A 60,141-nucleotide genomic window follows, 5' to 3' on the forward strand; every position below is an offset into this window, starting at 1 on the left:
CTGTCACTTCTGAAGCCGTCATCTTTTCACATTTGGAAAGGAACAACAAGGCTTCTACTAAGAATGAAACATACTCCACTCATGGCATTAAAATTGTTTAAATTCACTACTAAAATGATGAAAATTTTACAGTTGCAGTTCTCAAAAACAAATCAAAATAAAGCAAGTTATAGCCCGTAGTATTGACGAAAACCCAAGTTTATCAAGTTTTTCGTCGATCTTTTGAATTAGACATTCCACAAATGAAATTTAACGGTATTTTACATAGGAACTTAAGTCTTAAAGTTTAAGTTCCATATATAATTTGTATTGCCAAAATAGAAAATTGTTTTTTATGATCTTGCAAAACTAATGCCTTCAATATTAACTTTTAATATTTTCAGTATTTCATTATATTTTTACAAATTTTATAATTTACCAATCCTACAAAAAATTTAAAGAAAGTCTAAATCATGTACTTAAACTTTTAGTAACGTAAAAGAAAAAAATATTAAAATGTAATTGTTTATTCTGACAACGAACACATCCTCTAAACGAGTTCTAAATGCCTCAAGTTCATATATTATATTTGTACTAGCTGACCCGACACACGTTGTTTTGTCATATAAATAATTTCTAGAGAATATTTTGATAGAAATAAATAACTTATCGACAGGCATCGTTTGGCATTGAGACTTATTGGTAGTCATTGCAAATGCCAATCTAAGTGAAAATTGAAGGCTTTTGAATTGAATTGGCACATCTGCGGGTATAATAGGAATTCGCGGTAATAATCTATTTTCACCTCGGAATTTGTCATTTAGAATTATGGCTTCGATAACATTTTTCATCAATTTTTCAATTACTAATCGCATGCCAGTGAACAACCGTGGTGGGTTCCAATTACGAAGCGAAATTACCGGAAATCTAACCTTCAGTTGTAAATTATGTGGTGGCATGCCCGGTAAATGCAATGAGTTCAAAAACTCACTTGGATAATTTACAGCTTCGGTAGCATCACAAACTGTTTCAATAGATTTGTATGACATCAGTCTCCTAATAACAAATGTTGTCCAGAGATTTAATTCGTTGACATCCACATTTTTTGCTGCTAAAATTGTTCTTTCTGCCTGCTACTCATGATTTGTATATTGTCTGTTTACATCGGGAAATATCTTATTTTGAATATTTAGTGGCAGTTTAAATACTTAATGAGCTGTTTTGTCTCCATCCAATAAAGTTGCCGCAATCTCAGAAGGTGCAACAGCCAATGCGATACCATTATTTGATGGTATTTAAGGAAGAATTAGCGAAATAAGGAATATTTTGCCAGTTTCACCTGGCGCATCAAAAAAAAAAAGAATCCACCTTGTCCTGTCCTGACAAAAATGTGAGCATGAGGGAGTCAAAAATGGTTCTTTGTTCTTCATTCATTAGTGGGACATTGCGAGCGACAATCGCTGCCCTTTCTACGATATTGTATTGTAGTTCACGATTTAATGCAGTGTCTATTAAATCAGATGCATTTATATTTGGAGAATGCATACCGAAATGACTAATTGGTCAATTGACAATGATAATGCAAAGATCCTCAATAGCAATCAATGCTTTATTGAACATAGTGTCACTGAATACTTTCTTAAGTTCGTTACACCGTGTACGACGTTGATGCAGTTAAACCATAGTATTTAGGAATATACAAAATACACAAAAACTTATTCTCAAATCTACCGAATGTATATGCAAAATATTATTGAAATTGGTTAAGCCGTTTCGGAGGAACACTGTGTCAGGAGAAAATTTTATAAATCAGATAGGAAAAAAGCAATTCTGAAAATATTTATTTTCAAAACTTTAGCGAATGCTAAAATCATGGTTTGTAAGTCATATCGAAAAATAAGTAAAATACAATGAATATTTAAATTCAATTTGTATTTAGCTTAAAAACCTAAAACAAAAAATGTTTCTTAAATAATACCTGCTTTTTATTTGGCTATGGGTTTTTTTTCTTTCTTTCTTTTTTATTATTTGTATCATATTTTTTTGAAATAAAATACTTAAAGTTTAAATAACTTTTTTCTTTTCTTATTCAATAAAAATTATCCATTTTAAATCAATGATTGTATTCAGTTTATAATTCAAAGTTTTATGCATACTTGTACATAGAAATCGATAAGAGCTTATCGTTTTACAACATTGATTGGTGTTAGAAGATTAAACAAAATTGCAAAACACTGATGTTGATAATACACAACAACACAAATTAATACGAATCATCTTAAAGATATATTTTCTTACTACTCATCTTTATTTTTTATTGTTTTTCCATTCAATAACTTCTTCAAACCCCTTACCAAAAACTGTCCCAGAAACTTTACAACCTTAAAAGCTACATAAACGATCAATACCAAAAATAAAATAACATCAATACTGTTTGCCTGCAGAACATTCATCGTCTTTAATGGACTTTGCATATGAGGTGCTCCTTTGTGTCTTATAATATACTCTGTCCAATAAACTACATTTTCTCGTGCCGTCTGAGGTCGATCTCTATAAATTTTGGAGAATTTTTGAACAGCAATTCTGTACTTATCATTTCGCATAACATCCAAAATTGCTTCCCTAAATGATTCTTCAGTCATTGTTTGGTAATTAAGTTTGACACCGTGTCCTTTTTCGACTATGCTCTCGGCATTAGTAAATTGATCTAACATTATTGGTAACGCAACCATCGGAACTCCATGATACTCGGACTCGGTGGTACCTCCTTTTCCGGCATGTGTCACAAAGAGCTTTAAATTCTTATGGGCGAGAATATCATCTTGAGGAATCCATTTCTTGAAAAGGATATTCGATGCATTGCGTTGACCATCAGCTTGATCGTATTTCCAGATAACATTGTATGGCAAAGTTGAGAGGACATTGAAAATTGTATCAAAAACATTCGAACCCAAATGATTACTACGAACATTCGATCCAAGACTGAAAAATATTGCTCCATCGGTGGAATTGTTCAAGAATTCTTCAATGTCCTATAAGTTTAGATGTTTATGTATTTCAAAAAGTTTAAGTAAAAAATGTAACATTACCTCAGGTAGTTGATCAGGCTTTTCTTTTATTTGAATTCCTCCGATTTCAACCAAACCTGGAACTAGTGGCCTTATGGGACCTTCGCTGAAGTGGTGGTTGGTAAAAATCAGGGAAATATTTTCCTTCATTTCTGAATATGATGGATACTTGTCGATGGGAAAATGTTTTCTTAGAAAGAAAATAATTATTAGATAAGACTATGGGAGTATCAAGGCCAAATCATATTTTCATACTTACTCATAAATGTGTCTTCCATTCAAATCAAATTTATATGTCATAACCCATTCTAAAATACAAACTATAAAGTTATTAACTCTTGCCAGGAAGTCCATTGGTTTTGAATCCATAAACGGTGATAGTGGAACAAAAGCCGGCAAAGTGGGATTTCCAATGAGTCGTGACAAATAACCAACAGGTTGTATGACGAATGACAATACCACCGGACACTTAAAATGTGCCGCCACACCTAGTTGATAGTTGTTAAATAAAAATCCAAGAACCATCAAATCAAATTTATTGTCCTCCTTCATGAATTCTATAAAATTCGGATCTAAAGCGAAATCCGCGTATTCATCTGCAACCTTTTCGATAGCTCCAAAAAATCGCATTGTCCTTAGGTATAAGGATCCATTTTCCTCAGGTTTATTAACCATGGACTTGACCATATCGGATGACGGTTTATATTCCTTAACTAAAATATACCGACAGGCAGGATTTGTAACGTTTAGCGGTATTGAAGTAATCACTGTGACATTGTGTCCCCGTTCTACTAGCGCACGAATTATTGACATATGAACAATAACATGTGATGGGCTATGAGTTAAAAATAAACCAAGAATGTTTGAAGCCCCGACACTGCTAGATATTTGAAGAAATACGAGTACTAAAGCACTAAAGCGAATTTTCAAATTCATTTTAAATATGTTTTCCTTTAACGTAACACCTTCTCGTGAAAACGTCTCGAAATCAACTAAATTCAATTCAATTGAACTAACTAACTAACTTAATGTACCTACTCGTATTTTTCATTGTGAAAATGATTTACTTATCTTCTATAGATTTGAATAGGAAAATATAAACACGCTAAATTAAACTTTTTCACAACTTACGCGAATATGTTATCAAATTTGATTACATAGCTCAAAAAAGACCGCTTGTCTTTAAATATCACACTTATTTAACAGTTTATAATCAAAAATTAGTCTATTGATACAAATATTTGTGTATTTTGTTGATAGTTTTAATGTATCTAATCTACATACGTTTATGTTAATAATTTGTTGGTTACAACTGGTTAGCATATTATTTATAGTATATATAATAAATCATTCTCAAACAGTGCGTTGCTAGTGAGGGGGGTAGATGGGAATTGTCACATTCCCCATTATATTAAAGAGTTGGTTATCAAATAAAATGTATTGAAAAAGTTTGGAATTTTATTGGAAATGAGTTGATATCGTTTTGATAAATCTCTGCTTTGTTGGATCAGAAAATACCTTTCTCACCTTACAAGTCGTATGGGATGATTTCAAGTCGAAATGTTAACCAGTCCCTTATCTGAGACTACAAGTGTGGCACTTCAAATGAAGCTTATAACAATCTCTCAGTAAACTTTTATCACAATGGGAATTTCGCGACTTTTATTACAATCAGTTTAGCCCGGCTACGACAGTTGTTGTTTTGTTAGATGCTGCCGTAGCTTTGTAAGATGCAAGCTTTAGTCGATGGCTACTGACACTACACACAATTTACAACACTGATGTGCTGTAAATTATATAATTTTCAAGACAAATTTAAACTCCTATAATTTTACTGTTCGAGTGCTTGCTGAGTCCAGGTTTTATTGATAGATTTGGAGAACGCACGAAAACTTTTGAGCGTAGGAGTCATAGTCACATAATTTATAAAATTATATAGAGTGAACTTTATTCTAAGGTTAGATTGAAAATAAATAATACCAACGAAATGATGCTATTTTATATAAATGTATTATATAAGGTTTTATAACTAGAAAAACTTTTGTTTAACAAAATGGTATAATATGCATAAGCAACCTGCAGGCAATACGATCAGAATACCTAGAAAATGACGTCTTTATGTCAATTTGTTTTCAAGTCATGCTTATAACAAAAATAAGCTTTGTCGGATTTTTTAACAGTATATATAAATAGTATATATAGCTGCGTGCAATAAAATAGTAATGATTTCTCAAGTATATTCATTTTGGAATAAAATGTGTTGTGTTTAATTTATTTTAATTTTTTGTGTGTTTTGAGTTCCTATTTCGTTGGAATACCCATATTTGAGTGGCATCTCATCGTCTGCGTATCGACACATAATGTTTCGTAGTTCTTTACATTTGGGTGCTGATTTTTAGAGCCAAGGTATAGGTCCAACTCCATAGTGAAAAACAGCTCCATATCATAAGACTGCATACACCATATTTTGAGGTATGAGTTGTGTAACGAGAGTTAAACTCTGTCTCAAACTTATTAACCAAAGCCCTTTCATCTAAATAAAAAAAGAGACTGGGATGCGACCCACACTGTTATCTTCCCATCCTGTCTGCCAATTTGTCTTGCTTAAAAGTTTTGTAGGTTTTCGTGTTTTGTTAAAAAATTTGTCTATTGAACTATTCTAAAAAAATTAAAAATTACCAACAATATTATGCCTTAGATGAAATAGTTTGATTTCAAAATCTATTTTTGTTAACGTGATTTTTTAGTAGTTAACGAATTTTAACCAATTTTAGTAGCATTTCTTAAAAGTTTTGATTTATTATATAAACAAATACAAATTGGGTGAATGAAATTAATTTGAAGTCAATACCCTCTATTGTTCACGTGATATCGAGAACCGAACATCATTTTTACCAAATGTTCGTACTGTTTTTTGTAGATTTTATTTTTTTATGAAAAAAACGGGCTATTGGATTTTTAAAAATAATTCACTGAATGTCGAAAAAAATATTTTATGTGTGATAAAATAAGTTTTTTGAAAAGACATTTTAGTCGAAAATCAATTTTTACGAACTTTTAGAAATGCTTTTTTAGGTTTTTATTTTTTGTTAAAAAACTTTCAATTCGATTTTTAAAAAAATTGCATCGAATATATAAAACAATATTTCTCAAAAGATAAAATTTGATTTCAGCCAAAATCTCAAAGTCGAAAATCAATTTTTAACTACTTTTGTTAGTTATTTTTTAGGTTTTTAATTTTTGTATAAAAATTGTCAATTTAAAAAAAAAAAAAAATTAGTTTAAAGCCAATGTCTCAAAGGTTTGAAAAGTTATTTGAAAATCAATTTTTACTACCTTTTATTCGTTTTGTTTAGGTTCTTATTTTTTGTAAAAAAAACTGTTGAAACCAATATTTCTTATAAGATAAAATAAGTTGGAAGCTATAATCACAACTTCACTACAATCACTAAAAAGATATTTAAGTCGAAATTCAATTTTTAACAACTTTGAGTAACTAATATTTTTTTTATTTGTTATAAAAAAAACTGCCAATTCGATCTATCTCCAAATTTTACCAAGTGTTAAAAACATTATTTTTCGTTGCTCAAAATTGTTTTGGAGATAAAATCGTTTTTGGTTAGTGAAATATTTAGGGTTAACCAAAATGTTCACTTTTTTTAAACTGCTATGGTAAAAAAAAAACACTCACGCAATTTTCTTGAGAGCCCTTTCTTCATTATTAGCTGTATAACAAAATTTATTTGAAGTCGATATCTCTACTAGTTCTTGAGCTATGGACGACGAAAAAAACGTCGCGAACGTATGGACGTACGAACGGACGTACACAATAACTTCCTATGGGATAAATAAAATGTTTATGAATGTATTTTGCATATTATGAAACTGTTTGATTTCAAAATCTATTTTTGTTAACGAAATTTTTATTCTAAAACCAATTTTTACCAATTTCAGCATTTCTTGAAAGTTTTATTTCTTATGTAAACAAATACAGAGGATTTTTATAACAAAATTTATCACAAAATGAAATAATTTCGAAGTCAATACCTTCATTAATTCACGAGAAATCGAGAATCGAACATCAATTTTTACCAATTTTGAGTACTATTTTTTGGAGACCTTAATTTATATAAAACAAAAAAAAAACTAACTGTCGGATTTTTATAAAAATATAACTGAACCACGAAACCAATATTTTGTATCAGTCAAAATTTTTGAAAAGATATTTTAGACGAAAATCATTCTTTACCAAACAATTTTTTTTCGATTTTTATTTTTTGTTATAAAAATGTCAATTTTGTCTTTCCCAAAAACTTAATGAATGTTAAAAAATATTTTTAAGATGAAATTAGCTTGGAGCCAATATTTTTTAATTTTTAAAAAGGTATTTAATCAATTTTTACCAACTTTTAACAATATTTTTGTAGGTTTTATGTTTTGTAAAAAAACTGTCAATTCGATTTTTGTCAAAAACGTTATTCATTATTCGTAAAATATTATAGGTGACAATTATATAAAATTTAATTCAACTTACTACCCGTACTGTTTCGTGAAATATTTTGGTTTAACCAAAATGTTCATTTTTGCAACAGCGTGTTGACATTTTGTCACAAAAAACACGGCTGGACTAGGCAGTTGGCGAAAGATTAAAGTTTTTGAATTTTTTTAGAGAACTACTTATTATTAAAATACTAAGCCTTTTGAAATAGTTTGTGTAAAACTGTGTGGCCACTAAAAACTGCTGACTTTTTTATGTAAAGCCGTTTATTTACGACTCTGATACTGCACGAAGCACCCTTTAACTCGTTCTTACATCGACTTTTTGCAAAAAAAAATGGAAAAACGTGAATAGTCAGACAGGCTCTTTTGGTTGGCTACTTAGCGAACAAAAGGTGAAAAAAGTTTTTGTCTGAATCCCCAAAACTTTAAACTTGGTTGATTGTAATTTCGGAAAAATAAAAGCGACAATCATTTCATTGATAAAGTACAATAAAATTAAAACTAAAGATGAAATTAATCACAGAATTGGGTTAAATTTAAGAATTTGTTTTGTTAATTGTATCCTAAAATGACAATTTTATAAAAGTTTCGTTTTCAGTGAAATTTTTTATAATAGTCATACAAAATATTGAAAAGACTTATCATACAATTGGGAAGGGTTCAAAAGGCGGTATTAAAAAATACTGTATGGTCGAAATTCTGTAATTCTGTACTATACCGTTTGGTTAATATTCTGTGTTTCAAAATACTGTAAATTTAAAATACCGTATCTCAAAACTCTGTATTGTCGGAATACTGTATCTCAAAATACTGTATAATGCTGGAAGTTTGGACAGATAAATTAGTTTTGTGCAATTGTTTATGCAATTTTTGATTATGATAGGAACAATTTATGTAAAAATGTGAGAGATATACAAATAACTATGAATTATCACAGGTATATATATGTTATTGTTCAAGGGAAGTATATTAGAAAATTATTATGATATTTTCTTAAAAAAAAAGTATTTGGTTTTCAAAGTTCTGTATTTCAAAATGTTGTATTTCAAAATGCGCTAAAAAATAAAAATTGTGTTGACTATATAAAAAAAAGCGCACTACAGAATTTTGAAATACAGAATTTCGGGATTTTAAATACAGTATTATTATCCATACAGTATTTCGACCCCAGCCCCATCATTGTGACGTTGGTTTATCTTCTGAGATGGACTAGTTGACACTTTCGGCCAATATTTTTAACTTTGGAATTTTTACTCAGTATATGCCTATACTAAACTATTTGTTACATAGTTTTTTATATTTCATCGAATATTTTCACTACAATCGAAAAAGTTTAAAATTCTATGAAGGAATCGTAAATACAAATTCTCAACGCATAAATAACTCATGTAGGCCCTTTTGTGTTTTTCTTGTGCAAGCCGATTCCCAATCTCAAAAGTGACAGCTATTTGTTTGCGAAACTAACTTTTCAAAGTACTTAGTACCTAGGTAGTATGCAGCTGCTTAGCTCCTCACCAGTCAGTAGATATCTAACTTCACCTATAGTCAGTCAATGACTTATCAAGGTAGGTAAGGTATAGACTGACTTTTTTTTATAGATGATGATGCATCTGCATACATAAATTCACTGCAAGGAACATCGTGAAATGCATGCGACAAAACGTGACTGTGCAACGGTTTAGCAACACACAAATCGGCAGAATGTCTATTATAAAAATGTTTGTTTTCATTGAACCCTCCTGATGCATCATCATCGTCGTCAAGCAGCAAAGAGCTTCATCTTGATATCAACATTCAAATTATTTGATAAGTGGATTACAAAATGACAATTACTCTAATCGTTAGAGAATGGCTGATGAACGCCCACAGCTGCCAGCTTATGTATATTGGATGGAAACCTTCAGGCTTCATTAAGCACAAGAGAAAGGCTCATGATGGGATTCTCATTCCTCTCACCTATAACAAATGATCTAAGATGCAATGCAGCTCATTAGCTATAACGTCAGTTTATGCAAAAATACGAGTATGTAAATAATAAGAGGTGATATACCATATACTTAGTTTACTATCCTTTAAGCTCAAGATACTCCTTTAGGCAGAAGAGGATGAGATTGGTATTTATATTCCCATTGAAAGTGCAATCAATCCAACCAAACTAACTCCCATTGACCAATAACTTAGGAGACCTAAACATTCCCAATGATTTTTACCTATTTTATCACATTTGTATAATGGCATTTTCCATGGTACGAGGTATGCTGATGCTGAATGCATCCCGAATGCCAACTATCTAATGTAAACCATCTACGATGGGGAGATGGCTTAAAAAGAAATCACGCTTAACCTTTTAACACCACTAAATTTTTGCACAAAAACCTTCTCAGGCCTGAGATCTGAGACTTTATAGAAATAGAAAATATGTACAAAAGACGATGAATCATATGGAAATGGCGGAACCGAGCTCATGAAGAAGCACATCACAAATTCGAAAAGGTTATAGCGTGCACTTTTAGAGTAGTCATTAGGAGCGTCACGTCGTCGTCGCTTCAGCATCGTCGTCGTCATCATCATCGTCACAGCTCTGGTACTGGGCTAAGATTTCCATTGTGAATTCATGACTCAAAGGGTCAAGTCTGATGGGTCTTAAAAAGGCAATGTTAGAAATTAAAATTTTTCCGTCAGCTTTAGATCATTTTATTGCATCTCACAATTTTTTAACGATGCTTTCTAAGCTTTGTATCCCCAGTCAATTTGTGGACGTTTTGAACACTTAAAGGGCTTGGAGAACCTTTTATACTAACTTGTAAAGTTATGTGCCGACAATACGAATCGATATTCAAAGAAATTATTTAAACTTTTGTTAAAATTCTTAATTGCTATTCCTATTTTGTATCACGTTATTTTGTAGTTTTGAAAATGTAATAATTTAAAATTGGATTTGAGAAATTTGTTTTGCTTTTTGGTTCAATGTCTGTTGGAGGCAAAGCCTAACCTTTGTAAGAATTAAACTGCACGAATATGTTGAAAGAACTTGCTTCTGGTTTCCAAAGAATCTGTTCAAAAGTTGAACCTTCATTTTAAGATTTTAAAACATACCTAAGTTTATAATATAAGTTTATCTGCAAAAATTGAAATACCATATGATTTCACAAAAAAAAAAAAATATCAATTTTATAAAAATGGGATGATTTTCGGAAAATTCACATTTTTTATTTTTCACCAAAAAAAGATGCTGGACTGCGACCCACAGCAGCTAACTTCCCATCCCGTCTATTGATTTGTCTTGCTTAAAAGTTTGTAGGTTTTCGTGTTTTGTTAAAAAAGTTGTCAGTTGAATTATTTATAAAAATTAAAAAATTACCAAAAATATGTTACCAATAAATAAATAGTTTGATTTCGAAATCTTATTTTCTTAACGAGATTTTCGAAAACAAATTTGTACCTATTTTTTTTTAATTTATTTCTTATATAAACAAATACAAATTTTATGAATGAAATTAATTTGAAGTCATTATCTTCTATTGTTCATCAGATATCGAGAACCAAACATCTACCAAAATTTTGTAGATTCTATTTTTTTATGAAAAACGGACTGTTGTATATTTATAAGAAATTTACTGAAAGTCAAAAACAATATTTCATGTGAGGTAAAATAAATTTAAAGCCAATATTTTTAATTTTTGAAAAGAATTAGAGTCGAAATCAATTTTTACCAACTTTTATTAATTTATTTTTAGTTTATTATTTTTTTTTGTAAAAAAAACTGTTTGATATTTCTCAAAATGTGTCTTAATTTTGAAAACACTATTTCTTATTAGATAAAATAAGAAGAAAGCTTGAATTTCAAATTTTTGAAAAGATATTTGAGTCGAAAATTAATTTTTACCAACTTTAAGTAATGTTTTTTTTTTATAAAAAAAAGTATCAATTCGATTTTTCTCAAAATTAAACCAGGTGTCAAAAACATCATTTTTCGTAGTGTACAATTATTTTGGAGAAAAAATCATTTTTTGTTCGTAAAATATTCGAGGTGACCATTATTTTTTCAGTTTTTTTTTATTTATAAAAATATAAATCATATTTATTAAAATGAAACAATGTTCAGGAAAAACATTTCGACTATTTACAATCAAATATTTCTTTTTCAGAAAATTTAAAGTTTGAAAATCTTTCGAAATCATTCAAAACTAGTTTTAAGTTTTCTTTCAGGATACCATATTTTAAAAGACATGTTTTTTGTTATTTGAGAAGTGAAATACCAATTTTTGCCAGTACTTAAAATTATCAAAAAAAAAACTGGTTAAACCTTGAGTAAATCAACGAAAGAAACTACATTGCTTCGTTCATTGATCTATAGTCTCTTCTGTATAATGGGATGTAAAAAAACATATATTTTTTTAAAATATTGGTTGTTATTTCTTATTTTTCTAATTCTTTGACATTCTATGGATAATAATTCAGCTTTTAAAAAATATCAAGAGAAGCGCCTTTTTGTATGTGTCCAAAAATATGTTGTTTGTCTTGCAAAATTAATTGAAATGGTTTGGTTTTGTTCACTTGAGCAGCCCAACAATCAATGTCGAAAAAGATTAACAACTTATTTAAGCTGGCGGTGTTTTCTGCTACAAAGTATAAACCATAGCTTACTTAATTCTATAACCCAATGATTAATGTCCATAAGGCAGGTGGCAGAGATTTTTAAATTTTAAGAAGCTAGGTACTGACAAAAAGAGGATACTAGGTTATGTTGATTTATAGTTTTATTTATGATTATATGCAAGAAAAAAAAAGTATTCCGGTCATAGGAGGTACATAGAACACTTACCTTGAAATAGAAAAGAAAAAAAAAGGGAAAAACAGAAGAGTTATGATTTTTCAAATTTGGAATAAACTTTTGATTCACCCAGTCCCATTCTCAGAGTAACTATTAGTTTCTTATAAAACTCTCATACTAACTTATCTTGATCAATAGTCACCCATTCAGATCATTTTATTTTGCACATATTCAAAACCATTCGAAGTCCGTGTAAGATTTTGGACATACATATGTTAATTTAATATATTCGACAGATTTGTATAATTAATTCTAATCAAAAAAAACTGCCGATTCACAAGGGTTTGAATGTTTATATTATCTTTTATTTGAAACTTGCATCGAATCAATCAATTTGATACCATTTTTTTTTATTATTTCCAAATTATATTCAATATTCAATTTTGATTGGGTTAGGTGTTCATTAACTTATACTAAATAAGAAAAAGAAAAGTTTGTGATTTATTTAAAGATATAGAAATACATATGTACTTTCTCCAACTAGAAGAAACAACTACAAAATGACTCACAGGTTACCGTCAATTGAGAAAACCTAACCTCTCAATGTATAAGTGGAAAAACTTAAAAATAGTTTTTCGGATTATGTAACAATACGTAAGTATATTTTTTATGATTTTTAGGTCTGCCTTGCTCATTGGTTATTCGACCTCGTATAAACTCAATGGGCCATATTCATAGTTCTTTGATAATTTCTGATTTTGTCTTTGCTAAACTAAACTTCAGTTAAACAATTTAAACCCATTTTTAAATGATAGCCTGGAGTCTAAAACACGACGGAACCTACATATGTTTAAGCTGTTCTTAAATCTATAAAACGTCAAGAACAAATAAAATGATTGAGAAAATTACGTTGCGAGACATTTTATTTGGAAATTCAAAAACTAAAATTAAAACGTCAAAAGACTTAAGCATATATCAATATTTCGACATGTTGCTCTACTTTACCCGATTCGACGATCTTAATATAATACGACTTCTCCTTAATAGGCTAGTTAAGAATAGTGTTCGCTTATCTTAGGTTTATTTGTTAGATTTTACCCAAGGTTAATCCAGGTTTTCTTTCCACAAGAGTTGTACAAGAAATTTGTTTACGAATTTAAAAAAAATACCAAACAGTTGATAGTCTTAACCAAAAAAGTTAAAAGTTAAAACAACATACAGGCTCATTAATTTTTTTCTCGAAAACAAAGTTAAATTCAGTCAACGTTTCATTTTGTATAAAAATTGTATTTTGTTTTAAAGTTTGGACTTTGATGTCATTAAGAGGCCAGTTATAGCTATCATTGGTTTTTATCATTGGAATATTTTTTTGCAAGTCTTTTATAGCTTTTATACAAAATTTCTGTCATGGGCTGCGTTCAACCTCAGACAGATAGGGTATCCGGATACCTTTATGTAAGTGTTTTACGTGTAAAATAACAGCTGAGATGTCAAAAAAGGAATCATAAGGTACCCAAGAATTTCAGGGGTATGTATGTAGGTATCTGCCAGTACAGCTAATTCGACACATGGTTGAATTTCAAGAAACTTGAAAGTTGATTTCAGCTTTTTGTATTTGTTGGTAAACAAAAAGATATAAAATGTTAGTTGAAGTTGCATTTGAAGATGTTCTGTATATAATAGACGATGAAGAAGCTATTTGCATTATGATCTATTTTTTTAAACTTCAAAATTCACTTATTTTGTTCTCGTTTTTTAGATGACCAATTTGCTAGGTCTTACCTCCAGTCTATTGTACAGCATTCTGAAGTTGAAGAACCTCATCCTGTTGCAGAGGTAGAACAAAATACAGGTAAATATATATATTAATCTTGTTGAAATAATAAATCTTACTTTTTTGTTTATACATATATGTATAAACGCAGACAAAGGGCGAACAGCTTGTGGAGCTATGAGCAAATAAGGTCGCTGAAAGGAAAGGTAAGTTATTTTTTTAGATGATTCAAAACCCCAAAAAAGAATCACTCTATTCCCTTTTTTTAAGGTTAGAAACATAAATCCATTCTGTTCTTCTTGGAGGAGTGCAGGAAGAGAAGGGACCATCTCCGAGACCCGAAAACCCGGCGAAGAAAAATTTGTCAAGAAATTTCAAAAGTTCTAGAAGAACACGGGTCAATTTTTGATAAGAAGGAATTAGAAATAAAATATAAAAAAGCTTAAATGTTTCCCTGCTTTTTGCGAACAGCTGAAAGTTATTTTTATTTTTTGAAAGCTATCTCAATACATCTATCCAACTCGTTTAACAAGGTATCTAAAAATCCGCCTATCGAAGATACCCTATCCCTATCCAACACTAGATTAAACGCAGCAATTATTGAAAATAATTTCCTGATTGAACTTCACCGAAAAATGGCACGGGTACACAGTCCAATATCTATTCAAAATATGTTCCGAGTTGATTTCAATGATAGCTTTTACGTTTTTTTTAAAAGGTCGTTTATAGCTATCATTAAAAATTTACTGGACCACCTGAAATCCACCGAAAACTTTTTAGTGACATAAATCCATCATTGGAATTTTGAGAAATTGGGCAAGTTCAGACGACAGAAGGGACTTGAAAGTTAGGCAAGTTTCTAGTATCTGATTGGCCAGCTACCAAAAAAAACTTCCAATTAAGGCAACTTTAATGGAAAGTTGACTGAAAAGTAAGCCAAGAACAATCTCCCTAACTATCAAGTTAAGTCTACTTGTATCAAAATGACAGTTAATCATGTTTTTTCACTCAACTGAAAGCTGAACTTTATAACTCTATGATTTATTTTTATTTTCTGCACAATTTTATTTAATACTTTCTGTAAAAGGGTTCCTTGTCAATTTCGAAAAGGAATAAGTAATATTTCTTTACAATACAAATCATGATGTACTTGTATGTACTTGAGTGACAATAATGTTTTTGCTAGTTTTTGTGCTATTAACTTAAAGTAGAGGTTTGTGAAAGTAAAGTTCTGAATTTGAAATTCAAGACAAGAGAATGTAACTAGTTGCGTCGGTCAAAATTTACATTCAAAGAATGAAGTTGTCAGCAAATGTAGTTCCTTATGTTGTCGGAACCTGCCCATTGGAGCACAAATCAATGGATTTGTTTCACTTTTGAACATAAAAAGATCAGCTGTTCAGGAAAATGAATTTCCATCCGGAAAATAGAAAAAATACATGTTTAAAGAAAAATAATTGCGGAATTAAACTGGGGTCCTACTATGTTTCTCGATTCTACAATGAAATTGCTCGAATTCGAAAAATTAGTACTATGAATCTATTTGACTACTTTCGAACAAACGAGAATCGAAAAGTTCTAGTAGTGCCAACTATATTCTTATGAACTTTCGAATAAACGAGGAACTACGTAACTCAAAAGTAAAATTCAAAACAGGGCAAAATCGAAAATAATCACTTTACATCAAATGTGTTTGCGAGCGAAGTTTTTTTTGTCAAAGTGTAAGTAAAATGTTGAATATGAGTTCCATCTACCACCCAATTACACAGTGAATTCGTAATGTATGTCAAAAATATCGTTTCTCTTCCTCATTCATTTCAAAACTCATCATCAGCGGGCACATAACTCTTTCGATTGAATTCAAAACTTCGGCAATTCCAGCATTCTTGTCACCATCGATTTGGTTTTGGTTTGTTGCCAAAAAATTCAATGATGCTGATAAGTGATAACTTAATAATAATCGAAACAGCATTTTGTCTTCTGCGAGTAGTCATGTCGGATGATATGTTGTTAAGTTAGAACATAAATCCGTCTTTAGAAAGACGATAGCTCTTAAGAAAAGTATATATTTTTTATTAAGAATGCGTTCAAATATTCTACCGTATATAAAGGGTGATTTTTTAAAAGCTATAAGAAAGTTTTTCAACAAAAACACATACAATTCAGAAAACTGCATGAAATCTTCATTTGAATCGATAGCACGGTCCATATAATTTAATATTTGCTTAATCCAATTTTGTCATACACTTTCCAACTGGCCGGTATCTCACGAATAAACACTTCAATGTTGTCTTCCAATGCGTCAATTGAAGCGGTCTCGTCTGTATAGACTGGAGCTTTGACATAGCCCCACAAAAAATAGTCTAAAGGTGTTAAACCATTCAAGTCAAGCTCTTGCATTTTGGGCAAAAAAAAATTGGATATCATCTCACGGTAGCCATCACCATTCACAATTACGTTACGATTCGCAGCATTTTTGAAGAAGTACGGTCCAGTGATACCACTACCCCATAAACTGCACCAAACTTTGACTTTTTCTGGATGCATTGGTAGCTCTTAAAATGCTTCTGACTGATATTCACTTCAAAATCGACAGTTCTCTTTATTTGCGTACCAACGTTTTTCGATTGTTAAGCGGTAAATTATCGTAAATGGCAAATTGTCAGGTAATTTTCATGACACCTCAAATGACAGCTGAGTTTAAAAAGTATATTCTAATTTTTACTTGTGCTAAAAAAATCGTCCTTTTTCTCTCTTTAAAATTAACACTTGCACATAATTGATGATTTTTCGAAATTTATTAATATTTCGAAGCTCTTTTGAGTTTGATTCACTTGAAAACGTGAAAAATTACACTGGTTGGCGTGGTTTTGATCCTGGTAATCAAACTAGACTTTTACTATCATGTGAGATTTTTGAGATAATTCTTTTAAAAGTTCGAAGAAAAACATAATTTATGGATATCTAAATTCAAGAATTAGATTTTTTCAATAAAAACCATGATGATTTTCCAAATCTATAATCCCTCTCTTCAATATTTAGTTAAAATATTTAATGAATTTCATAAAATTTTTGAAAAAAAAAATGTATATGTTGTTAGATTTCACATGTCTAACAATGATCTGAAAAAATCCCTAAACCATTTGTGTTAAAATGGGTTTTCAATAGAAAAAGGCACAAGCGGTTTGAAAGCGTTTTGTTCTTGTAGCGAATCCGACGTACGTATACACAATTCTTTTGTGAAAGACATTAAAAAATATAAAAATAATGTTTAAATCGGGTATTTATATTCTTTAAAACTATGAAACTATTGAATTCAAGGTTTCTCAAAACTCCATATAGAGTCAAATGAAGACTCATAACTTATGAGAGTTTCTAGAAACTAAGTATGTTACTTAAATGACTGTATCTAAAAGACAAAGATTTGTCTTTTGACTTGCTAAATCATAATACAATTTATTGTTAAGGAAAAGGTTGTGCTTTAACTTAGTTTTAAAAACGTGTTCTTTGAAGCAATTTTAAAGGTGCATATTTTGAATACCTCATGTGAGATTTTCAAAATTTTTAAAAAAGGCACGAATTTAGAACAAATCAATCCTTTGAAAAATTATTGTTTTCCTTGAGACACAGAAGAAAACTTAATTTTTTCGACATTGTTAACAATAAGAAAAACTTTTATAAAAAAAATAATTAAGTTCTCTTAAGAAAATAATATCTTGAATTCTCCCATCTAACAATGGTATTCACAAGCAACGGCGGCTGTACCTTAAGTGCGCTCGTGCGCTGATCACCCAATTCCAAAGATTCTATATTTTTATATTACCATATTAATATTTATTTTTTACTTTTAAACATACAAAAACATAAAAAAATCAAATTTCCAACTATGCCCCAACAATTAAAATGAAAATAAGTTTTATGTGTGAAGAAAAATTCTCGTGCGCTTCGGCGAGTGCACGAGAATTGCTTGTATAACTTGTATGAGTTACATGCTTATAGGCCTGACGCGTGAAACAAAAGATATTTCATTGAAATATACCGATTAATGAGTCTGCTCTCGTGCGCCGCACGAGCTGATCGAAAATTGCAGAATTATACAGAGCACCCGTTCGATGTTTGAAATTGTATGTTTAAAGCTGACAAGGATGACTAGATGACTATTCATCATCAGCTGTATTATGTTCTGTGCCACGTTATTAGGTAACTTCCCATAGGAAGTAATTGTAATGGGTCCGTTTTGTCAAATTGAAAATTTTGACATTTCTCGACGTTTCAAGGTCCCTAGAGTCGAAATAAAAGATTTTTAGAAAGATGTCTGTGCGTACGTGTGTACGTACGTTCGTACGTCCGTAGATTCGCAACCTTTTTTTTCTCGTCCATAGCTCAAGAACCAGAAGAGATATCGATTTCAAATAAATTTTGTTATACAGATAATAAGGCAGAAAGATGCAGAAAGGGCTCTCAAGAAAATTGTGTGGATGGTTTTTTATGATAGCAGTTTGAAAAAAAGGTGAACAGTTTTTTTAATCCTAAATATCTTACAAAGCTAAACCGCTAGAGACTTGAATTAAATTTTATATAATAAATTGTAACGTGGTATCAACATTTTTTGAAAAAAAAAATCCATTTAACGGTTTTTTTTTCTAAATCAAAAAAACTGAAAAAAAAAATTTGTCACCTCCAAAATTGTATGCCTAAAATATGATTTCATCTCTAAAATTCAGAATTCAGAATTATACAGAGCACCCGTTCGATGTTTGAAATTGTATGTTTAAAGCTGACAAGGATGACTAGATGACTATTCATCATCAGCTGTATTATGTTCTGTGCCGCGTTATTAGGTAACTTCCCATAGGAAGTAATTGTAATGGGTCCGTTTTGTCAAATTGAAAATTTTGACATTTCTCGACGTTTCAAGGTCCCTAGAGTCGAAATAAAAGATTTTTAGAAAGATGTCTGTGCGTACGTGTGTACGTACGTTCGTACGTCCGTAGATTCGCAATCTTTTTTTTCTCGTCCATAGCTCAAGAACCAGAAGAGATATCGATTTCAAATAAATTTTGTTATACAGATAATAAGGCAGAAAGATGCAGAAAGGGCTCTCAAGAAAATTGTGTGGATGGTTTTTTATGATAGCAGTTTGAAAAAAAGGTGAACAGTTTTTTTAATCCTAAATATCTTACAAAGCTAAACCGCTAGAGACTTGAATTAAATTTTATATAATAAATTGTAACGTGGTATCAACATTTTTTGAAAAAAAAAATCCATTTAACGGTTTTTTTTTTCTAAATCAAAAAAACTGAAAAAAAAAATTTGTCACCTCCAAAATTGTATGCCTAAAATATGATTTCATCTCTAAAATTCAGAATTCAGAATTATACAGAGCACCCGTTCGATGTTTGAAATTGTATGTTTAAAGCTGACAAGGATGACTAGATGACTATTCATCATCAGCTGTATTATGTTCTGTGCCGCGTTATTAGGTAACTTCCCATAGGAAGTAATTGTAATGGGTCCGTTTTGTCAAATTGAAAATTTTGACATTTCTCGACGTTTCAAGGTCCCTAGAGTCGAAATAAAAGATTTTTAGAAAGATGTCTGTGCGTACGTGTGTACGTACGTTCGTACGTCCGTAGATTCGCAACCTTTTTTTTCTCGTCCATAGCTCAAGAACCAGAAGAGATATCGATTTCAAATAAATTTTGTTATACAGATAATAAGGCAGAAAGATGCAGAAAGGGCTCTCAAGAAAATTGTGTGGATGGTTTTTTATGATAGCAGTTTGAAAAAAAGGTGAACAGTTTTTTTAATCCTAAATATCTTACAAAGCTAAACCGCTAGAGACTTGAATTAAATTTTATATAATAAATTGTAACGTGGTATCAACATTTTTTGAAAAAAAAAATCCATTTAACGGTTTTTTTTTCTAAATCAAAAAAACTGAAAAAAAAAATTTGTCACCTCCAAAATTTTATGCCTAAAATATGATTTCATCTCTAAAACCATTTTGTGCAACGAAGAATAGTATTTTTGACGTCCGATAAAATTTTGAGAAAAATCTAATTGACAGCTTTTTTACAAAAAATAAAAACCTAAAAAAAATTAATAAAAGTTGGTAAAAATTGATTTTCGACTCAAATATCTTTTCAAAACTTTGAGATATTGGCTTTTATTTACTTTTATCTTTCAAAAAATATTGTTGTCAACATTCGGTAAAATTTTGAAAACAATCGTATTGACAGTGTTTTTCACAAAAAATTTAAAAACCGAAAAAAAATGATTTTCGACTCAAATATCTTTTCAAAACTTGTAGATATTGGTTTTGTGGATGTGAACGTCTTAATGCATTCTTTTGTTTTCCTTGCATTATTTTTATTAGAGAATCAATTTGGACAGAAACTGGAATCAAGGATTTGACGCATTTAAGTGAAAAAATAAAAAAAAAAACGATTCTTCGCAAGTTCATTTACAAAGTGTAATGAGTTTGTCTGTGTTAGGCACGGTTAACATTCGTAATCATCTTGATTCTGTGTATAGAAATAATATCCAAAAGTCGAACGAACAAAATGATAAAAACAGATATATTTTCTCACGTCTTATCGACTGTGTTAAGTTTTGTGGCTTTGCGAGGTCACGATGAAATAATTGAGTCAAATAATTCTGGGGTATTTCGCGGATTAATAGACTTTGTATCAGAATTGGATACAGTCATGAAGGAGCATCTCACATCGTCTACAGTCTTCAAAGGTACAAAAGTGTAAGTCAAAACAAAAGCGTACAGACATTTTTGCCAGCCTTCAAGCTTTTCCAAAGTTTTTTACGATCTCCGAAGCGTACAGAGATTTTGAAAAATATTGTATGAAAGTAGATTACAGCTGCTCCGCAAACGAGATGGATCTTTAATTCTCGAACGGTTAACTCAGTGATACATGGAGCCTTTAAAAGAATGCATGGCAACCATTATAGAAACGGAAAGGGATAAAAATTCTATAAATCAAGCTGATATGCTGCAAAGATATTTAAACGATGATACTTTTTTATATTGACTTAATTTTTATCAATCTGTTCTGCAACATGTTGAAATTTTATTGAAACAATTGCAGAAAAGGAATATTGATTTGGTTCATATAAAAAACTGTATTAATGATTTTGAAATCAGTATATAAAGTGTACGTAACACGTAGATCAACTTGAAGAACCTCCGCAAAAAAGGTTTAAATCGGCCATCTCTGTCATAGCTAAAGAAGTGTCGGATATAATTATTACTCAAGTGAAAGATAGAATTAATTTTTGTAATCATTTGATTGCGGCTAAATTATTTTCCTGCGAGAACTTTAAAACATACCGTTCTAATTTTCCCGATATAGATTTCACGATCACAGTTTGCACTAACGCTGCTTTGGACAAAAACAAATTGAAAAACGAACTCTGCAATATACAATCGCGACGATTTCATCAGTGCAAATAGAGCAGTTGCAATTTTAAAATTGTTTCATAATAATGACCTCTCTGAATCATTTTCAGAATCAATGCAACTACTTCGAATTCTGTGCACTATACCAATGACATCGGTAGAGAGCGAGCGATATTTTTCGACTCTGAAAAGAATACAAACTTTTTTTCGAAACACCATGTCTCAGGATCGACTAAATGCAGTTTCTGTGCTAAGCATTGAAAAAAAAAATGTATACAAACAATACCCGATTTCAATAAAAATGTGATTGAACGTTTCGCTTACGAAAAATGTCGTCGCATTGATTTAATGTATAAAAATACTAAAAAATCAATATATTTTATTTAAATTGTTTTTTTGTTGTCAATTTTAATCTTCAAACTTTGATAACAGAAAAAGTGCACCACCAGTTCGAAAACTCACCAGCCGCCACTGTTCACAAGAAATTGGTGCTAACTACAAGAAAAAATGACTTCATATTATAATTTACAAAAAAACTGAAAGTCTATACAAAACATATAAAAAATGTGTTTAAAGTGGTTTTAACGAAGAACTTAACTTTCAAAAAGTTAGATTTCAGATCTAAGTGACTTTCATCGAATCTCAAATCATTAAACATTTTAATTGATAATAAAATGTAAATGGAATTCACTTGCGTGGGTCGTTTTGGGAGACATTGGATCATTGTTTGTTTTATAGCATCCTTTTAGTAATTAATTGCCATAATAAAATTAAGAAAAAAAGATTTAATTATTTTTTTTTTTTAAATAATGTACATATTTGTTACTCTTGATCTGAATGATTTTATTCTTGATTTTATGACCATATTGATGAAGAAAAATTATTCATTTTAGTGTCTCAAGGTCAGTTAATTTATGCACATTTTTTGTTGTTTTATATTTTTGAACAAATCAGTGCAATGAACACTCTTAATAAGTCTTTGCATTCGTCAACTTAATTCTTTTATATTTAACTTATTAATCGCATTAGGTGTTTATTGTTATTATTTTTTTTAAGCTCCCATAAAAATGCATGCAGCTTAAGAAGATGTAAAATTTAAATTTCATAAAAGAGATTATTTTTGAACTGTTGCGAATTGTAAAGGAACTCTTAGTGATTGTTAAGGGCACAAAATAATCACAATACAAATCTGTGTGGGTGCTTAATTGTAGGTAATTAAGTCGTTTATGGACAATTCAATTTTATTGCACAGAATTTTAAATTTGAGAGACTGTTCGTTGCTTTTGTGACTAGAGTCATACATTTAAAAAAAACTCTTATACTTATATTTGAAATAAATAAATAAATTATATAGAGCGACAGTTTGTCTGCTGACCAACAACTCTCAACCATTCCTGTGTGCAAATAAATTCAGGAATGGAGACTTACAGAAAAAAATTCCAGGTGGCACAGGTATAGATTGAACCGAAGACTTCTGACAAGTCAGTCCTAAAGCCTAGTACATACTTCCTCGTGAAGTGAACGTTCGCCAGTGGAGAAAGTGAACTTTTGACATTGCTCACTGGTACACACTTGTGAGTACACGTTGTTAACAAATGTCAAAGCTTCACCAACAGTTCCCGTACATTTTGCACGTGAATTGCCCGTGAACGAAAACTCTCCACTTTGTTCTCCACTCAGCTTCACGAGCAAGTTCACGGGTGAACCAAAAACTGAAATTTGTATGGGTTCACGAGATGGTTCACAAGTATGTACTAGGCTTAAGCCATAAACATTACACGTACTTTTATAAACGGTGATTTTTTAAGAGCTTGAGAACTTTTTTAAAAAAAAAAAAACCATAAAATTTGCAAGATCTCATCGATTCTTTATTTAAAACCGCGGCTGCGTCTTAGGTGGCCCATTCGGAAAGTATAATTTTGGGTAACTTTTTCGAGCATTTCGGCCGGAATAGCCCGAATTTCTTCGGAAATGTTGTCTTCTAAAGCTGGAATAGTTGCTGGCTTATTTGTGTAGACTTTAGACTTGACGTAGCCCCACAAAAAATAGTCTAAAGGCGTCAAATCGCATGATCTTGGTGGCCAACTTACCGGTCCATTCCTTGAGATGAATTGTTCTCCGAAGTTTTCCCTCAAAATGGCCATAGAATCGCGAGCTGTGTGGCATGTAGCGCCATCTTGTTGAAACCACATGTCAACCAAGTTCAGTTCTTCCATTTTTGGCAACAAAAAGTTTGTTAGCATTGAACGATAGCGATCGCCATTCACCGTAACGTTGCGTCCAACAGCATCTTTGAAAAAATACGGTTCACTGATTCCACCAGCGTACAAACCACACCAAACAATGCAATTTTCGGGATGCATGGGCAGTTCTTGAACGGCTTCTGGTTGCTCTTCACTCCAAATGCTGCAATTTTGCTTATTTACGTAGCCATTCAACCAGAAATGAGCCTCATCGCTGAACAAAATTTGTCGATAAAAAAGCGGATTTTCTGCCAACTTTTCTAGGGCCCATTCACTGAAAATTCGACGTTGTGGCAGATCGTTCGGCTTCAATCCTTGCACGAGCTGTATTTTATACGGTTTTACACCAAGATCTTTGCGTAAAATCTTCCATGTGGTCGAATAACACAAACCCAATTGCTGCGAACGGCGACGAATCGACATTTCACGGTCTTCAGCAACACTCTCAGAAACAGACGCAATATTCTCTTCTGTACGCACTGTACACATTCGTGTGGTTGGTTTAATGTCCAATAAAGTAAACTGAGTGCGAAACTTGGTCACAATCGCATTAATTGTTTGCTCACTTGGTCGATTATGTAGACCATAAATCGGACGTAAAGCGCGAAACACATTTCGAACCGAACACTGATTTTGGTAATAAAATTCAATGATTTGCAAGCGTTGCTCGTTAGTTAGTCTATTCATGATGAAATGTCAAAGCATACTGAGCATCTTTCTCTTTGACACCATGTCTGAAATCCCGCGTGATCTGTCAAATACTAATGCATGAAAATCCTAACCTCAAAAAAATCACCGTTTATTAATATCTATATCAACGTGGAATAAAGACCTATGAAATGAAACATTTAAACAAAGCCTTTTGGCAATTTAGCTGAATGTCCTTAACTGCCTCTAAGTAACTTTAATAATTTTTTGTTTACTATTTATCAAATCAAATTAAAATAAAAAGAAAATTAAATTCAATATTCAATAGAGAAAAAAACTATATTTTTTACCATTAAATTAGTACATTTTTTTGTAGTTTTAAAAATGCTTATAATTAGGTGTGTGTTTTTTTTATATATAAATGTAAACCATTTTACGAATAACATTTTAATTATAGAACGAACTATAATTGATTTTTACATTTAATTAAATGTACTTATGTTAATTTAAATTGGATTTCCTCATTTTCATTTTTGTTTTTTGAAAATCTTGAGAACGATGCGAATGGCGTCATAGATTTGTTTGTTTTTTTAATTGCTTCTTCAACTTGGTGAATCCATTTTTTTTAAGGTTATTACTATTTATATTATTTATATCAAATTATTTTCTAGATAAAAATCAATGCTACAAATAGTCAAAACAAGAAGGAAGTGCTTAATGATTAGCTTTGTTTTTTTTTTTGTTTTTATATATATATACACTAGTCACTAGTGGATTATTAAATTATGAATCTACAGGATCTGCATCGGTTAAATTGTCATAGTCATCATCGTCGTCATCTTCATCTTCTTCGTCGTTATCATTGTCATTGTCGTCGTCAACTTTCGCATGATGTATCTGAGCTGGTATTGACTTTTCCTTTGTTATTGTGGTTAATGTGACTGAACCTGGACCGTTGAGGAAATGACTAGTGACATGTTTCTGAAGTTCGCTAGAGGATTCAAAATCAACTTGACATAAATCGCAGGCATATCGTTTTTTTGTCTCTTCGTGGCGTGATGTACCATCGGCATCTTCTTCATCTGAAGAAGAACCATCGGAGTCGGAGCTTGTTGTGGAATCGTTGCTTTCATCATTTGAATCACGCTGCAATCGTTGCCTCAACTTTGAGCTTTCATTTTGTCCGTCGTTGGCATTTTGGTCATGATTTTCAGCTTCCACAGTTTCTTCAGCTTCATCATCGTCATTCTCAAACTCCTCCTCTTCTTCTTCCTCCTCCTCGGCTTCATCGTCATCTGGTGGCGGATGTTCGGGTACCCTATGATGACTAGATGTCTCCGAGTCTTGCGAATTACTCTCACCCGGATAGTTATCAGCCTCTGAATTCACTTGGCCATTAACTTCTTTGATATGGGCCAACATGTGATGTATGAGCTTTTCACGCCGCGACAAATATACCCCGCAGATTTCGCATCCCCACTGGAACGGACCAAAAGGTTTGGCAATTTTTGCTTCATTCACTTTATGGTCGATCCAGTCTTTCTTTGTTTCAAATTTCAGGTCACACTTGGTGCAATGAAGGTACTTTTCAGGTTCGATTTTAGGTGGTTCAGGCCAATTGGAAATTTCTGATTTATGTAGCTCGGCTATGTGACGTCGCAGATTGTTTGAGCTAATGAAAGTTGACGGACAATAGTCGCATTTAAGTTCACGCTTGCGTTTCACCGTCTTTTTGGGTGCATTTAAATCGACTGCAGTCTGTGAAGGAAACAAAAAAAAAGTTTTAATTCATGATCAAGTTTCATTAAATTAAAAGATAACAAATTAAGTATAGTCATATTAGTTTATGTCGCCAATTATTGTTTTTGTTATGATGTATTCAAGTTTGCACAACCACTTCTGAATAAGTTTATTGCCAATCTACTTATCTAAGGTTTAAAGTAAAAATAATAATAATGGAAAAAAGGTCAAAATCAAAATTTAAAAACAAAAAAAAGGATTTTGAGATGGGTGGAAAAGTTTCACCATCATGTGGTGGGGAAGGGGGATTAACGTCCGAACCTCTAGCAATCCAGTTACAACGCCAGACAACCAAGAAAGTCAAGTTGGGATGTGAATCGATGCTCAGAGATAAAAATAGAATTAATTTAAAGAGTAAAAATCGAGTGGGATATAAACTTAAGAGACTGCAGAAATCACTACTGTCGGTGATGACTTCGCTTGGAAAGAAGACGAATAAAACAACAACAACATTAACAAATCAAGTACATAGCAGTGTGACAAAAAAGCCAATGAGGTCCTTTCTCTCTGAATATAGAGAAGGGAATGTAGAAGCTGGAGAGGAAGTGATTTCAGTGGAAGAGAAGCATTTTCCCCTAGAAGATAATTATCAATCCTTCGACAGATCCGATAGCTTTGATGCAGACGCCATCGTGGCTAAAAACTCTGATACAAAGAAGAAAAATATTTAAATTCCTAAATCCTCACAATGACTCCGAAAGGAATTACTGAAAGGAGTTGCTAAAAGTAAGCGAACAAAAGTTCACGAAAATAAGGTTGGGTTGCCGTACCAACCATATCTGGAAGTCGTAGACCCCATCTGTCAATCCCGCAAAAAGACAAAGGTTCATCCTATTAAGGAGAATAAAGATGTAATCAGAATCTATATCTCAAACAGATGGAGAAGCCATACGAAGATATCAAGAAACCGTAAAACCAAATCAGAACAATCCGTGGAATTGGCAAAGATTCAAAATCTGCGTATTAGTCTTCAGGGCACGAACTATTCTAAACCCAAGCCTGATGACAAGAGATAAAAGAACACCTACACTTTCCAAGCTGCAAAAGTCAGCCCTCTCTAAGTGAAACAGGATAAAGACTCAAATCATTCGAGGGTCTAAAAAGGTGGTCTGAAAAAGCGAGGAAAGATGAATATGTAACTCAAAATCAACCATAAATCTGAACAAGTTTACTGAAGTGATAAAAGAAAGCTGTCCAACTGAGAAACACTTATTGCTAAGTGGAAATAGACTTGAGAAACTTGACTTACGAAATAAAAGAAAGTCGCAAAACAAAAGCTCAAGAAACAAACCTAAAGTTTCTACAAAAACAAAATGATAAGTATATTTTTTTTTCTTTTAAAAACCCTAAATGACTATACTTAATAAAACAACAACAAAACCAAACAAAAAAAAACCTCTATCAAAACTTAAGAAGAAAAGAGAACCAAAAAACCAACTTAACGAAAAAAAACACAATAAGAAAAACCACACTGGACAAGCTTAAGCGTCGCATTTTTGATTTTTACCTTTTTTCCTCTAAGTGCTTAAGCTCACCTGTTTGCTATCACCTCGAAAATGCCATTTTCGATGAACCTTCAGCGCTGTCATTTGGGCAAACGCCTTTGAACATATGTCACAAACATATTGTCCATTGTCATTGACCCGATCCAAATAGAATTGATTGGGATCAGCTGGACCAGTGTCAAACATAGCCGCCAACGGATTATCCGTATACAGCTCCATCTCGTGCATTTGAATGTGTTTGGTAAAGAGTTCTTGATCGGTGAATTTCTGGGCACAAATTGTACACGCAACTTCGGGGAGTTTAATTTTTAAATTCACCGAAGCAGTTGACTTCTCTGCGATAGCACTGATGGTGTCTGGTTTGTCACTCATTTCATCGTCATCACCTGTTTTGTGTTGAAAATATGTAGATGCAGATTCGGCAGCATTGGCTGCCGCACGTTTCTGGGCACAAGACTGTGCGTGGTTCTCCAACATTTGTTTGTCGAAGAAGATTTTCTTACAAATGCCACACTCTGAGGGGTCGGCGACCGGTGGATGCTTCTTGTAGCGATGTACCCAGAGGCTTTTGCGGCCGCTGTAAACATTTCCACAATCCTTACAGGAGTAGTCGTTCGAATCGAACTCGTAGTGGGAATTAATGTGAATGGCCAATTTTTTGTTGGTGTTAAAGTTGGAGGGGCAATAGCGGCATTGATACCAGTATACTGGAGCAATCGAGGCTTCCATACTCTGATCCACTGAGGGCGGCAAGTCATCTTCGGCAGCTGCACTCTCATTGCCGTGCACTGACTTCTTGTGGAGCAACAGCTGCTCCTCCGTTCGGTATACAATTGAACAGATGTCGCACTCGAACTGCTTGACTATCATTTCGTCCTTGAGCAATGTGTTGTGGATTTTGAACATGTGAACCTTAAGACCCTTTTCGTAAGCGAATTCGGCGTCGCACAATTTGCATTTAATGAACTGGACGTTGCGAATTTGATGGTCAATCAACATATGACGGCGATAGCTCTTCTTGGAGGAGAAACGTTTCTGGCAAATGCGGCATCGCATTCTTCGGAATCTTCGATCTGCTGCCAACTCCAGGCTTCTTTTGAAAAGCGGATCGATGGGCTTCTTGTCCGCTGCATCGTCATCTTCGTCATGGAGGTCATCTTCTACACCCGCACCTCCCACAACACTTATACTTACACCTCCAGCTGTACTTACACCAGCGGTACTTCCACCACCAACTGCGCCCCCATCTTCTGTTGAATGGGTTCGCATATGATTGGACAGGCCAATGTTATTATTGAAAACTGCACTGCAAATTGGACATTCTTTTAGACTTGCAGTACCCACCGCCACAACGGCTCCGCTGTCAAGCTTTATTTTCTTAGGGGTCGGTGAGTCGGACTTATTATCTTCGTCTTCGTTGTCGGCCATACCCTCATTTCCGCCTGATCCACCGTTGGTTATGGACATGAGGTCTTTCATGACATAATCATAACGTCCAGTGTATGCATCGACAACACCCTTTTCGGCTCCACGCGGAATGCTTCCCTGTACCGTTGGCGAGTCCACGATATAATCAAAACTGTTGTTACGCACTTTGTCCACCTTCATGCCGTGCACCTCGATCATGTGCTCTCGCAGATTCATTAGCCTTGGATAGCCAACCAAACAACGAGTGCATTTGTACGTTTGGGGTAGTTGATCGGGGTGCTTCGATTCCATATGACGTAAGACGTTGTTGTAGTTGTTGTAATGTTGGCCGCAAATATTGCAGCTCTGAGGTAGTCGTGAAAAGAATTGCGGCTTTGCAGGGATGTCGGATTTCTTCGAAGGCGAGCTCTCGGTTGAGGTAGTAGCGGGAGGAGGTGGCAGAAGTTCCTTCATAAGATTGCTCTTTAGAGCTTCGTTGTTGTTAGCCAGATGTTTCGAGTAAACGTGGTCCAAGAATTTCTGATGGTTATCGAACTTCTCATCGCAAGTGATGCACCGCAGGATCACAATGCAATCCATGTTGTTATAGTGGCGCTTCCTTTCGAACGGATCTTCGATTTCCAACCCACAAAATCCACAATGGCCCGGTGAAACGTCCTTCTTTTGATAGTCTGCATGTTCCTCGTAAACGTGGCTGCGGAATTCCAGCTTTAAACGGTAGTGTTTGGAGCATATTTTGCACTCGTAGATTTTATTTACAAGAAGTTCTTTGGCGCGTAGCTTGTCCGGCGAGCAGCTAGATGCGTCTTTTTTCAACACGCCGGCATCAATCAAGCTATGGTAGACCCTGTACAGGTTAATGCAGTTGCGTTTCTTCAAATGCGATATAAAAAGTGCCTTCGAGTCGTTCTGCTTGAGACACTTAAAGCATAAATTACGCGGCAGCGAATGATATTTCTTACGCATGTGTGCCATGAAGTTCTTGTATGTGGCATGGGTGCGAAGGCAGCAGTTGCAGGTCATGTTTTGATATTGCTGCAGGAAATCCTCCTGTCGCTGCATGAACAATATCTTATCGTCGCTCAGGAGGTGTTGGTATTTTTCTGGCTGGTCATAGTCAAAGAGACCAAGCTGTTCGGATTTAATAGCGGGTTGTATTGTTTGAACCATTGGAACGCTGGCCGCAATAGCTTGTGTCATTGGTGAAATTAAACTGAGTGCTTTTGTGGCTATGCTGCTTTGCGACAAAGCACCCAAGAACAGGTGAGGATGAAGATTGCGTTCGTGACGTCGAGCATTTGCTCGGGTGGAGAATTTCAAATTGCAAGCACGACATGATGCTTCTTTCACTTCATTTGTTGGTGTTGTTGAAGATGCTAGATCAGCTGGTTTAATATCAGCTGATTGTTGTTGGGATTTTTCACCTTCAAAATTGTAGTCAGCCTGAAAATAAAGAAATAAAATTGAATTAAATAAATACATAAATAAAAATCTAATAAATTTATTTATATTCTTAACTTTTGATGAATAGAAACCGATGTTTCTTCACATTAATAAATGTTTGTATTTTTGATATGCCTAAAATTTCTTGTAAAACAATAATAATTGAGGTAATTATATTTACTTAAACTTTTTATACAAAGAAATCTTTTAGTATGGTTGAGGATTAGCGGAAGTGTTCAAAGTTATGATAATCGACAATATTAAGTCAAACAAACCGCACAATGCTTTTTCAAAGGTTTTCTTTGGTCTTTATTTTAATCTCTCTTTATAACTTACAGATTTCATTCAATTTTTGAAGTACACAACTTAAAAAATACAAAGTACATATTTATCGTCGAAATAGAGTTAAATTCTTTTAATGTGGCGCTTAGTTGTACCTTAACTCGAGTTTTTTTGCATTTGCAGGTAACGATTAAGTACCAATGAAGATTTTTCTGAAAACAAATGATATGTTGAAGACCAAAGAAGCATCGTGAACTAGTCCCAGCGCCCAGTATTGAAGAGATCAAGAAAGTCGTCTACAAACTTAAGAACAACAAATCCGACAGCTCGAATGGCCTACCCCTCCAGAACTCTTCTAATATGGAGATGTAGTCCTGGCAACGTGGGAAGAGAAAATATGCCCTCCTTACTCCTAAAGAAATAATAAATTATGAATTCGGGATTTTGTATCTAGTTATGCCGCTTGATGTTACAAGTACGCGGTGAAACTTGCAAATAGGTAACAGCTCATGCGAACTATTCCAGACATGTTCAAAACCCCTTTCTCAAAAGACAAAGTGCACGTTACACAAAATTTTTATTTGCCACTGTACGGCTCCAAGTGCTGCACGATAAGTAAAAAAGAGGAATTAATACAGGGCACTGTCGAGAAAAAAATCCTTCGGCCAAGAAGATGTGAATTTATTCCAAATAGCCAAAGGTTAGGTTAGGTTCGGTCAAAGTGGATGTACATGATGGAATAGGACACACTTAGGCAAGTTTAATGGCCCATTGTGATACCACATGAATCTTAAGGCTTCCTCCTAAGCTCAAAGAAACCAGTTTGAGTCCCTTACGAAACGTGAGAGGAAGATTATGCTAATATGATTTAGATTGTTTAGATCGTTGTAAAAGAATTCTCCTAGGGAATTCTTGCGTTTTTGAGCTAGAGAAGGGCAAGTACAAGAAAGTGAAGAGCTGCTTCTTCAAAAGTCATTTGAGAATACGCCTAGTGCGTGGCGTGCTTTCCTATTAGACAGTGTCCGGTTATGGCAACTTTTATCGAGCTTATATGCGATCTGCTTAAATCTAATCGCTTTAAATCTAGTGTTGGCCAGATCTTTTTTGACCTGACACGTGGCGATGTTGTTCTACCTGGTGTTTGCCTTCTTCATAGAGTCCTACATTAGCAATAGTTTGCAAGTAGCGATTGGTATGCCAGCATTTGCCAAACGTGGTAGCCCGCACCCATCAAAGGTGAATATTAAACTGTTGTGCCATCTCCATTAGGGATGATCTACAGTCATGGAATGTTGTAGTTTGTAGAGACAAAGTCCAGAGATTTGATAGTAGCCTGACTATATGAGAATATACGGCTTTCAGATGTTGATATTACGTTTTCTTTAAGCCAGGACAAGAATTCTTTTATCGCCATAAGTTCCGCCTGGAACACGCTACAATGATTGGGAAGGCGGAATGAGAGACTTAATTTCAGTCGTTCAGAGTACACACCTTCACCAACCCCTTCTTTTGTTTTTGAACCATCTGTGTAAAAATGGATTGACTCATCCTCCAAGAATGTCCTATCCTCCCAGAAAGATCTCGAAGGTATAGAAATCTAAAAGTTTCTGTCGAATTGCAGTTGGGGGATGATGTAGTCTATGTGCTTTGGAATTGATTCTAAATACCTAAGAATAACGGAGTGGCTAATGCTGTTGTTAATCCACTGCAACGAAGCTTTGAGGCAAATAGCAGAACTTGCAGCAATTTGTTTGCTAAATATATCAAGAGGTGTTAGGTAGAGAGAGTAAGGTGTCCAGTGCCGCAGATGGTCTCGTGCGAAGCGATCCGCTTAAACAAGTATGTACATAGACAAGCTGAACGTTGGACTTTATTTAATTTGTCGCGGTTTAAAGCTTTCTCTAAAGCAGTCCACCATACTGTCATACCGTACATTAAATCGGTCTAATTACCGATGTGTATAGCAATGCGTGATTTTGGGTTGTAAGCCCCATTTATTACCAATAGATTTTTAGCAAGAAAAGAGAGTTACAGTAGCTTTTTTGTATCTTTCCTGTATATTGCGTTTCCAAATTAACATTGGCTCGGCAACATCGAGCGCATGAAGACAGGAAGACAGAACCTCCCCTACAGGGATATGTCGGTTACTGACGCAAGGAACAATCAAAAGCTTGTACAACCCCTAATTTTGTTAACACTTAGTACTATTCTAGTAGGGAACAATAAATTTATTTTTTAGCATCTTTTCACGAATTCTTAAATCTTACTGAAATTAAAAAAAAAAAAAGAAGAGATAAGTCACATTATTTTCTCAATGTTTTTTTAATGTTTATGTTCATATGGTTAGCGAAGAGCAGAATAGGTCCAAATGACATTTTGTTAGTATTGAGAAAAAACGTAAAAACGTTTCAATAATTAGAATACGGAGCTTTTAGGCAGTTAAGGAGTTTGTCTACCTGCAATCCGCTATGAATGTCGGAAACAGCACCAGCCTTCGAACTGAGCATAGAAAGAAAAGTTCTTCTTAGGTGAGAGGTGCAGATGATCGTACAACGAGCCGAAGGATAAAAGTCCAACTTCTCAGAAGTTTGTGTCAAAAATAGAACTTCAAAAAGTAGAATTTTCTAAAGATAAGTGTCCATTAAACTTGAACATCTTTTGCACAAAGAAGTCCAAAACTTGACCTAACTTAAATTTTCAAAAGATCATCTTTACCTCTCAACGCTCAAGAAACTATCAATTAGTTGAAGCACTTATTGCAATAGGTAGTTAGGTAGAAAAGGCGATCTCAAGGCAACCTAGCCTGAGATCCAATTAGCGCTGTAGTGCACCGTTTTGATACCAAAAACTCGTTTGACCTTTGATTGAAAGGGATAGATTGATAGAGAAGCTTCATAGCGATTATGTTAGAGCCATTTTGTCGCATTGAAAAAAAAAGATTAGGTCTCTAATCTTTGTCTCAGATAGCTCATCAAGTTCTTGAAAGAATGCTTTTGCAGGACATTTGCAGAGGAAATGGATTATGGTTTCACTTTCTCTTTGGTCACTACAGCTACGGCAAAAGGTGTTGTAAGAGATACCCAACTTCTCTGCATGAACTCCTATAGGCCAATGTCCGGTAAAAACCGCAACAATCCTGGCTATGTCTTGCCTTGGCCTGCACAGAAGATCGTTCGTACGGGTTTTATTATAGGTGGGCCATATCTTCCTAGATATAATGCAGTTGGGTAAATTGCTCCACCTTCGGTTTGATTCAGTTTGGAAGATAGAAAAGATTTTACCCTTCATAGCACCAAAAGGAATGTTAACCATTTCCGCAAGTGAGCTATGAAGGGCCTGGCTAGCTCGTCAGCCCGTTCATTTCCCACGATACCACTATGGCCCGGAACCCAGATCAGGGTGACACCGAGGTTAATATTCAGGCTCGCAAGCTCATCGCGACATTGCTGGATCAATTTAGATGAAGATATGGCCGAGCTAATGGCTTTGACAGCTGCCTGACTGTCTGTAAAGATAGCCGCATTTCGGTTTTGGTTTGGGTTTTGTTTAAGTATCTTACATGCCTTCCTTATTGCCACCAGTTCAGCCTGAAGAACTCTAGCAAAGTCAGGAAGCCTAAATGATTTGGCTACATTTAGGGACTCTTAGAAAAGATCCCAGAAGCAACTCCGCACTCCATCTTTGCGCCGTCAGTAAAGATGGTTGTGTCGAAACCTATCGACACGATGTCATCCTCCCAATCTTCTCTCGATGGTAAAATAACCTTAAAACCCTTACTAAGGTTCAAAGTAGGAGTGCAGTAGCCAGTGTCTACCGAGATAATATGTGAGGGAATCAATTTCGTAGTGTTGCTGTGACCATAAGGTTTTGACAACCAGCTATTTGATTCCTTCAGCCTAATAGCGCTACAGGAAACTATGTATTTAAGAAAAAGGTCGATTGGTAGAAGATCCAAAATAACGTTTAAGGCGTCCGTTGGGCAAGTACGCATGGCTCCTGTGGTGCCCACGCAAGCTGTTCTCTGAACCTTTCTTAGCTTATTAATATTATAGGCTTTGCTAAGAGCACTTATTGCAATAGTACGATAAAACGGTAATAAAAAAGTTTGAGTATATAATTTATGCACTTGAATTGAATTGAATAACTATCATTTGATAAGTCATCATGGCTCAAATCATAACAGTATCTTTTAACGTTTTTAACATGGGGATCTCGGCTTAAAAGCATATAAAATTCAACTTGCGAAAAAATTGCAGCCTTTATTTTGTTCAGTGATGTGTTTCATTTATGACTCAGATCAGCAAGGCGGCTCTTCAAGCAATTATCTACCTTTGGACCATTTTCTTCAGGAATAACAAACCCTATCACCATTGACACTTTCTAAGCTAATTTTACTTATGTTATTCGCGAGTTACAAGTCTCAAGGCACAGGCACAGTCGTGGTCAGCAATTATATGATATAATTTTGAAAAAGTATATGCCATGAATTGTTATTTAAAAAATCTATCAGAGAAACTTCAAAATGTCAGAAAAGTGCTTTGAGTTTAAGTTTTTAATCAAAATCATCTTTGGAAAAATATCCCTTTGGTGAAATTTCAATCTTTTGGCCAACGAACAAAAAGGGTTTACATATTAAATAATGAACAAAATTCTTCTACAGCAAAATGGGCAAACATATATTGTAGCTGTAGCTGTAGTGCCAAAAGACGAGACTTGTAAAAATGATTAGGTGCTATGGAATGTACCATAGGAGTTCGCTAAAATAAGTGGTCCGATTTTATCATACCGTTGTTCAAAAAAGTACAAATTGTCCTAAGATATTCAAGATTTTTGGCAGGTTAAAGCTAAAATCATTTTTAAAAAGAAGTTATGGAGAACTAATGTTGTATGGTTCCTATTCATTTAACTTACAAAAGCGAATACAAAAAAGTTGAATGTTCATGTTATTCGCTATTATTGGTGATTGGTTTTAAAAATGTCCTTATTTCTCATAAATTGATGAATTATATTGTAGTTCCAATGGAATTCTATGGAACTTAATTGTTGGTCTTATTGCAATCATCGTTACCATATACTGCCTGAAACCCATTGTTTGCAGCTTTGTGTATATGCAACAAAAATATGTACTAAAGCTTTCTAACAGTATATATATGTATGCATATACTTTAAGTAAAAATAGTTAAATTTGTGCAAAACCCCACGCAAAGTTGGATAAAAACAACAACTTCTATTTTAAGAGTTCAAGAATGTGGTTTGCTTTTCCATTCTGTTCAATATAAACATAATACAAACATTTATATTTAAAACTACTTTCTTTTCGTTTTAAATGTCTTACCAAATAACTCAAGGGATGGACATTTCCCGCCGATTGTTTCAATCCCAACGAGGCCAAATGTTGTTCTTTTTGTGACAAGTTATCTGAGCCTTCTTCTTCGTTACGTTCTAGAAATAGTGTTGGATCGATATCGGATTCATCATGCTTAGCATCGTATTCTTCTTCATCAATGGGCTCATCTTTGATGTGCACTGGAATTGGCTAGAAAATAAAATAAAACCATTAAAAAGTCATTCCATGAAAGTATTTGTGTTTGTATTTCACTCACATATACTGTGAGGGATCGTCTTTTCTTAAGCGATGAAATACCCTCCAGAATGGAGGTGGCAAGTTTTAGATTTTCTTGGTCATCTCCAGTAGTGCCGCCTCCCCCTGGTACACTCCCATCATCATGAGATAGTCCTGCTAGGGCAGCTGCAGCCGCGGCATTAGATAATGGTGTCGCAGCTATGAGCTGTTTCTTTTCGAACTTCTTCGATATATCCAACCAACTGCGTTGTTTGTTCTGTGACGCCACACAACGATTCTTGAAACTCTGCCACGAGTTCAAGTAACTGATACAAGCGTGGCATATCCGCAACGATAATCTATCAATAGGCGAAACCTGAGTGTGGGAATGAAAAATTTGCAAAAATTGCTATTAAATTTATCTTAAAGCTTTAAATTTTTGAAATGGCATTTAAAATTAAGTTGCGCGTTGCATTAGTGAGGTGAATTGAAAAGGAGTTAGAGAATTAAGGGGTTTGGGTGTTTGGGTTTGGGTCAAAGAATAGAATAGAGAATAGGAAGCCACCTCCTTATTAATTAATAAGGTGGTGGCTGGTGGTGTTAATTCAAGTTGTCGGGATGAGGAATTTAATCCTCAGCCTCCTCTCTCTGGCATTACATAACAAATAATATGTGAAGTGGCTGACAAGTGGTAGTGACGGTGGACGGTGACTATGATAGCGATGGTAAGGGTTGATGGTGGCGGTGGCGATGGCGATGGTGGTGGATATGGTGGAACGCGTGGTGTTTGGCATCAGGTATTCGCAAAATGTGCACATAACCAATACTACACTTGTGTATGTAGATCGAATTGCAATTATTTCCCCCCTGCGGCCGTGCTGCACTTTATATATGACCGTATATTGTATACCTAGTATATAGAATTGTTAAGGAATGTGGGCAAGGTGGACAATCAAAACATCGCGCTATATTATCGTAAGGAACACACATATACTTTTGTTATGTTCCTTTGTTTAATTAAGCACAACTGATTGCAATGGCATCATAATCATGATGATGATGCCCATGTTAACAACCATCATTTGGAGCAGTATGAGGTATGGCATTCTTGAAATGCTAAAACTAAACCCTTAGGTTATTGATCCCTGCAAAATCAAAGGAACAAAAAAAAAAAAAAACAACAGCAAAGCTATTCCCCCCAAGGCGCTCAGAGATAAAGCGGGTCGGTTCTGTTTGGTTCGGTCGATTCCGTTTATCAGGGCCACTCCCTGAAAATTGATTTCTTATTGACCCTTTCCTCTTTAATGCCATCAACATCAACATCGACATCGACATCACCATCACTATCGCGGTCGGTTCCTTTTGGTGATTCACTTATTTTACTTCAAGAAAACAAAATCTCATCCAAGATCAGGTTACTACTATCTCTCTACCCCATCAAAAAGTAAACCCAAGTTTTTTGTGTGTCTGTTTTTTGGAACTGACTGTTGTGTTCACTGTCTATGGTAACCTGATATGTATGTACATTTAACAGAGTTGGAATTTGCTAGAGACTCAACTGCAACTCAAGTATCTGGCCGAATCTTGGATGGGAATATTCCACACACAAAATGGTTGTCACATCGATTTTGCTTCCATGACAAGACAACACAAATGCCATTTCCTGTGCCTCTGCCTGTTATTTGCTGTCAGAGCTCTTCAATTCACTCACAAGTCACAACCACCACGTCAGTTGCGTCCTAACCTAAAAACAAAACAAGAAAAAAAATATCAAGAAACGTCGCATACTCCAAAGAGAATACACTACACAGCAACCCTTGAGTTTTTTCTTTTCCTCCCTTATTCTTATTCTGTCGATTCAGACTAGTGACTAAGGGTTTTGCCACTCCAAGCGGTTCATATCGCGCTTGGACAAAGATTACACACAGGAAATGCCAAGTCAACTTCGTTGTCGTCGTCGTCTTTAGCCTATACCACATGGTTATTCCGAGTAGTTCGATGTGTGTATTCATTACTTCTACCCCAAAGATTCGACTTGACAACGACCACGACGATGACTGGAAATGATGAAAACAAATTTTATAACAACGACATAGGCACACACGAGAGTCGAGAATAAGTCAACTGCTGCTGCTGCTATTGCTACTGTTTCCATAATTTGTATGTGGGCCTAGCGAATCAAAGGAATGTTCCACCATGTTCGGTTAGGTATTATTGTTGTTGCTACCGCGACTCACTGAGACTGAGAGAGAGTTCCATCGAGATAACGACTAACATCAAAATCAACTGGCACTGGCTGACGACGACGACGACGGACGATGAAAAAACCAAAGCCACAATGGGAAGCAGACCAGCTGGAATTGAGAATTCAGTGGAAAAACCACCACACTTCAGTGGATACTGCGCCATTAATGATCCACTGCACTCCACCCAGTTTCTATAGCCAAGAGCTCGAAATTGGCTTTCGAAACCTCACGTAACACTTTGTGTAGAAAGAGTCATCGCCATCGTCATCGTCATCATCTCTCAAGCGCTGAAACTGAAACAGTGTAGTGCGTCGTGGGCACATGACACGATAGATACGAGCGGAGCACAAGCACGAAAGAGATAGAAACACCCAGGACTCATCATCTCATCATCGTCGTCGTAGTCGTCCGTCGTCGTCGTCAAAAGCGGCACCACAACCAGCATTGGCATCAACTCGACTCTCGACTCTACATGGCAATCCCCATCATTGCCCATTAACCTGAGTTCACACACATTTTTTTTACAGCAGAAGCAGCAGCCATCAGCATCCGATTCAGATTCCGATCCGATATCCGATGGCCGTTTTCTTCTTCTTCTTCTTGTTCTACTCAGACTTCACACTTTTTCGGTGGTTTTCAGTTTTAAGTTTTCACCTGGCCGAACCGAACCGAAAAGCATCTGCAGCGTCCTTAAAGACGGCATTTGGGATTGGGACGGCGGCGGAGAATAGACAAAATAAGAAAATGAGAATCATAAGGGAATGCGAGCGGAAGCGGGAATGGGAGGACACACAAGCTAATTTTTTGGGACTTTTTCTTTGCATTCGCACTGACCTTAATATTGACACATGATTGAATTTTGTTGGCTAGGGGCTCCTTATCAGCCGCATAGCTGTTAAAAATTGAAATACATTCACTGTCCGGAGCCAAGCACAAGCGACAGCAATTCTGACGTGCTCGTAGTATCGATTCTTCCGTCATGAGTGCACCTCTTGGATTGCCTTGGTCTCACTTCACTTTTTCCCTGATTCCACTCTTAATCTTTTCAAACTTTATTCTCAAGAAATTTCAATTAGAAAATCGGCATTATTAATTGAGTTTATTTTTGAGGTTGTTATTTGTAATTGTTTTGATTTGTTTCTTTTATTTTTTCTTCTTATTTTCAATAATTCTTCGATGTGCGGATGCGGAGAACACGAAAAGGCAACCAAACCGCACGGGAAATAAACTGACACTGAGCAGAAAAGGAATCGGTGGAAATTGGAAAAATGTGATACAGTGGAAAACTGGAAGGGTATATTAAAAATTTAGAAAAAATGTTGTTGTTGGAAGTGGTTCGGGTATGAGATAACAAGACAAATAGTCGTTTCTCAATAAATTGTTGATTTTTTAAGAGAAATTCAACTCTTAAAATTCAATGGAGAAGTTTTATTTGTTAGAAATGATAAGTATTGCTTCACCCCAATGAATATAGTTAAAATTCTTAAATAAAAAATTCATAAGTTGACATTTAGCTTATGTAAAAACCTGTTTGTAGGAAACTGGAAATATGAAAATGTATGTGGTGCAAAACGATTCATCTTTGAAAGTTGTTGGGCAATTGTAAGGCTATGTTCATACGGTGTCAAAAACAACTATGGCTTCCAGTACATAAGATTGTATGTCAATTTCAAATTAAATTGGTCAATTTGTATTTATAATTAGTTATTGTTCATTCAACTTAAAATAAGCTGTAAAATAGGAGCACACCATCACAATTTCTATCTTTGATTCTGTTTTAGCACAAAGCAATTACATAGAATTTGACAGATGTCTAACAACAAATTTAAATTATCTAAATGATGGTCTAATCACTCACGATGTTAATTATTCAGCATAGGATAAATGATGGGGTTCACAGTAACTTATTTAAAAAAAAGTATAGCCCGATGGTAATATCAGTCGATAAAAAGTAAAAAGGAAGTCACTCTTTGTGGTTGCATTAGCTTTTCACAATACAATCATCAAATAATCAATCATACATTTTTATTAACCCAAATATTGAAATTCTACTTGTTCAAGAATCCACTGAGGTGGAACGTGTCTCATCGCTGACCAAAAATTAATGAAGTGCATTATTTTGATTTAAAATCCAATTTTCATAAAAACATTCAAAAATCTGAATCCAATCAAAATGTAGAAGATATTCACTTCAAGATTATAGTAAAGAGAAATATGTTCATCTTTGTTAAAAAAAAGCTTCAAATTTTCTTAAATCTTGTTACTATGTTACTTTTTACGTTATTTTACACCTATTTTTAATAATTGTATGCAACTTTAAAAAAAAATAGGTGGCACTACAGTCCGTTGAGAACTAGGACCTAGTGACTTACAACTCTAACCATTTCTCTATGCGGGTAATGTTGTCAGGAATGGGGGGCAACTACAGTTTTAAGCTGAATCCGAAAGCACTTTTCATACCAAGAATAACTCTTGGAGAAATTTTCAATTACTCGCAAGAGGAAGGCAGGAATTTAAGCCAAAACTTCTGGCATGAGAGTCCAACGCACTAACCACCACGCCACGGGTACTACGAGGTTCAAGCAACTTATTGCAATATTTTTCTTACATTAGCAAGATATTTTTCCGAATTTTAAAGTGTTCCTTCCATAAAAAAATTATAAATACCAAATTATAGCCAGGTTTTTGCTTTTGTGGCTGTCCGAAAAATGTACAGATTTTTTTAAGGCTATTTGAATTATTACATTACATAGTATAGTTATAATATTTTATAGGAAGTCAAAAAAATTGTGTTTTGATTGAACTATCTTTGATATTTTAGATATTTTTTCCTATTTTAGAAATTAAATTGAAATACGTATATATGCAAAAGACAGCCCTTCAAAGAAAAATTATTAACATAGTACAGAGTAGATTGTAAGAAAACGCAACGTTTATAAATTGAGGGTAGCTAAAATCTACCACGCTTTCGCTTACCTAAACGAAATGAAAGAAACATAATTTAAATGCTGAACACATGCATTTTGAAAACGTTCAGTGAAGTTATTATTTTCAACATTTCATTCCTAAATGTACCCAATCCAGATTTTTAAGTGTCTTGTGTCAAAAAGTTTCACTTCACATTTCACAAAGAAAAACATTTCCAAATTGCGTTTTCATTTATTTATCAATTCTTTTCATCTATAAATCCTTACTCTATCCAATCTGTATACAATAATTAAAATATGGAAACACAAAATACAGAGAAATCCGCAGCGGAAAAACTTATAGAACGCAAAGAACGCTTAAGAAAACTCCACAATCTCCGTCAACAAGCCAGAACTGAAAACCACCAAGAAGTCATTGCAGAAGATGCCCGAAACAAGCTGCCCAAAAATTGGGAATCCCGCAAACGCCAAGCTGACTGGATCGTCAGCGATGCCCATGCACGAGAAGCAGCCGAAGCCGAAGGTAAGGATTACGATCGTATGAAAATGCTCGAAGTTTCAGCCATCGATGCGACTAGAATCGAGAAGAAAAAACAAAAGAAGAATCCCGACGGTGGATTTTCGACTTTCGAAGCCCAAACTGCACGTCAATATAATCGATTGGTTAAGAATATGACACCCCGAGACATGGAAAAGTATGAAAAACAAAAACAGGAACTAGGTGAAGAAGCATTCTACTGTGTGCCCAATACTCTTGTTCACAACATACCTCAGGACGATCCGGAGGCTATAAATAAAATGGTCAAGGACCTGGAAACACAAATTGAACGCAGGAAGAAATACTCCAGAAGGAGGATCTACAATGACGATGCGGATGTTGATTTCATCAACGAACGCAACTCCAAATTCAACAAAAAACTGGACCGTTTCTATGGCGAGTACACTTCGGAGATTAAACAGAATCTGGAAAGAGGAACAGCCATTTAGGTTCCTGTTATTGTACTTTTAGGTTTTAAGGTAGTGTTCAATATTTTTTTCTTCTCTAAATCAAACTCAAAATAAAGTTTTGATGTATAAATATACACATTCGATTTTTTTTATTTACTTTTTATAATTATGGAAGATTAAAGCTTTCTAAAGATAATTGCTCTGCATCTTTGTTGATTTTCACAAGGGAATCCTCAGAAATAATCCGCACCATAGATTCGTCCTCCTCATTGTCATTGCCATCATCGAGTACGCACAGCAGGCCGTCATCCTCGAATGTGGGGAAAAAGAATTCTGGCTTATCCCACTGAGTACGAGTTCCTAAGCTGTAATGTTTATCGCCCGACATGTGCTCCAACAGTTGCTCTGTTGTTTCACACCTACAATTGCACGTAACACAACGCAGAATGTGAATCTGTCTGCGGACATAATTGATAGCTTTGACTTTCTGGTAGAAATTCAAGCTACGAGTCGCTTCCTCGAAATTCAATTGATGCTCTTCGAGCATATGTTTTTTCAGAGCTTGCAGATCTGGGTCGGTTTTGGGACAGAAGAGACATGCAATCGGAAGTTTATCACTGTCCCATTCGAACCAATCTGAATCCGAATCCTCACTGCTAAGAATTGTATTATCAAGCTTGCTGTCTTCTTTGGAGTCTTTTTGTTGTCGCTGCTGTCGTATTGCATTCCTGCGACTTTGTTCGAGGCTTTTGGTGTGTTTGGGTTTTTCGGTGCGGTAATTGATGAGGAAGAATCGATCATATGCGTGATTATTTGGGTTGATTCGTTTGTGACCTTTTTTCCTCATGTGTTCTTTGAGTGTGACACGATCTTTGAATACTTTTTCACAGTACAAACAAATAAGGTTCTCCAAACTGGATTGAACTTTTTCGAGGAGCTCATCGACGTATACAAGATTTTCTGGTTTTCCCAGTTGAAGGAAATGCTTCGTGAAGAGATGTTCAAGGAATTCGGAACGCAACCCGTGAATGACATCGCGACAGTAGAGGCATTCTTTTGAGAATTCTCGATCAGTTCTTTCGAATTGGTGTTTGGCCAGAGCCTTTTCAAGACGAAGTTGATGTAATCTCTTACGCAGCTCAAAGTCTTGGGGAAGAATATCACTTAGAAGGTAGTATTTCTCGTTTTTGGATATTGTCCCGTCTGGCAATTGATCCAATAGCATTGTAGTGCAATACTCTTCCAGAGAGTGGTCTAAAGGAATGTCTTGTGATTTGGTGTTTTTAAATCATACGTTCAATAAATACCTTTGAACTTATCGATCCAAAATGTGAGATACCCATGAAGATCAGCAATGTCGTCAACATCAGCTATGACCAATCTGTGAGTGCGGAACAAATGAGCTAAATAATCGTCTTTTCCTTTGTCCAAGGTGAACTCGAAAGAAGTGTCGCATTTCAAACAATTGAGATGATCTTTGCTAGTTGTTAAAGTTGATTTTGATGCGAGAGAGGACTTAGATTTTATTTCAATTTCTGATAAATTGGGCTCTTCCATAATAAACACAAGATTCTAGCAGAAATCCAAAAATCTTCTTCAACTAACAGCGAGGTTTTTGTCCTAAATGTCAAAAAGAACTCCGAATGTTGACAGATAGACGTAGGTCTGTTCAGATTACTAATATTTTCAATTAGCACTGGTAAAAATATCAATGGCTATAATCCGTTGGAGGCTCTTATTTTCGCTATAAGTTCTCATCGAAACACTTCGTATGAAAAATTTAGAACCAATCCTTCTTTTCCTAATATTCACACTGTGTGTTTGGCTTATTGAATGTATTTAAAGCCCTTTGAGCGTGTTTTAATTGTAAAAAAAGAAAATAATTTGCAAAAGAAATTTTCAAGAAAAGTTATGGCGTTGCAATCGAAGTGGCAGTGGTTTTGTTTTCCATTGTAAAAATACTTGTTTTAAAAGGGTTGGTAATAAGGAATTGACAACTTTCCCGTTTAAAGAGGGCCAAAGGCTTCAATTGTTAAGTCAACTTCATCTTGAATGGGTGTAAGCCATAATTTATGCAATATACACCATAATGTGCTCAATTTTGAAAATAAAATGAAAGCTCTTAATGGACAATATTAAATATATATTCAATACATTTTGTAAATAAGATTTGAAAAAAATATAATAAAAGGGAAAACAAGTCTGACATAAATTTACCACTTTAATCTGCACTAATAGCTTTTGACTCAGAAGTCGTTCTGTGATTCTCAAAAAGTCTGAATTTGATTATAAGTTTGAAACCAAAAAACAAATTGTTTCCAAAAAGCCAAATTGATATTTAAAGAATTTTAAAAAGCATAAAGTCTATTAAAGTTTAATCTGGGGTGCAATCGGTTAAGGTGATTGTTAATAAATGGCAGTCAAAATAATCGAATTTGATCTATGTAGATGATAATCAAATTGATACCTAAAAAGCTTTCACAACAAAAATGTGAGAGTCATTTTCCTACAAATATGTCGTTTCTGAATAGAGCTACCAGACGATTACAAAAAATGAATGGAAAATTTTGTCAGTTACCTTTTTAGGTACAAAAACATTTAAAAAAACACAAGCAAAGTAAGGATGTTATTTAAACACAGCCAATTTACTTTTATTTAGATATTTTATAGGAATCATTTTAAAATTTGACCATAGCAACAATGAATTGTGACAATTATAATCTGAAATCGTTCAATCATATTGAATTGAGTTGAATTATATCGCACAGACGACGTTATAAAAATGAGGGTCAAATTTGACTATACAAAATATGATACTCAGTTATCACCTTAGCCAATTCCACCCCTGTTTTTGACGAGATATTCTAGTTATTGGTATTTTAAGTAAAATTTGTTGTTAACCAAATTTAATTCAGGGCGAGTACCCGTCGCGTAATGGTTCGTACGTATTATTGTCATGCCACATGCCAGAAGTCTTGGGTCCGATTCCTGACTGTGCCATCTAAAGTTTTTTTTTCACGGGCGCTGAATCTTGCGAGGGATTGACAAATCCTCCATAAAAAGTGTGTTTTTTTTTTAAATAGCCGTTCCGCTCCGATTCAGCATAAAAGTTTAGGTCCCTTCCATCTCACACAGGAATGATTGAGAGTTGAAAGTCATTAGCAGTGATAAGACTTGGAAAAACCAAAGTGGTGATAAATATCCTAACAAAACGGTGGTAGAAAGGTGGTAAAAAACAATACAAAATCAGTCCATTCAAATTAGTTTTATAATCACATATCTTGCTCACAACCGATAAAATAATTATCTTATATAAGAAAAATCTTTGAATAAGTATTTCGAAGCATATTTAGCCAACACTTCTGGTTGATAAAAATGTTCCTGTTGCCCAAAAATTCTCTTGCTGCTAAAATGTTGAGTACACTTACTTACTACTTACTTAAGGTGACGCTACAGTCCTGTGTGAACTAGGGCCTCACCCAACAAACTGCTCCATCTAGCTCCGTCCCTAGTGTTGTATGTCCTTTCTTGACGACAGCATGTACTTTGTTTTGTCCTCATTACCCGTTAAACCCATTTTTGCCGCCTCTGCCTTAATACTCGCAAAAGTCCCATTGACATTACGCTGAGTTCTTCCGATTATGTCAATATCATCAGCATATGCCAGTAATTGGACAGACTTTTGAAAGATAGTGCCTCTAGTGTTGACGTGTGAGCTCTGCACTATTCTTTCAAGCACGATGTTAAAAAAATTGCATGACAGCGCATCACATTGTCTAAAACCTTTTTTGACATCGAAAGGTTCTGTTAAGTTGTTTCCAACCTTTATGGAGCAGCGTGAATTCTCCATGGTCATCCTGCACCAACGGACGAGTTTGGCAGGGATGCCAAAACTAGACATGGCTCTATACAGCTCGTTCCTGTAGATGCTGTCATATGCGGCCTTGAAATCGATGAAAAGATGGTGTGTGTCGATTTGGTGTTCTTGAGTTTTTTCCAGGATCTGCCGTAATGTGAATATTTGATCAACTGTGGACTTTCCTGGTCTAAAACCACACTGATAAAGACCTATCAGGTTGTTGACGATGGGCTTTAGACGTTCACATATTATGGCAGAGAAGATTTTATAGGCGATGTTAAGTAGACTTATTCCTCTATAGTTGGTGCAGTTTAGAGTGTCTCCTTTTTTCAGGATCGGACAAACAATACTGAGGTTCCATTCATCGGGCATGCTTTCTTCCGACCATATCTTACAGATAAGTTGGTGCATGCTCTTAAACAACTTATCTCCAGCTGCTTTAAAGAGCTCGGCATTCAAGCCATCCGCTCCAGCGGCTTTATTAGACTTCAACTTAGATATGGCAATCTTTACTTCGTCTAAGTCGGGAGGACGGGATTGTCCACTTTCGTCGTCTATATTGAATGGATCATACTTCCTGACAGCGGAATTCAGTTCTTCGTCGCCGTTAGGTATACAGTCTGCAGAAGTGGTCCTTCCATATCCTCAGCATTGACTGCGGTTCAACTATGATGTTTCACTTTCGTCTTTGCAGCCTTCGGTTCTAAGTTTGTGTACCTGTGAATTTCGTTTCACCTGTTCATAAAACTTTCGAACCTCATTACTGCTTTTATACCTCTCAACATCTTCGACCGCACGCTTCTCATGCCCTCTCTTTTTCCTTCTGAGAAGTCGGCGTTCCTCTCGCCTCTTCTGCTCATAGAGCTCACGAGCAGCTCTCGTCCTTTTATGCAGCGCCGCTTTGCGTGCCTGTTGTTTGGCTGCATTTGCCTGCCGACATTCCTCATCAAACCAGGGGTTCCTTGTTGGTGGCTGTTTGAAACCCAGCACATCAGAGGCGGCTTCTCTGATTGCATCTTGGCAATGTTGCCACTGGTTTTCGATACATTGTGTTGGCGGCAGAGAACTTCGAGAGAGGTTACTTGTAACTCGGTCGGAAAAGGATTTGGCGATCTCTGGCGATTGTAGCCGTTCGACGTTGTATCTTCTCCCAGCACCTCCCTGTTTTGCCTTGGGTCTGGAAATCCGAAGTGCTACCTTGGCTACAACGAGGTAGTGGTCCGAGTCGATGTTAGCTCCTCGGAAAGTTCGTACATTCATAATGCTGGAAGCTTGTCTGGCGTCGATCGCAATATGGTCAATCTGGTTGACGGTAGATTGATCTGGAGAAGTCCAAGATCCTTTGTGGATGTTGACGTGTGGGAAACGCGTACTGGCTACCATGACGTTTCGCCCCGCAGCAAAATCTATGAGCCTGGATCCATTGTCGGAAGTGTTGCCGTGCAGGCTGTTCTTCCCGATTATTCCACCAAAGATGTCTTCCCTTCCTAGCCCAGGACTATTTTAATATCGTAGCTTTGTCTAGGAGCCCGAAGAATATATCTTTGGTGTTGTCGTCTTTCTTTAGCCGAATTTAGCCTTGATGCGTATGGTCATGAGGCGCTCATTGAGGCACCTATAGCTCAAAACTTTTTGCCTTAGTCTGGCTCCAATGACGAAGCCGCATCCAAATAAGCGCTGTTGGTTTTCGTGGTAGCAGTCACCATCGCAGTTTTTCATCCTCTTTTTGCCCGGCCTATCCCATCGTGTTTCCTGGATGGCGGTGATATCTGCTTTATATCGTTCTAGGGCCTCCGAATGCATATCCGAAGTTCGTTGTCCTTTATTCGTTTGCGTTGGTTGTCAACAGTGAATCCGTCCGTATCCGAGGCTTGTTGGTGCTTCGCAACTATGAAAGCTTTTACGTGGCCAGGAAGTCACCCCGACGCACAACCCCTAACCTGGAGGGCCAGATCCTAAGTATAACTCCAAGGATGGGGAGCCGGATAAAACCGCTCTTTACAGGCCTGGGCTCCGAATAAGTCGAAGAAGCCCTATAAGGCCGTTGATTCTATCTCGGGAATTCCTCCGTTGCCGTCTGGATAAGGAGAGGTGCCTTAGTGGAAACACATCTCCCCACCTCTCTTGTTTGAATGCACATGTCTACCATTTGAACATCAATATTGAGTACAGTTGTGTTCAATTTGTTTCTTTTATATTTCTTGGTAGTATTGAGTTGTGAAAATTAACGTTCAGCTGCTGCGCTACTATGTGGCAAATAACAAAGTTGTAACATGTACAATTACAGGTTTTCGAAAATTAAATCTCCCATACCGTCTTTAAAATTTGTAAGAAAAATCCTTTGTTGTACAATGTCATCATGCTTGAAAGTTTCTATTATTTTAAACTCGCCTATGAGTTTTCTCCACTCAACATTGAGCAGTTCAATGCTTGCAGCGTCTACCGAAAAATATGATTGTTGGCATCGTTCCAGCAATTACTTTTTTCCGATCTAAATATTTTAATACAATAACTTTATCATTACAAAAAGTAAATCGTTCGTTGATCTATGACAGAAGTAAAAATATATGTCCCTCAACGATTTTTCAATATGTCAATACAGCAATACAATGATAAATAGCAAAATTATTTTTGTAACCATCGAATAGTAAAAGGTGGTAGATTTTGAGTTGGAGGTGGTAGAATTTCAGAAACAAAAAAAAGTGATAGAAATACCACTTAAGTGGTAGAAGTCTCATCACTGGACTCATTAGGCCCTAGTTCTCAACGGACTGTTGCGCTAAAATACCATTGAATATTTTTGTACATTTTGATGTTATATTTTCTGTACTACAAAAATTCATTGTATTGCATCTCTGCTTGTTCTTGAGATATGGCCGACGAAAAAAGGTACCCAAATCCCATCCCATCTTTTGAAAAATCATATTTAAAAACATTTATTTGCCATGGGCTTTCTTCAAAAAAAGCGGAGTTGTTAATAGCAGTAGTTTTTTCGTTACCTCAATATTAGATATTAACAAATAAAATATCATAGACTTATTTAAGGATTAAATAATTCATTGCGATTCCAGGATCCTATTTCCACCTGTACATTGTGCATATTTGAGTGTAGTGCTAATTTGTTTGGCAACAAATATATTTTAAGCACAAAATTGCGAAATTAAAGTCATATTACGAAAACAGAAAATTTAAGTTTAAAAACAATACTATTATCTACAATAATTATATAGGTGCACATATTCCAACGAAAAAAGACTGATAATAATGTTTGCTCTTAGTGTTTGTCGTTGTGAACGAAAAGGATATCTGGCAACTCATAACCAAATCGTATAATATGTTGATGATTCTTAAGAGTATTAAATCAACTACTATAGGTACTATATACATTATATGTAGTACTTATCATCACAATTATAATTATTGTACATCTGGCAAGAGATCAAGCACCGGTAAGAAAATCAAAAGTAGACAGCTTACTAGTAAAGTTGTCTGTTGAGTCTAGTTTTAAAATTTAAATTAAGTTAGTATAAAATCTTTCGAGCTCTCGATCGGAGGTGTCTTGTCTTAAAATAAAAAGAAATCCTAGTCAAGTGAGTAGAGAAAGAGATTTTTTAAACTTTTATTGTGGTTTGTTTTGATTAAAAATTAAAAAAAAAAGTGTCAGATGTCTAATGTTAAATTTAGATCTTTGATTTTTTTATGACAAACAAATTTCTATTAAGTCAGAAAGGAATCATTTAAGTTGATATTTATAATTTAATTATACCCTTTATCACTTGACCATTTATTGTATCAATGGAAAACATTGTGAAAGGTCGAAGACCGACAAGAATTCTTTAGCTTGATTATTAAAAAATAAATTTAGTCATTAATTTCATATTGACTCTTATTCCAATTAATATGAAATTATTTAACAAAATATAATTTTATTAAATTTAATATAAAAACATAGAATGTTTATGTGTTTAAGGATTTAGCATTGGTTGTTAGCACATGATCCAGTCCAGATACCACCGTTTTGTTAACATTTTTAACAAATTTCAATTAAAATCAGCCTCTTTTTAAAAAATCCTATATAATTTCAACGGAAACATCAGGAAATCAATTAAATGACACTAAAATCTAATCTATAATTCGACTAGTATCTCATTAATAAATGCTGCACCTTGAAAATCAAAATAATTTTCTTTTCCTTAGCCGATTACTGATAAAACTATACTTCCAGAATATTAAAATTGATTAATTTCTTATGGAATTGGCATTTATAATGCTTCTTTAGGAAAAATGATTACAAGACTCAAAGGCAAGACTTCATTGTAGTGTAAGCAAATTACTTCAGATTAAATATTATATATTCATTTCTTTACACTGATCACCATAAATCGACAGAAAAATTACTATTTCCAATCTTATCTGAATAATGACAAAAAATTTCCAAATGTTTGATATTAGGATAAAAATAACTAAATCTAAATATTCCACTCCCAAAGGTGGGGTACCGGTCTGGTGCTGATGTGACTATAAAAGTTCAATTGAGTTCAATTATGATAAATAAATTATTATCACTTTTTGTTTACTTATTTAATAATTTAGTTCATTTGTTTAAATTATTATTGACAACATATTTTTTTTGCAGATATGTCTTACAAGGTAGAAGCATTACCAGACTCATTTTGTCTGTTAGGTGAAGGACCTCATTGGGATATCGAAAAACAAAGTTTATACTTTGTTGATATTGAAAATGCTCAAGTGTTGCGTTATGACTATGCAGAGAATAAAGTATACAGATGTCAAATAGGTAAGATAAAACAAATTATTATTATTTTTTATAATTATTTATCTTAAATAACAATTTTTCCATGTCCATCAAAACCAACTTTGTAATTTTTACTTCGAAAGCTTAAAATCTGCACAGCAAGTTAATCAAAATGTTTTGAGAAAAATTGATACGTGTGAAAAAGACAATTTTAAAAAAAGCAAGGCCTTAAAGTCAAAGCTAACATCACTTATCCTATCTAGAGGGGATTGTGTTGTAAAATACCGTCCTAGTTTACATTAATGCATTCATAATATTTAAATGCATCAATTATTAATTAATTAATAATAATGAAATGAATTTTGATTGGGAGAATTTAAGTTTATTTTTGTCACAAAAATTCAGCTTAATAACACAACACAAATCTAATTAAGTGGTATAATCTCTTTTTTCAATGAAGGGATGCTATCATTATTGTTTATTGATTTTATTTTCTTCAAGATACCGTAAAGTTGTTATGTTATTATTTTGTTTATTATATTCTTTAACATTTGAACTCATTTTAAAATAAGATTACTGTTTATTCAAGATTGCTTTTGCAATTTTTGTAGGTATTATATTTACAGATAAATAAAGCGGCAAACAAAAAAATAAACTAAACGGAATGAGATTAATTTAAAAAGTTTTATAATGCCTTTGAAAAATTTTAAAAGGACGCGTTTATATTCTATTTTAGAGGTGTGTTACAGTGTCAGAAAAAAAGTTCAATGCGTCATTTTATTAGACAAGAATAGTAATTTTTGCGGTTTGTTTGATCGTGTCACATATTTGTATAACATTTTAAAAAACATTTTGAACAATTCAATTCAATTCTATTTGAAAAACTTTCTATCCTATAAGAGAATCTATCTTCTTAAAATGTACACCAATTGCATCACATACTTACAAACAATTTGAATAGCTGTACGGAATGAGAATTATTAACTTCCCATAGGAAGTTATTGTAATGGGTAACGTACGTCCGTACGTCCGTACGTTCGCGACGTTTTTTTCGTCGTCCATAGCTCAAGAACCAGAAGAGATATCGACTTCAAATAAATTTTGTTATACAGATAATAAGACAGAAAGATGCAGAAAGGGCTCTAAAGAAAATTGCGTGGGAGGTTTTTTTATCATAGGAGTTTAAAAAAAAGGTGAAAATTTTGGTTAACCTAAAATATCTTACGAACCTAAAACGCTAGAGGCTTGAATTAAATTTTATATAATAAATTGTAACGTGATCTCAAAGAAGTATATTTTTTGAAAAAAATCTATCTAACGGTTTTTTTTCTAAATCAAAAAAACTGAAAAAAAAAATTTGTCACCTCCCAAATTTAACGACTAACATATGATTTCATCTCCGAAACAATTTTGAGCAACGGAGAATAATGTTTTTGAAATCTGATAAAATTTTGAGAAAAATTGAATTGACAGTTTTTTTATAAAAAATAAAAATCTAAAAAAAACATTACTCAAAGTTCGTAAAAATCAAATATCGATTCAAATATCTTTTCAAAAACTTGAAATTTAGGCTTCAAGCTCATTTTATCTTATAAGAAATATTGTTTTCAACCTTCAGTAAAATTTTGAGAAAAATCGAATTGACAGTTTTTTTACAAAAAATAAAAACCTAAAAAAAAATTAATAAAAGTTGGTAAAAATTGATTTTCGACTCAAATATTTTTTCAAAACTTTGAGATATTGGCTTTAATTTACTTTTATCTTTCAAAAAATATTGTTATCAACATTCAGTAAAATTTTGAACAAAATCGAATAGACAGTTTTTTTATAAAAAAATGAAAAACCGAACAAAAATTAACAAAAGTTGGTAAAAATTGAATATGGATTCAAATATCTTTTCAAAAACTTGAAAGTTAGACTTCAAACTTATTTATCTAATAAAAAATATTGTTTTAAGCATTCTGAAAGATGTTGAGAGAAATCGAATTGACAGTTTTTTTTACAAAAAATAAAAACCTTAAAAAAAAATTTATAAAAGTTGGTAAAAATTGATTTTCGACTCAAATATCTCTTCAAAAATTGTAGATATTGGCTTTTAACAACTTTTATCTTTCAAAAAATATTGTTGTTAACATTTAGTAAAATTTTGAAAAAAATCAAATTGATAGTTTTTGTACAAAAAATTAAATACCTAAAAAAAAAATTAACAAAAGTTGTTAAAAATTGATTTTCGACTCAAATATCTTTTCAAAACTATAAAATATTGGATTCAAACTAATTTTATCTTATAGAAAATATTGTTTTCAACATTCGATAGAATTTTGAAGAAAATCGAATTGACGGTTTTTTTACAAAAAATAAAACTCTAAAAAAAAAACAGTACTAAAACTTGGTAAAAATTTACTTTCGACTCAAATAGCTTTTCAAAAATTAAAAATATTGGCTTCAAACTTATTTTATTTGACAGAAAATATTGATTTCGATATTAAGTGATTTTTATATTAAAATCCAACAGTCCGTTTTTTCATAAAAAATAAAATCTATAAAAAATAGTACGCAAATTTGGTAAAATTGATACTAGTACATATAGACAAACTTTTAAGCAAGACAAATCGACAGACGGGATGGGAAGTTATCAGTGTGGGTCGCATCCCAGCCTCTTTTTTATATTGTAATGGCTTTATAAGACTTTTATGTTAATTTCTTTTGAATTTAAAATTCTTTCCTTGTACTGAAATGTTTTGCAACATGTTATGTGTTTGTTTAATTGTTTATACTTACCTTAAATTTGTGAGATACAAGGTGTTTTTTTCAGTTTTGCAAAAATTGAGAACCAGTTATAAACGGGACGGTAGCACATTGAAATTGGTTCTTAGACCCACTTTGCAAAACTAAAGCTCTTTTGGGTAGTTCGTGAAGAACTCATAACCATTGCTTATTGTTATTTAAATGCCATTTGCCTTAAAATTTAATAAGCCTCATTTAGTATTTCTTAAAAATTACTCGTTTTTACTTGCGACGTATACGAGGTCTGTTCAAAAAGTACCCGGAATTTTCGTTTTTTTTTTAAATATTTACTTATTCGTTAAATCTATGAGGTCCCCTTCAAAGTAGTCCCCCCAGATATAGTACACTTATGCCCGCTTTTTTTTTAATCTTCGAAGCACTCTTGATATTCAGTTCGTAGAACTTTCTGAAAAGTATTGAATTCGTACAAAATTTCGAACTCGAGATTTAAATCAAACATTCCGCCCGGTTGTATATTTTCCTGTCCTTGCCCCTACATCCCAAACCATTTTGACGATTAAGTTCAAACTTGGAAATTAAGGTTTAAAGCATATTCGGGTTAGAAATTAGTTCAAAAATCGAAAGTTCATACATATTTGTATATCTCCAAAAGAGTACCCCCCAAGGAACATAATTTTTTGTCTGCCAGTATCTTGTACTCTGTTAATAATATTTGATAGTAAAAAATGTATTTTTTTTGTGTGGGATTCGATGTCCCGGGTCACCATTTTTAATGAAAATCAAATGAAAAACGTGTATTAAAAAGCTCTAAATCGATTTAGCGATTTACAAATAAAAAATTGAAAATGTATTTTTTGTTTTTGAGAAATCAAATAGCATTTAAATTTTTGAAACTTTTTTTGCGGGTGCATTTTTTAATCTTAAAATAAAGGAAATATTTTTAAACAGACTCTTTGGAAACATTATCGAGTTTATGCCACCCAGTCGTGCATTCTATTTATTTATTCTCTAGAAATGAAACTAAAACTTTATAACTAAATCTCAGTTTATTCACAAAATTTGTTTAGTTAACATTTACAGAAACAGTTTAATCAAACAATTATAATAAAGTACTCTAAAGATTGTTTGTTAATATTAAAAAGGAAAATAGAAAATTCATTAGTAATTTTAGACGCATACTCATTATTCCAAAAAACAAAGATGGTTTCACTTTTATACTATATTTTTATATTACAGTTTATTTAAAACAAAATTGTGTTGATTTATTTTAAATAATTGAAGTCTAATCGTAGATTTTAAATTGTTTCCTATTTAGAAAACGAGAAATTGGCATCGTATATTATACCAATTGAAGGAGCAAATAACAAGTTCTTAGTTGGAATTGGACGTCGTATTTCTGTCATAAATTGGGATGGTTTTTCAAAAACATGCAAAGTAGAAAAAGATATTCTAACTGTTGAAGAAGGAGATCCTAAATGTACACAAAATCGCATCAATGATGGAAAATGTGATCCTCGTGGACGTCTTTTTTGTGGCACCATGAATACTATAGACATTTTTAGTAACCGTACTGGAAACTTTTATAGAATAGACGAAGGTGGAAAATATAAGTTGTTGAAAGATAATATTGGAATTTCTAATGGACTGGCATGGAATGAAAAAAACAATAAATTTTATTACATCGATTCATTGGATTTGAAAGTTCGAGAGTATGATTATGATTTTGAAACTGGTTGTTTAAGTAAGTAGCTATACAGCGCATAATGACAAATGAAACCTTTATTCATTCAACATCTATCTTACAGAAAATCCAAGAGATGCATTTAATCTTACAAGCCTTCAGGAAGAAGGAAAAATGGTTGTTCCCGATGGAATGACTATTGATTCCGATGGAAATTTGTATGTTGCTACGTTTGGTGGATCTTCTGTTTATAAAGTCGACCCAAAGTAAGAAAGAATCCTTTTTTTGTTTAAATTTAAATTTTGTCTTATTTTTAGGAATGGTCAAATTTTGCTTCAAATTAAACTTCCATGTGAGCAAATAACTTCTGCTGCATTTGGTGGACCAAATTTAGATATATTGTATGTTACTACAGCTAGGCTTCTAAATAAACCAGCACCAGGAGGAACAACTTACAAGATAACTGGCATTGGGGCTAAAGGTCTTCCAATGGCAAAGTGTAAACTTCCATTATAAAAATTTTAGTCGCATGATTAACATTTACATACATATATTTTTTTTGTTCAAAAATAAATGTTTATCAAACAACCGTTCCGTTATGAAATCTTTTTTTTTTTTCTTTCTTTCTTTTATCAAAAACTCCAATACTAATTGCCTATTGGCATTTTAAAAACTTTTAATTTTGAAATTCAAATTCTTTAATACTTAAATTCTTTTGTAATAAAGGGTGTCCCAAAATTAACGCAAGATTTGAATTAAATAGAAAACGCCGTTTTTAGTCTTTTGATAGTTATAATTTTTATTGACTCGTAAAGTATATAGGATAAGGTTATTGTATGGAATAACACATCGGACAAATGGCCTCCACGGCTTTGCATGCACATGCGCACTCTTTTGTTGAAATTTTCCATGACCATTCTGCATAAATGTGGCTGAATTTCGTTGATGCAGCGTTGAATCTCCTCCTTTAATGCACGGGTGGTTGTGGGCTTGTTGACATAGACTTGTGTTTTCAAATAACCCCATAAAAAGAAGTCTAATGGTGTTAAATCACACGATCTAGGGGCCAATTTTGATCACCGAAACGAGAGAGTACACGACCTGGCAATGTCTCATGCAGTAATTGAATTGTTTCACGGGCTGTATGACATGTGGCACCGTCTTGTTGAAACCACATATTGGACACATCAATATCATCCAATTTTGGCAGAAAGAACTATGTAATCATGTCGCGATATCGAGCACCAGTAACAGTCAATGCTTGACCAGCATCATTTTCAAAAAAATATGGCCCAATTATGCCTCCAACCCAAAATCCACACCATACAGTTACGCGTTGTGGATGCATTTGTTTTTCGACAATCACATGTGGGTTCTCCGAACCCCAAATGCGGCAATTTTGGCGATTGACAAAGCCATCAAGATGAAAATGTGCTTCATCGCTTAGGATGATTTTGCTCGAAAAATCAGGGTCCATTTGTTGATGTTCCATAATCCATTCAACGAACTCTTTTCTCTTTCCATGGTCATTAGGCTTCAATTGTTGTGTTAATTGAATTTTGTAAGCATGAAGACACAGATCTTTGGTGAGTATACGCTGTAGAGAGGTTCTTGAAATTTGCAATTCTTGTCCACGACGTCGAATTGAGGTTCCTGGATTGTCAGCAACACTCTCACGCACTGCTTCGACATTCACATTTGAACGACTTGTCTTTGGACGGCCAGTGTGTTTGGCGTCTCCAACGGATCCAGTCTCCATGAATTTTTCAATTAATCTCTTCACCGTTGACGAAGTTAAGACACTATTCCGACCATATTTTGTATGAAATTTTCGAACTGCAGCCGCCACGCTTTCACTATTTTTAAAATATTCTTTAATAGTGAACACACGTTGTTCTATCGTGTAACGCTCCATTTTTAATAACCCTATACTGTTAGCTGTCAAATTGCTTTTTTTCAGGGTTGCCAACACTTCACTGCACAAATGGCGGCAAATTCAAATCTTGCGTTAGTTTTGGGACACCCTTTAAATTCAACAGTAACAATTTCGCCAAACAATCATAGTGAAGTATGCTGAGGATTCTTTGTTCTAAACTAAAAGGAATATAGTTAATGTATTTCTAATTTATTGAATTTCTAAAGAAATAAGTAGTAGCTTCGTGATGGTTAGTGCGTTGGAATGTCATGATAGAGGTCTTGGATTCAATCCTTGGCTGTACCGCTTAAAGTTTGTTTCACGGCTACTGCCTCTTGCGGGGAATTGACAAATCCTTCAAGAGTTATTCTTGTCATACAGAGTTCTTTCTCAAATAAGCCGTTCGGATTCGGCTTAAAACTTCAGGTCCCCTCCATCCCTGACAACATTACGCGCACACAAGAATTGTTGTAAGTTACTAGGCCCTAGTTTTCATCGTAATGTTGCGCCACGTAATGTATTTATTTATAAATAAAACAAGTACATTTTTTCTATTATATTTCTTTGGGTATATTTTTCTGAGTATAAAAATAAATACATTTCGGTTTCATAGTTAAAATATAATATGTAAATCTAGGAGATGCAAGGTTGGCAATAAAGTGGTTTCTTTTAAAGTCATAGGTTATTTTGACACTTTAAACTAATTCCTGTTCGAAATCTTGAAAGAAAGTGATTATTATACCTCCATGGAACGGAATGAGCCACCTCTTAGGCTTGTGAGTTTTTTAAAATGAGAATCAATTCGCGAACACCAACATTAAAACATCTTTTTTTACTTAAATTAAAGACAAGTATTTGTACAAACTTTGGTTTATATATAATGCCGCCGGCCGGCCGCACAGCCAAAGCCACAATCGATCTTTATCACAATAAATTTTCAAATCATCATTTTTGCGCCTCGGAGAAGTGTAATCGCATTTGGATTATTTGTATGAGATTCAGTGGCCTTGAAAAATTGAAGTGACAAAAAACGCTACTGCGAAGACTTCAGAGTTAGCCACTTGAACGACGTTGTGTTTAACAATTAATGAAAATATTTGCTCTTATTTATGTTGCCAAAATTCATAGAAAAATAATAAATTTTTTTAATTATGTCATTTTTAAAAAGAAACTTGTATTTTTCTGCCTTTTATATACGAGGGGCGTTCAATATATTCTCGGTATCGATATGAATGAAAATGCGAATTCAATTTAAATTGTTTTTATTTTTCAATATAATCTCCCCTAACATCAATGCATTTGTTACATCTTGAGATAAGCTTTTTTAAACCCTCAAAAAAATAAGTTTCCTCTTTTCCGGCAAAATACCCATTTATTGCCGACTTGAGTTCTTCATCATCCGAAAATCTTTTTCCACGAAGACGTTTTTTAGAAATCCGGAAACAGAAAGTAATCACTAGGGGCAAGGTCTGAACTAAAGGGTGGATGTTGAATTTCTTCAAAACCACAATCTCGCACAGCAGCCTTGGAAACTCGAGCCGTGTGAACAGGAGCGTTGTCATGAAGAAGCAACACACCCGCTGCGAGTTTACCCCGTCTTTTCTTTTTAATTTCCTCCCGCAAATTATGCAAAGTGGAAGCGTAGGATTTGGCGTTGATGGTTTCACCTTTTTTTTTGTACTCAATGAGTAAGATTCCCTTTGACTCCCAAAAAACTGTGGCCATGAGCTTCCCCGCAGACGGAGTGACTTTGAACTTCTTCGGGGGGTCTGTTCCTTTTTTATGGCACTGCATGGACTCTTGTTTGCTTTCAGGGTCATAGTGGTGAACCCATGTTTCGTTCCCAGTAACAATCCGATGCATAACACCGTCCGCGTTCTCACTACACATCTCCAAAAGCTCTCTACAGCATGCGATTCTCACTTTTTTCTGAGTCGCTGTGAGCATTCGTGGCACCCACCGTTCACTGACCTTTGAAAGGTTAAGATGGTCATGAAGGATGGTGTGAATGGTACCAGTCGAAAGCATGGTGATCTCTGTCATCATTTTCACCTTTATTCGGGCATTCTCGAGAACAAGTTTTTCGACTTCTTTGATGCTTTCTCCCGTACAAGCACTAGCCGGGGCGCCGGAGCGGGGGTCGTCTTCAATGCCCTCTCTGCCTCAATTGAACTCACTTGACCACTTTTGCACAGTTGATAATGAAGGTGCGGAACCCTGGTAAACTGCCACCATTTCTTCATGAATAGTTTTTTGACTTTTTCCTTGCTTAGTGAGAAATTTAATTACAACGCGATGCTCAATTTTCACCATCATCGTCTCAGTTGCCATTATGATTCTGTTATGTTCATAAATAAAAACATATGCTTTAACTGAAGCTGCAAACGCAATGGAAAATTTTCATGTTAAAGGTCAGCTTTTAAAGCTATATTCCTTGAGAATAAAGAATGACACTTATTATTTCAATTAACTGTTTTTCAGTTCCGAACCACCCTAATCCGAACCACGCTTCTCAATTTTGTTAAAAAATAGCAAAATCACTCCGGAACACTCCCAAACTTTATACTCGTAACTTTTGCAATTCATATAATAATTGTTGAAAGGGCACTTTAAAGGGACCTTAAAAAAAACAGTGAAATG

At 34.1% G+C, this 60,141-nt stretch overlaps 5 protein-coding genes across 6 annotated transcripts; 2 read left to right on the forward strand and 3 right to left on the reverse strand.

Moving 5' to 3' along the window:
• Window positions 1-1,896: 1,896 nt before the first annotated feature.
• LOC129948081 (UDP-glucosyltransferase 2-like) lies at window positions 1,897-4,682 on the reverse strand. Its single transcript, XM_056058902.1, has 3 exons — window positions 3,307-4,682; window positions 3,069-3,237; window positions 1,897-3,011 (listed from the first exon to the last, which is right to left on the reverse strand). Exons 1-3 carry the CDS (start codon window positions 3,981-3,983, stop codon window positions 2,277-2,279), a joined length of 1,581 nt encoding a protein of 526 aa, XP_055914877.1. The 5' UTR covers window positions 3,984-4,682; the 3' UTR covers window positions 1,897-2,276.
• A 20,031-nt stretch (window positions 4,683-24,713) lies between these two features.
• Window positions 24,714-39,908, reverse strand: LOC129944729 (zinc finger protein hangover). 2 transcript variants are annotated; one of them, XM_056054368.1, is made up of 5 exons: window positions 39,502-39,908; window positions 36,462-36,797; window positions 36,194-36,394; window positions 27,736-30,576; window positions 24,714-26,158 (listed from the first exon to the last, which is right to left on the reverse strand). In XM_056054368.1, the coding sequence occupies exons 1-5, from the start codon at window positions 39,646-39,648 to the stop codon at window positions 25,184-25,186; spliced, it is 4,500 nt and encodes a 1,499-aa protein (XP_055910343.1). In that variant the 5' UTR covers window positions 39,649-39,908; the 3' UTR covers window positions 24,714-25,183. The 2 variants fall into 2 exon arrangements, with proteins under 2 accessions (XP_055910343.1, XP_055910344.1); XM_056054369.1 differs by lacking the exon at window positions 39,502-39,908 and adding an exon at window positions 38,526-38,638.
• A 1,851-nt stretch (window positions 39,909-41,759) lies between these two features.
• On the forward strand, window positions 41,760-42,676 carry LOC129946700 (pre-mRNA-splicing factor Syf2). Its single transcript, XM_056056974.1, has one exon. It carries the CDS (start codon window positions 41,892-41,894, stop codon window positions 42,579-42,581), a length of 690 nt encoding a protein of 229 aa, XP_055912949.1. The 5' UTR covers window positions 41,760-41,891; the 3' UTR covers window positions 42,582-42,676.
• Window positions 42,654-44,167, reverse strand: LOC129946699 (zinc finger protein 277). Its single transcript, XM_056056973.1, has 2 exons — window positions 43,850-44,167; window positions 42,654-43,796 (listed from the first exon to the last, which is right to left on the reverse strand). Exons 1-2 carry the CDS (start codon window positions 44,097-44,099, stop codon window positions 42,709-42,711), a joined length of 1,338 nt encoding a protein of 445 aa, XP_055912948.1. The 5' UTR covers window positions 44,100-44,167; the 3' UTR covers window positions 42,654-42,708.
• A 5,666-nt stretch (window positions 44,168-49,833) lies between these two features.
• On the forward strand, window positions 49,834-56,190 carry LOC129947971 (regucalcin-like). Its single transcript, XM_056058762.1, has 5 exons — window positions 49,834-49,991; window positions 51,038-51,199; window positions 55,221-55,646; window positions 55,711-55,852; window positions 55,904-56,190. Exons 2-5 carry the CDS (start codon window positions 51,040-51,042, stop codon window positions 56,100-56,102), a joined length of 927 nt encoding a protein of 308 aa, XP_055914737.1. The 5' UTR covers window positions 49,834-49,991; window positions 51,038-51,039; the 3' UTR covers window positions 56,103-56,190.
• The last annotated feature ends 3,951 nt before the right edge of the window (window positions 56,191-60,141 follow it).

The sequence above is a fragment of the Eupeodes corollae genome, chromosome 2, assembly GCF_945859685.1.
Source record: "Eupeodes corollae chromosome 2, idEupCoro1.1, whole genome shotgun sequence".
Taxonomy (NCBI): Eukaryota; Metazoa; Arthropoda; class Insecta; order Diptera; family Syrphidae; genus Eupeodes; species Eupeodes corollae.

Coding starts and splice junctions, on each gene's coding strand:
- LOC129947971 (XM_056058762.1), top strand. CDS start 51,040: ATGTCTTACAAGGTAGAAGCATTACCAGACTCATTTTGTCTGTTAGGT. Junction 51,200..55,220: donor AGTATACAGATGTCAAATAG/GTAAGATAAAAC, acceptor TTTCCTATTTAG/AAAACGAGAAATTGGCATCG. Junction 55,647..55,710: donor TTTTGAAACTGGTTGTTTAA/GTAAGTAGCTAT, acceptor TCTATCTTACAG/AAAATCCAAGAGATGCATTT.
- LOC129946699 (XM_056056973.1), bottom strand. CDS start 44,099: ATGGAAGAGCCCAATTTATCAGAAATTGAAATAAAATCTAAGTCCTCT. Junction 43,797..43,849: donor TTGGATCGATAAGTTCAAAG/GTATTTATTGAA, acceptor ACATTCCTTTAG/ACCACTCTCTGGAAGAGTAT.
- LOC129946700 (XM_056056974.1), top strand. CDS start 41,892: ATGGAAACACAAAATACAGAGAAATCCGCAGCGGAAAAACTTATAGAA.
- LOC129944729 (XM_056054368.1), bottom strand. CDS start 39,648: ATGACGGAAGAATCGATACTACGAGCACGTCAGAATTGCTGTCGCTTG. Junction 36,395..36,461: donor GACGATCCCTCACAGTATAT/GTGAGTGAAATA, acceptor TTTATTTTCTAG/CCAATTCCAGTGCACATCAA. Junction 30,577..36,193: donor TCCATCCCTTGAGTTATTTG/GTAAGACATTTA, acceptor CTTTATTTTCAG/GCTGACTACAATTTTGAAGG.
- LOC129948081 (XM_056058902.1), bottom strand. CDS start 3,983: ATGAATTTGAAAATTCGCTTTAGTGCTTTAGTACTCGTATTTCTTCAA. Junction 3,238..3,306: donor AATGGAAGACACATTTATGA/GTAAGTATGAAA, acceptor TTTCTTTCTAAG/AAAACATTTTCCCATCGACA. Junction 3,012..3,068: donor AGCCTGATCAACTACCTGAG/GTAATGTTACAT, acceptor CTAAACTTATAG/GACATTGAAGAATTCTTGAA.